The sequence below is a fragment of the Numida meleagris genome, chromosome 4, assembly GCF_002078875.1.
Source record: "Numida meleagris isolate 19003 breed g44 Domestic line chromosome 4, NumMel1.0, whole genome shotgun sequence".
NCBI lineage: Eukaryota > Metazoa > Chordata > Aves > Galliformes > Numididae > Numida > Numida meleagris.
Window position 1 is genome coordinate 80119730 of NC_034412.1, and position 71511 is coordinate 80191240.

General features: G+C 40.7%; 2 protein-coding genes across 5 annotated transcripts; one reads left to right on the plus strand and one right to left on the minus strand.

Moving 5' to 3' along the window:
• CCDC149 (coiled-coil domain containing 149) lies at window positions 930-52419 on the plus strand. Of its 4 annotated transcripts, none has more exons than XM_021395168.1 (13): window positions 930-1087; window positions 10031-10192; window positions 10711-10749; window positions 21277-21384; window positions 26729-26845; window positions 28321-28493; window positions 29952-30024; window positions 31313-31397; window positions 33067-33211; window positions 39099-39175; window positions 44264-44371; window positions 48380-48973; window positions 49560-52419. In XM_021395168.1, the coding sequence occupies exons 1-12, from the start codon at window positions 1025-1027 to the stop codon at window positions 48970-48972; spliced, it is 1743 nt and encodes a 580-aa protein (XP_021250843.1). In that variant the 5' UTR covers window positions 930-1024; the 3' UTR covers window position 48973; window positions 49560-52419. The 4 variants fall into 4 exon arrangements, with proteins under 4 accessions (XP_021250843.1, XP_021250840.1, XP_021250842.1 ...); XM_021395165.1 differs by having other exon boundaries at window positions 931-1087; window positions 48383-48973; XM_021395166.1 differs by having other exon boundaries at window positions 932-1078.
• On the minus strand, window positions 53252-54858 carry SOD3 (superoxide dismutase 3). Its single transcript, XM_021395320.1, has 2 exons — window positions 54593-54858; window positions 53252-54169 (listed from the first exon to the last, which is right to left on the minus strand). The coding sequence occupies exons 1-2, from the start codon at window positions 54841-54843 to the stop codon at window positions 53428-53430; spliced, it is 993 nt and encodes a 330-aa protein (XP_021250995.1). The 5' UTR covers window positions 54844-54858; the 3' UTR covers window positions 53252-53427.

Below are 71511 nucleotides of genomic sequence, written 5' to 3' on the forward strand. Positions count from 1 at the left end.
AGGGTGAGGGAGGTGATCCTCCCCCTCTGCTCCACTGTTGTGAGGCCCCACCTGAAGTGCTGTGTTCACCTCTGAGAGCCCCAGAATAAGTGGTACAGGGACCTGTTGGAGTGAGTTCACAGGAGGGCCACGGAGATTATCAGATTGCTGGACAACCCTTTCAGTGAAGACAGGCTGAGAGAGTTGGGGTTATTCAGCCTGGAGAAGAGAAAGCTTTGTGGAGACCTTCCAGTATTTTAAAGAGGACCCGTAGGAAAGATAGAAAATGGACTCTTTATTGTTGATTAATATGATAGGAAAAGGGATAGTTGTTTTAAGGAAGAAGAGGGTAGGTTTAGATTAGATGTTGGGGAAAAAATATTCAGTGTGATGGTGGTGAGGCACTGGAACTAGTTGCCTGGAGAAGCTGTGGATGCCTCATCCCTGGTCAAGGTCAGGTTGGATGGAGCTTTAGGCAGCCTGATCTAGTGGAGGATGTCCCTAGGCACATCAGGGGGGTCGGAATTTGATGGTCTTTAAGGTCCCTTCCAACCTAAGCCATTCTATGATTTATGTTACTTGTCTAGTTTGGTCTGAGATGAGGGTCTTGATCCATTGAACTCCTCTCCCTCACAGTGTATCCACATTTCCCAATTTAGGCATTTTTGAGGTGGTTGTGCCTTGGGTGGATTTTGTCTGTGAGGATGTAGAACGCTGCAGCTGCATTTGCAGTGCAGTTAATGGTATGGCTGACCCCTCAGGTACCCAGAGGAATGGGGAGCACCGTGTGCGCAGTGCACTTGAACTTCCGCGCTTTCATAGCTGACACCAGCGCGTCCTCGGACAGCTCCCTCCTCGCGGGGCTGGCTGTTCCGCGCCCAGGCGGCCCCCGGCGCCCTGCCTTGCCGCGTCCGAGCCTGCACAGCAACTTCACCAGCGCGTAGGCGGCCCAGGCCGCGCTCCGCGGCCCGGCCAGGCCCCGCCTCTCCCCGCGGGCTGCTCGGCGGAAGGCCGCGCCGGGGCGGGCGGAGCCGCTCGCCGCCGTATGCCCGCCGGAGTCATGAGCTCCCACCGCAGCGAGAGCGACTGGCAGGGGCTGGTGAGCGAGGTGAGGCGGCGGGAGGGCGGGGGGCGGCCCTGCCTCCCCATCGCGGCCTGGCCCACGGGTCCGGTCCTGCCGGGTGACGGGCAGGCCGCGGTGCGGCGGAGCCCCAGCTGCGGGCCGCTGCCGCCGTGCGCTGCCCGGGAGCGACGGGGCTGCGCGCCGGGAGGTGTGAGCCGTGCAGGGCCGAGCTGGGCGGGGAGCAGCCGCTGCTGCACAGTGTGAGCCCGCTCAGCGCTGCCTCTTCCGTCCCATCCCGCGGCAAGCCCTGCTGCTCAGTTCGCCTGCGTTAATTCCCGTTCGCTTGCTGGAAGGCGGTGTGTAGGCAGCAGTGCTGCTCTTGGTTTGAAATCCAGGCGGATCTGAGGCCTCAGGCCTTGTGCTGACAGACACTGAGGTCCGGCACCTGCAACCCTGCGTCAGGAGCACAGCCCTGCAGCCAGCGTGGCACTGTGGGCTGCGGGCATGGCGCGTGGGACAGAGCAGGCACTTCAGTGTGTAGAGTGCTTGGACCGTAAACGACAGGTGTTGTCATCCGCACTGCCATTTATCAGGTAGAGGGTGGACTTGCTAAGGATTAGCAAATGTTATCTGCTATTTCCACATTAAAAGTTCCTCGAGATCTTCAAGTACACATGTTCTTGGGAGATACATTGCCAAACTCAGACCAACATGACACCAGGATCATTTAAGGGAGTATCGTCAGTGTTGAGCCCATTTAATAGGCAATATGCTTATGTTCGAGTAGTTGGGCGTTATGATTTTTTGAATTGCTATAGAATATCAAAATAGTGTTTTATGTTTACAGCTAACAAACAAAACTTTGTGCAAAATGCTCATGTCTAAATGAGAACCTAACTGTTGTACAGTACTATCCGCATAAATGAACTCCTCTTTCTGGAGGGCTTTGCCTCCATTATGTTTTTAAAGATGGCCTAAGGCTCTGACCTATCAAAAGTACACATGTTCAGTCTCAAACCTGATGTGTGTCTCAAGGAATTCAGAATTCATGAGGGCCAGGACTATGCATTGCTTTCAGAACTGAAGTCTTTTTGTACACACCATACTTTCAAACACACAAGATAACCCATAAGAGAGTGAAAAGCATATTTTCGGTACCTGGTTGTGCAGTGTTGCATCTGACATCTCTGTTCCCAAATGGGAGTTTTGTTTGTGGGAGGATATAGTGTTGCGTGATAGGGAAGGGTAAGAACTACTGACAGTTCACAAGGTGTGTTCAAAGCAAACGGCCCTGTTCTCAGCTTTAAATGTCATCTAGAGTTACTCTAGAACTTTATGACTTTTGTTATGATTTAACCTAAAGACTCAATCCAGAAACCGAATGCTTATTTCTGTTTTCGGGGTTTCTTGAGTGTAGCAAAGTTTAATGACGGTGCTAAGCTACATTCTTGCAAATACTGTAGCATACATATAATTCCTGGGTTTTTTTGTTTTGTTTTTCAGAAACAGAGACATAGTGACTTGTACTCCATTTTTCCTTCCTTTCTATCTGTTCCCACAGTACACATACAGCCTTTGTTTCTACATGAAGTCTATAGAGCACAGTGGCAGGATACAGGCTTTTCTCTTCTGCCTTCCTACTTCTTTGACTATGGTGATTAACTTTGTGCAGTCAACCCATTAACATACTAGGGGGTCTGTGAGAAAGTGGCTCTAACTTATGAAGTAACTTGTAGTATGTTTTTCTGATTTACTCTATTCCTCAACCTGCAATTTCAGGGGAAGGTGTAGAGCTTAGTTTCCAGACCTCTTAGTTTCAGTTAGGTAATTTAAGATTTGTTCCCTACGCATTACACAAACATTTTGAGACACTGTCAAAGCATAAGGTTTAACACTGGCAGGAGACTTGGTACCTCTAAACAAACACTCTCGCATAACTGATGGACAGTTAAAAAATAGAATGGGATTTAAATCTTGACCTAAAAGACCAGAAGTCAGTGGGTTCAAATCAATGTGACATACTTGTTCATTTCCACACACTCGGTCCTCCAAATTTGAAAGCTAGAAGGCACTTCCCTTGAAATACTTGTCAAAGCAACTGTAAGATTTTTATGTCTGGTGTTGCAGGTGTTAGGAAAAGCGGTAGTGTGCAGTTTTGGTCCGTAGAGATATATATATAGACTCAAATGCTTGTACACACAGCTGTCTATCTCTGTAGTTTGGCTTTTCATGCTTCATTAGAAAAAAAGAATGCTTGCTTATTTTGGTGTTCTCTTTTTCTGTGTTTACCATTTTTGTCCTTTTTACTCTTGTTCCACTTTAGCACCTTTTGCTCTGTGCCCTTTCACATCTCCTTTGCTGCTTTTATAATGCTCGTCACCAGCTTGTTGCATGTGTTTGGCCTCCATGCTTACAAGTGGTTTCCACTTGTGCTACAGCCTTTCAGGCTTAATGTGCACCCAGTTCAACAGTATTTGTGCCATATGTACCTTGAATAGTCTTTAACAATGAATAGGTTGTCATAGAAAGGCACGCTGGGAAAAAGCCACCTTAGCAAATATTGAAGGAACAGAAGGAGTCATTCTTTCCGCTGATAATCTTGCAAACTAAATACAAAAGAGCAAGCTACAGGAGTGAGAATCTACATAAATTTTTCCCGCTCCTGAGCTGAGTTCAAGTATTCTTCGTGGGTAAATATATATAAAGGTGAAACACTCTGTTGGATTACAAGATAATTTCTGCCTGGAGTCTGGATTTTTGTCTAACATCTGCATTACTGCATAGCCCAGGTTTAAGATATTTAAAAGACATTGTAAAGCTGTAGAATTAATATCTACGCAATAATTGTTTGTTTGACACAAATGTCATAGCAAGAACTTTCTTGCTGGCTGGACTGAGATTGGATGGTGGCCTAAATTCTCCAGAAACAAGTGATTTTAATAATTCTCAAAATACTATCTCAAGAGGAGGACCCATTCCTTTGAACATGTCTTTGTATGTCTCTTATTTAGAAAACAAGCAAACAAAACAAAAAAACACACATAAATCCATGATGCAAACAAAGTATCTGTCCCACCAGGAAGAGGATGAAAAAAGGGAAGTATGACATATTACTTGTTTGGCTGAGTGCACTGCTAGAAAGCAGTTACGGTAAGGTGTTATACAGGGCTCTTCACTGAAAAGAATTCTTGAAAATAATTTTGGTCTCCAAAATCTTCATTGTGGAGTTTTGTTTGTTTGCTGTTAAGTATTTTTAAATGTCCATATTTACTTCTCAGCCTGACTTAGTGTTTACAGATAGGCTAAGTTACTAACTTAGCTCATGCAGGTCAGTTCCTTACCGGCTCAGTTTTCTTCCCTGTATAGGAGAGAGGAAGCATAACTAAATGTTATTAACAGGAATGAAAAGCATGATATATGGATGCTGTTAGAGGATAGGTGAGGTAGCTGTGTTTTGAGAGGTTGTAGAACATTCAGAGTTGGAAGCTTCTGCTATAGAGATGAGCGTGATTTCAGTTTTTGCCTGAATTTCATGTAATCTACCTTGGAATCATTTGATCTAGAGATGGTGACAGAAATAGCGATTGGGAAATAAGTGTTAGCATGATCATGGGGTGGTGAGATGAGTTGAATAGTATCAGAAGATCGTATGTGGAAGGGAAAAACTGCTTTTGCATAGTGTGCAAGACCACCTCTGCCCTTGCTCTGGAGAGCTGACTTCTATCAGTTCAGTCTGCTTTCTACTGAAGTCAGTGTCTGTTCTTCTGTTAACTTTCCGAGAGTTGGCACCAGTTCTCATGTTATACTGGTTGAAGAACATGTACTTTTGGTGGTGATTTTCACTGAAAACAAGGAGGTTTCCTAGGATACTCATAGGTTAGAGTGACTGTCCCCCCCTTCTTTCTGATGGCTTCCCTCTTGCATTTGCCAATTTTTAGAATTAAATCCAATGTCAAAATGCTACTCTTTCCTTTTCACCTCCCACATAACTGTGGCATCTACTTTGTGCTATTTACAGCTACTCATACATGACTGTTCTTCAAATTAGCTGGAAGAAATTTAGTCTCCATTTAATTTGTCATTCTCGGGAGGCTATTTCTTGATTATTAACTGTGTATGATCTTTGGCACTGCACAGGGAAGTGATATGAATGTGCTCTTGAGCTTCCTTCCCTAATCATTGCCAGCTTAAAACTTGGAGGAATAGTTTTGAGGAATGACTTATCTGAACTACAACTGTTGAGCTGTAGTTCTAGTTGAAATAGCCACATGTTCCTGACGTGAATTCTGAACAAGATTGAGAAACTTAACCTGCTTGTAATTGGTAGATTGTACCTTTATTATTGCACAATGAACTGAAGAGGAAAGAAAATTAGTGAGATTTTCATAACTACAGTGTATCTTTAATTTTCTGACCTCAAACAGGATGTGAAATATAATTAACCAAACCTATCTGAGGGGATTGTGCAGGGTTTGGAACCACTTGTCTTGGAGGTTTTCAGAATAAGGGCAAATGCCAGCAACTGTAGACAAGAGCAGAGTGGGGGAAATGGATGCACTCCTTTGGGAAAGGGAGTGGAAATGCTAAAGGATCTTACACAGTGACTTACTTTTTTCCATAGTTCTTGGGAACTGTGGGAGAGGTGCTAGAGACCTGCCTGCTGGGCGTTCCGGCAACAAAGCAAGTGTCTGCTTCTCACGTCTCCATGTTCCAGATTGGACTAAGATAGTCCTAGAACCAAAGAATCCTAGTCACAAGGATACTGGGGAGCAAGTATAGGGAAGTTAGTAATGCAAATATTAGAATGTAAATGTAGGTCTGGGTCTCATTATGAAATGGTTCCGAATAATCAAATCAGATGACTTGACGTTAATTCTTAAAGGATCAGTGGAGATGATGTGGTGTAATACCGTCACCAGGACAAGATCTGGTGTTTTGAGCAAGCTGCTTATATTACAGTGAATGATACCAGCTTGCCCCAAACTTTAGCATTTAGGAGGTAGCTAGAGGAGGAAGTGCTGGGGCAGTAGGAGTTGGTGTTGTGTTACAACCAAGGTAACTACATTGTTTCGGATTTTATTGGAGGTGAGTGGCAAATGGCCAGTAATTGTATATTGGTTTGAGTGCTTGACTCTTCCAGATGACTTCAGGTTAAACTCTTCCAACTTAAGGGAAGCAACATTACTGAAACCGGGTCAGCAAACGCCCCAGACAGTGATGTTGCGGTACATCTTGGGACTCTTCAATTTGTTACTTGCACAACAAAATTGCCTCCGAGAGCGCATTGAAGTGAAATTTGATAAAACTAAAGGCAGTTAATTAGTGGTTGGTTCTCTTGTCCAAAATATGTTGAATAGAGTTTATAGTTTCTCTGAGAGTGTGGTGAATTATGGATTTCCAGGCCCACGTGGGGGAGGACACAAAGTCCTCGAGTGTTAAGGGAATGTGACGTATGAACCACATTGATTTCAAAGCAGAACTTAGAGAAGATATCTTTGCTTTCAGCCTCAGGTATTTTCCTTCTTGGCACCGATTGCCACGAAATAACCAAGTATATGCCAGTAATTTGTACTTTATTTAAATTAAATTAAATTTAATTTTAATTTAATTTTAATTATTCTGCGATAGGAATTTGGTGTTTGTTTGTTTAAAAAAAGAAGGTTGAAAACCTTGACGTGTCCCAGCTTCATTTGATTATTAGACCATGTCTGTGGTGTCATTAATGAGATCTGTCCGGATCTGTCTCTAAAAATAGCAGTGGACAAATAGTAAGTGTTTGATGTAGAGTCACCTTGGAGCAGCTCCACTCTCCTGTAATGTCAGTCTCTTTTTACTCAATTTCACTAAAGTAGTTATCTGGCTGTAAAGCAGTTCAGGCAGTAATGTAGGATGTCATATATATTCCTTTAATTATTATGATCTTCCTTGTAGCAATTATAATTTGCTTTATTACAGATAACAGCGAATTGGTAGATAAAAGTCACAAGGCAGATATGAGAAGTTGTATGTAGTAGCTTTTAGACTGAAAGTGTAGTAGCTGGTTCTTGTTTAACTTTGTTTTTTAAATTCAAAGATTCTTTTGAAATGTCAATTAAAAGGAAACAAAAAATAACAAGAATATACCGTATTCTTACAGTAGATAACAGAATGCACTTGTTTGTCTCACTAATAGGCTATATGTGAGACGTAGCCTTCTTTTGTCACGTTCAGAGGAAGAAATCTTTATACGAATTCCAGAAGCATCTGTTGAATTCCTCTTCTCAGACAATGCTGGAAAATTTTCCTTAGTGCTTGCATTGTTCCATTAAGACCTTTAAGCTCCTATGTTCCTTTTGAAAGCATACCACCTTTGCTGCACTCCTTTGCTCATGTGTGGAAGACTTGATGGGATTCAGTTAGTTCTGCAAGTAGAAGTTACACACTGGTTAAGTCAACTTACGGTCATTAGTACATTTGTTCTTTTTTTCTTTTTTTTTTTTTAATATATATTCTGAAGCATATCTATATTGAATAACTTCCTTCAGGTCTTTCTTTGTATAATTTGTTTTTCTTTCAAAAATGGTAATTGGAATTGAAAACATAGCTCTGCTGAATAATCAAATTCCACAAGAATGCTGTGACTTTATTGTTTCTTGTACCATAAACCTGTGGAAACAAATTACTATACATTATTGCTATTTTTATGCTATTTATATGGGAAAGTCAATATATGCAAAAGACAAAAATGGCTTCAAAAAGCTCACTAGACACTGATTTTTATAGTAAAATCCAGAGTGTATATCAATGAAAGATGCCAGGCCACTTTCTTCCATATGGCGCATCATCGGCATTTAATTCACCAAGTTAAAACTCATTTTATGCAAGGAGGAGATGATTATTGCTTTTCATTTAGGTCCTGAACACCACTGTTCCTACAGTTTGCTTAGGGTTCAGCTGCTGCTGACGTAAGGAGACTCTCCATTATCTGTTATTCTCACCAATGCTGCTGTAAAAGGTGAAGCCCCACTGTTGTGTCTTGAAGGTGTGCATCATAGAGGCCTGAGGTTTATGGCAGAAGCAGGTTTTGTTTATCACTGTGCTTCCTGCCTGGTAAGGATTCTGTGGTCTAGCTCACAGTCCGGGTCAGCTTCTGACTTTCACACAGCACCCCATGAGTGGCCATTTGCAGGAATGGGGCTGGTTCAGGGTTTGGGGTTTTTGCTTTGTTCTGTGTTTTTTAAGTGACTGGGGGAGTTGTTTGTAATTACTGTGTCAGATTGTTCTTATTTACGAAGAGTATGGTGAAGGCATATTTTAGAATGGACTAATGCATGAGATGAAACTGGAAAAAGAAAATAGATTGTCAAAGACAAGTATTTCACTGTAAGCAAAGAATGATTTTATCAGGTTCAGGGCGGTTTACCACGTCACTATAATCTCTTGCTGACAATATTAAAGTTTAGCTTCTGATGGCTTTCCGTGTTTTATCAGAGTACTTGACATTTGTGTAAGGTATCAGTAAGGACATAAGTACAGAGTTACAGTTGCCTTTGTAAAGTTGATGCGAAGGCATCATAATCCAGAAAATTTATGGCAGGATTTCAACTTCAGTAGTGCCAGAAATAAAATTAATCCAAGGTAGAAGTGTCCTTTTTGAGAGTTCAAATCCTTCTTGGAATTGCTTTTCTCGTTCCCTTTTGACTTTTTTGCAACTAAGCATTTACCATTTTTGGAAAATGTTGTCTGTACTACTGTGCTAAACTCTCCTTTCCCTTTCTCATTTCCTTGAAATTGAGGTTAAGAAAGTCAGTTCCAAGTAAGTACTACATACGAGTGATGATTTTTATCCCAAAGAACGGCACTGACTTTGAGAGTATGGAAGTGCTGATGCTCTTGCTTTGTGCCAGAGCCGATAATGACAAAGTATTCTTGTCAGAGTACGTAATGAAACTATAAATTGTTTTCATGAATGCTGTGATATTTGGTCTCTTGCAGAGCACATTCAGAGTGTATTTAGTGCCACATCTCATGTGAGTAACATCAGAATTAGAAATATTACGTAGCATGAGTAGTGTCAGGAGATGGGTGAGAATCTGCTGACTGACCGCCGTGTTAAATGGAAAAAGTTGCCTGAAGCTTCTCATAGGTAAAATTCAGCTGCTGCAGGAGATGGTGATGTAGATGTTGCTCTCTCTTCCTCTCCATAAGGAATGGCAGTGAAGTAGATCAGATAAGTGCAGAAGAACTGAGATTAGTAAGCTCTGCTTCTCTTTGTGTATGAGCCCTACACATAAGAGGTGGTGAAAGGAGTGAAAGTCTCACTTCTGTCTTCCCTCTTCTTTCAAATGCTCTCAATATTCCTGCATTATTTCACATTCTTATGTCTCAACAAGCATGTGTAGTATTGCAGTGCACCGGGGCACTGAAGTAATTTTCTTTTGTCAGTGCCTATAGGGTACAGACTAAAATTGATTCAGGTACTTTTTGGTAGCCACTCATACTACTCTTTTGGCCATAGCAGTGCCCCTTTCATTGCTAGGAGACAGAATGAGTCCAGAGGACATCGCTGGTAGTGGGGAGGAGAGGGAGGGCAGGGAGTACGAGGTGGCAAGTGCTGGTAGCTAGCAGAGCTGCCTCTTGTGGAGGCAAGTAGAAAAGGGCATTTGCAAAGGCCTCTTCTTCCTGCAACCTTCCTGGGCTTTCAGGCCAAATTGTGAGACTTCTTATACTATTACATAGGAGGGAAAAGAGTGGAAATATAAATTGCTAAATTTTGTAACTCACGGTAATCAGGAGAGCGTGTGGCCTTGCAAATGGATTTTAGTGATTCTGAAATAACAGATTTCTTTTCAGTGATTAACAATAAGCTAAGAGGATTTGTAACAGAGTTTCATTCTGTGCAGTGAGTTGTCTTCCATCTCCTCCATGAAACACTGGAGACTGTTGAATCTAGTACTGACTGGGGTAGGAGTGGCTTGTAACAATCATGTTGCTTTTTCTCCTCTGCAGTACCTGGTGTGCAAGAGGAAGCTCGAAAGTAAAAAGGAGGCCTTACTGATCCTCTCCAAAGAGCTGGACACCTGTCAACAGGAAAGAGACCAGTATAAGCTCATGGCCAACCAGTTACGGGAACGACACCAGTCTCTGAAAAAGAAGTACCGGGAGCTGATTGTAGGTTGTTCTTATCGTATACCGCATGAGTTGGGGACAAGAAACAACTTGAATATCAAAAGCACTCTATAATGAATGCTGTAAAAAGCGTTTAGGTACTTGTTTATAGTAGCCCTGCAGTTGTACAGTCCTGATCGTATTATTACTCATTTGTTCCGCACTGATGAGGTAGTGGCTGTTATATAAGACACAGAAAGACAGTTTGTGCTTGGAGAAAATTAGTTTCAGTCATAATTCCATTTAAAAACTGACTGCAGTATTATTATTCCACAGCAACTTAATGTACCGTTATGAAAAACATTGCAAAATAAATTTGTAATGACCTGCTGTTTTAGAAAGACAAAAAAATCTTAAGCCTTAGAAAAAAATGTAAGGTAAAATTAATATTACTGGTATTAATCAAGATGCAGTATTCTCCAAACACTTTTTAAAACATTTTACTTAAAATTACGTTTTAAAAAGCGATTCTCAAAGCTTGAGAAGTAAGTTGCCAATAACATGTACCTGTTTATTTGTAGGATGGGGATCCATCCCTTCCCCCTGAAAAGAGGAAACAGGTAGGATTTATTTTTTGTTTGATATTACTTATCTACTTCAAAAGTTTTTTGCAAAAGTATGAAAATGCTAGCTATGAAATCCGGTAAAAAACAAACATTTCTGCAAACTGAAAGGTCAGTTTTTAAATTGAGACTTCTTTTGCTCTGTTCTAAACATTTAATCTTGAAATATCTGAACTATCATTAATTAGAATATATGGTTATTGCTTTTATGTTTACCTAAGACTGAAATTGGACAGTGTACAGAAATGTGAGATTGTTTTCCTTGTTTATCCTTCCTGCATTGAGCTCTAAAATGGGTTCATGACTGAACTTTTCATACTTCAGAAGCAGATTGGGAATGTGTTGTCTGCATCCCATAATTGTTAATTTATTGTTGTAGGTACTGTTTTCCATTAGGTACTCTCCCAAGTCATTTGAGTTCTATGGGTTATAAGTGGTAAGAACAACAGTAATTGGATTTTATGGTTCCCCTGAAAATCTTAATGCCTACACACTTTATTTTTCCCAGAGTTCTATAAACAGTGTCCCTGTTGCAGGATGTTGTTTGTCACACCCTGTTATTATCTTAACTTTTAGAAAAAAAAAAAATGCCCAAAGCAAAATATGTGAGAAGAGAGGACAGGAGTATCCAAAAGGACAAACATTGTTCCTGTAATTGCTAGTCTTGAAAGTCTCAGCCTTGGACTGCTTAAACCATGGATATTGCATGGATATTAGTGGCAGAATTTTTATTGATCATCCTTTCACTTGGAGTCTGAATGTACTTCTTGCTATTTTATTAAACTTCTAGGGTCGTAGAGTTTTGCTTGTTTTAAACAAAACTTTCAGAGGCGATGTAATTACTCCTTCATGCACTTAAACAAATAGCTGCTGAGAAGTCAGTGTCTCAGTGCAGAATCATTTAACTTGCTTGTTATTTTGCATAATTTATTTAAATTCTATTAACACAGTTCTAATGAAAGTTTATGACCAGATGTGGGTTTGAGCATTGTAACTACTCAAATTGGGACTGAAGAATATACAATAAAATGAAAAAAATAAAATCAGCAATGTAGTGTATGGGTCATTACAGAGATGAATAGGAAGGGAGACTTGGCAGCATCCCACAGATGCTGTTCTACGTTTTTTCAAAACAAAGCTGACACTTGTTTCTAAAATACTGGTAGAATTTATTCTAAATTCAGATGCTGCGACTATGTTAAGTTTTGGCAAATTTCATCATGATGCTTGAAAAGACATTTAATCTACCTAGGAGTCTTTTTCTGTGAGGAAATGATGTATTCATGCTAGCTAAGAGAGAAAGAAAGAAAATCTTGTTCTCAGTTGGGGTCATTTTGGAGGTCCCCCCCAGTGACAACATGTATTACAGCCTGTATATTAATAGGCTGTTAGTGCCCTTCTTGAGTTCTTGTTTTCTCAGGAAGTGTGTCTGTAACATACAAGGTGTATGGTCTGGAGTAGTTAGGGCAACCGTTGTCAGGAAGAGGATAGTTTTATTTTGAGAAATGCACCAAAGCATGATAAAATAAAGTTGTATTTTTTCCACTATTACTGTAAATGCATTTATTTGAGTACATTTTCTTATTCAAGTAAGAGTTATGTTCTCTGTGCTCTTTTGGACTTTTCCAGTCCCTTTTTTGCTCAGAAAATCTAGCTGTCTGCTTTGAGAAGTTTGTTAACTGCACAGTCACTTTATAAAAGATCCCCATCCTGGAATGGATTTTGTGTGACACAACTGTACAGGCTGTTCTTGTGGTCAGGAGTGAGATGAAAACATCACATGCTGAACAATTTGCTGTCTGTTACGTTTCTGTACTGCAAATGAGAAATTACTGTTGAAACGTCAGTCTACAACCCTAAATGTAATTGGTAGGTTGGGTTTGCTACTTTCTTCTCTTTCATTTCTTTGTTTTTCACCTTTATTATGCTTTGTGACTTCTTAAAACATCTTTTCTTCAGTAGCATGCCTTTTCTCATTTATCACAACACAGAGTTCTCTTGTTTGGAAATCTCATGTAACTGGGCAATTTCAGTCAGCAAGCAGATACAGACTGGTTTCACTTAAAAGGTATCATAGTGTGCAACACTCTGCAGTATTTTCCCTCTCGAAGCCATGTGTGTGGTGGTACGCGTCTCTGACATAATCCAAAGATTGCTCTAGATGTATACCATTCTGCCAAGCAGCAGAAGTGGGAATGAGAAATTGTTGCTGTAACCTCTTCTCCCACAGTAGGTGTTTTACGGTTAATAGTACTACCACAGCCTATGAGCTAGAAATGCTTTCTTGGCCCCTCTTTACACCAAACATTTGCTATTAAGTGCTGCAGCTGAAGGTAATGTAGTTTTGTAACATCATCTGATGTCAGGTGTAGAGTAATTTTTGGATAAGTAATGGTGTGATGAAACGTTTCAGGAAGGTAGGAATAATGAAGAGTTGATTTTTGATGTTAGAATTCACCAGAGATAGTAAACAGTAGACATTTCCTATTTTGAAAGGCATGTTAAAATATTAATCTGCCTACAGAGCCTCTGTTGTGCATCCTGTATGAGTTGAAATTCTCCCATTCTGCAGTGATATGCATTTCTATGCATTTGCTGTGATACAGAACATTTTGATGACATCAACATTTTATGACGAGTACTAGAAATCTGTTGGACAGTGTAGCAGTGCTGGAAAAGTTAAAGAAAAAGAGATCAGTGGGATTTCTAGCTTGATTTATAATGATTATTATTTTCTTCTACATTGTTTAACTTTTCAGTATAACTTCAGTCTGGGAGAAGCTTTGTTGTTGCGTGTCAAGAGTAAAGCTGCAATGCATTTGTTCCCTGGTGAGGTCTTATGTTTGTATTTTAAATGTGTGAAGTACCAAATTAAATTGGACTAAACATCATCGGAATCAGAGCGATCTCAAGGGAAGTCACCCCCTGAGATCATCTGGATCAGTTAGGGTCAGCTAGAGCAGGTTGCTCAGGGCTTTGTCCAGCTGGGCTTTTATATCTTCAAGGATGGAGATTCCGGGCCGAATAGTTCCAGCTCTCTCAGCCTTTCCTCATGTGAGCATAAAAGGTGCTCCAACTCCTTAATCATCCTAGTGCATCTTCCTTGCATGTTTGTTGAGTACTCAGTCTCTCTCCCCTATCAGTTCTCTTTTAGTCAAGTGGGTCCAGTGTTTTCCAAAGCAGCTGTTGAGCCTTGAACAGGGTCCTATACTCATGACACCCTCACTATTACTAGTCTCATAACTTAATGGTGACATAGTCATGCTACAAAGCACAGATTTATAGTTAATCTCTTTGCCAGATCAGAAGGCTCATCAAGAATCTGTGTGCCTCTTCCCTGAAAATCACGGTACTTGATCCTGTTATAGGTATCCGTAGATGTTCCAAGGTGATTCATTCAAGCCAGAACTCTTGCTGCTTCAGCCTTGATTGACATCATGGAAGCACGTTAACCACTCACTGAGACTTTGTTTAGACAGCTTCACTTCTGTTAATGTATAAATTCATGAGTGTGGCATTTAGAGCCAAGCAGAGCATCAGAAAGACTGGAGGCTCCAGATAGAAATATGCTGTGACGTGCTGCAAATGGACCCATTTTGATCCTTTTCACTTCTGCTTCCAGCCTAGCGTACTCAACTGTCAATGCAGTTTCAAAACAAACTTCAGGGATTGCCTTATGACCATTTTTGACATCGTTGGAAAAAAAATGATTACTGTGAATATTTGTTCATTAATGAATTCAGGAAGTTTTGCTAGCCTTGTGCTAAGGCACAAAAGCTGCATTCAGAGTCCTGTGAGATAAAATCTTCAGATAAAGCACTGTACGGGGTAAGCAATCATTTTGTATTTATCTCACACGAGTGCTGTGAAGATTAATGTGATTTCCTCCTTTGTTCAGAGAGTTTGAAGATGAAAAACATTATGCATGTGCCAGATTGAGACCTGTGTGCTTTGCTGTGGTTTGTAGGTGCATGTTTGACTGCCACAGTGTGAGGTAGCAGGTGCAGAACAGTGAGATGGTTTGCCTTTGCGACACTTCAGAGAACAATATTCCTGTGGATTTCAAAATGTGAGAGCATAGTCAGGGAAGAGATTTTGTTTTCTGCATGCTGAAATTTGGCGTTCTGTTGTTTGGAGCAGGTGACAGTGTGCAAAATCAAGAATTTCCTGGACGTGCTGTGAATTATTTTTTTTGAAATGACACTGTTGTTTCTTCAACCTGTAGATATTGCAGTAAGCATGAGGTTTGCAGAGATGAAATGCTGATTCTAACAGTGGTGAAAGTCGCTCTTTAAAATTTTGAGTGCTATTCAGACCTGATCTATCATGTGCTCTGCTCTTCTGATTGCTGTGTCTTACCTTGATGGAACAGAGATACTTGTCTGTGCCCCTGCACCTGAATACTCTTGATAAATATTCTGTTAATTAGTCAGGGCACTCAATGTGTTTAAGAGCTTTTGATTCTTTCTTTGTCTGCACTATAACAAAGTTTAAGTTGTCCCTAGAGTCTCAAAGCAGCCAATTCTGTTAAACCAACAAAACAATCTTCTGTCCTAGTATGGATTCTTTGTATAAGTGAAAATTAATCATTTCTCTTTGAATGCATTCATCTACTGTCAAAAAAAAACTGATGCCCTACTCTTCCCTGTATGAAGTATGAGGGAGCTGAAGTACATTACTGAAACTTCAAACTGAAGGAATTTCTGCCAAGTAACTTCTCGTGATATCTGAGAGGTGAGGTTGTGAGCTCACAACTTATTACTTTGGGAGAAGAGATTTTGGCACCTTCAAGGATCTGATTGGTAGAGTCCCGTGATGCATCCTAACACAAAGGAAGTCGGGCAAAAATGCCGGGAGGCCTTCATGGATGAAGAAGGAGCTCCTGGACAAACTCAAACACAAAAGGAAAGCCTACAGAGAATGACAGCATAGACAGGTAACCTGGGAGGAGCCCAGAGACATTGTATGAGCAGCTGGGATGGAGTTAGAGAAGCCATAAATCCCAAATGGAATTGAATCTGTCCAGGGATGCCAGGGGCAACAAGAAAGGCTTCTACAAGTATATGTGTTAGTTAATACTAACCCCTGCTGCTGCTTATGATGTAAGTTACCTTTGCAAAAACTGTCCTCTTAAGAGTCTGTAGCTGATGGTAACATTTCTTTCTTTGTCACCCTTCAGCCTGTGCCTTAGGTTTGGCTGGGTGCTATTTGATCCCGTGTAACCCTGTGCTAAGCTAACACACAGAAAACTTCTTCTAAAGGAGGGGAGACGTACTTGGTTTATATGTCTAGTGATAGAGTGGCTTTCTGGTTTTATTAAACAACTCGATAAAAACAATTTTATGAGCAGGAGTGCTGAGTATCTTGAAAGTGTATGAATGTTAGCAAGTTTTTCTTGTTTAGCAAAGCCCTGTCAAGTTTTGACTGGTATGGTTCTGTGGTGGGATTCCTTCCTGGTTCTCAGAAGTGCAGGTACTCAGAGGAAGAGAGGCAGTCTTTCTGGGTTTTTTGGCTGCTTGGCAAGGCTTTGACTTTTGCTGTTGTTTTTCCTGGGGAAGTATGACCTATTTTGTGTATTTTGTTTAATATGCACAGGACCTATAAATTTGGAAGTCTTCTAAGCATAATCTTTCAACATGAAAAGAAAGATGATTTTTGCTTCTTCACTGTAGGGAAACTGCAGTGAACAGTAGTAGTTGGTAAGCAAAACAGGTTTTTCTGTATTAATTCAGCCGCTGCAATCATATAAAAGCACTGCAGGAGAAACTGCAATTAAAATTGCTATCAGTCACACCCATCAAGTGTGCTTAATGTTTCATCACACTTTTTTTCCACCTGTCCTATAACTCAGCGTTCTTTGTTTGAAGGTGTGGCTGGAAGAAACATAAAAGACTGTAAGCTGTGGCATAGAAATAATACCTGTTTGTATTTTAAAATATTTTTTTAACTGTAAAGGTATTTTGGAAATTCTCCCCTCTCCCCCTTGCCAAATTACTTTTTCAGACAGCATCTAAAGGCACAAAGTCTATTATTTTTTAAAAATGTCAGATAAGATTTATGTGCAAGAGGATTGAGAGGTATATTAAAGACTGTGTTACTATCCATCATTTTTTAAAGTGGTGTGGAGAAAAATAACACTGTGTATGTGTGGCTAGATTTGCAAAATGGTTAAAGGGTACAAATTCAAGGGTAGCATGTAATGCCAGAGATGACTGTTTGGAGTTCTATGTTATTTATAGTTTTTCTTTGGGATCATCAGTTCAAATTCTGTGGGTCAGTAATGAGCAAAGATCTCTTGCTGTCTGACAGCTATTTGCTGATGTGCATTAGTAAATTCTTATTTATAGGTATTTTCGTCAGTAGTTTCAGACGTTCATCCATAGTTTAAAGTAAGGCTCTCTTCAGCCTTCTATCCTCAAAATATTCTTGATAATTTTAGCAGAAGTTTAAGTGGAAAAGGCAATATTGGCACAGTTTCTTCTGTCCAGTACTATAATGTGGGGTTGGACTGTGCTTAAATATACAGGTAAGTTTCCCGTAGCAGACACGTCGAAGAATGCTTCGGAGGCTCAAGAATACCCCAAGCCGAAACCAGGGGTGGACCGAGCTCTGGAGAGATTTTCTGATATACTTGAATGAAACACTCTCTGTTAATTAGTAAAACAAATGGCTGTATTGAGAGAGGGTAGGAGAGGCACAGTCTCCACTGTTTTGGGCTGTTCCAGAAGGATATAGACCTCTGCATCTTTCTCTTTCCCTGGATGAGGGAGCTGATTGTCCCGCTCATGAGGCCCCAGCTGGAGTTCTGCATCCAAGTCTGGGGCACCCAACACAGGAAAGAAGTGCAACTTTTGGGAGCGGTCCGGAGGAGGGCCGTGAAGATGGCTCAGGGGCTGGAGCACCTCTCCTATGAGGACAGGCTAAAGGAACTGGGCTTGTTCAGCCTGGAATAGAGAAGGCTGCAGGGAAGCCTCACTGCAGCCTTCTAGTATTTAAAAGGAGTTTATAAACATGAGGGAAATCAACTTTTTACATGGGTGGATGGTAATAGTACAGGGGGGAATGGTTTTAATTTAGAGGAAGGGAGATTTAGATTAGAAGTCGGGGGAAGTTTTTTACTGAGAGAGGTGAGGTGATGGAACAAGTTGCCCAGAGAGGCTGTGGATGCCCCATCCTTGGAGGGGTTTAAGGCCAGGTTGGATGGGGCCCTGGGCAATCTCATCTAGTATGTGATCTAGCAGCTGGCAACCCTGACTGTGGTAGGGGGGGTTGGAATTTGATGATCCTTGAGGTCCCTTCCAACCCAAGCCATTCTATGATTCCCTTCCTTTAACCACAGCTTAAAAATCTATCTACATCATTTGAAGATGCAGCTTCGAATAGCATGAGTGAAAGAAATGAAATCTCTGGCAGTTACAGTTTTAAGTTTTCACTTAGTTCCTTCAGCAGTTTGATTCTGACAATAGGGAAGCTGAGTTTGGCTAATTTTCTGAGATTTCTGTTATGCAGGTAAATGGAACAAACTTTAGCTTCCCTGCTAAAGTAACTTGTCTTGAATTTCTAAGTGAATTCTGTATTTGTTCTGTGAATACTGAGAAGAAGTTGCCAGTTGGAAAAATGAATCACCTTTCTCCTTCCATAGATTACTATTTCTCTCTTTTCTTCATGAAATATATTCTTAGAGGTCCTCCATTGTTAATTTTATCATCTTTCAACCATATGGTATGTTCTCTTCTATGTGCCAAAGTATTGGCACCAAGTCCAGGTGTTGTTCAAAGTATCTCCTTGGCTGGCTCTCTTGAAGCCCAGCAGAGCACCTGAAAATCAAATAATTCTCCTTCTATCCAAATTTAACGGAGAGCTTTAATGAGGTCTTGCCAAAAGCTTTAAAACCGGGAACAATCTAAATTACATGTTGTATGGTACCTCTAAGCCAGGGAAATGAGTAATTGCTAGAGACTACTTCTGTGACATAGCTCGGTTGTTTTAGTCTAACACCAGTATAATAGAAGCTTTGCATTAAGGAACAAGTCTATACTTAGCTCATTGTAATGCTCTTAGTATGCTTGAATGAAGCTGTTTTATTTTGGTGTCTAAAATTCTTCGTTTAAAGTTTCTTCCAAAATACCTGTCTCAGGTAGAAAGGTTTTTGTCACGTTAAGTCATTTATATGACTCACAAATAAAATTCAGCATAGAGTTGCACTGACAGAGAAATGGTTTTAAAGGAAATAAATCTGAGCAGAAAGATTTAGTATAGGCATGGTAATGCGTTTCCTGGACTTGCTGGAAGCTGGGTCTTGACTACTGACTGCTGGAACCCTGGTGTTATAGCCATAAGCACTGATTAGTGAGACTGAGGCCTTCCCAGGAGTTGAAACGTGCTGTTGCAGTGTTAGGAGTTGTTGAGACTCATCATAACGGGCGACTTCATAAATAGAATTTTTTTCAGAGGGGATTGTGCAAACAGTGTTCCTTTCAGCTGGTTCGGTCTAGTGGTTGGATTGAGTTAACTGAAAATCAGCTTTCTTCAAAAAAATTGCATCTGAGCACTAGCTGTAAATACTTCAGATTAAATACAGTTTCCTGTAAGCATAGGGTTTTTGTTTTATTTCTTCTAAACAGCCACAAAGAAGTACCTCTCAGAACGATTGACAGAATGTGTTCTGAAGCTCCTTGGTTCACTCAGTACGTAAATGACTTTTACTCATTTGTTTAACACGCAGGAAAAAAAAAAAAAAGAAAAATTCTACCAAAACATACTTGAGGAACCGTTTATATTGCTTAAGTGATTGTTGTCTTGAAAATAAAAAGACAAGCAGGTAATATTGGCCCTGCAGATGGATATTTGCAGTTTTTACAATTACACTCTCTTCACACATTATTTTACTTGCAGCTTTAGGTTTATCAGTAATTTTAAAAATGCTTTAATCTCTTCCAGAGTTGTGGGAAAGTTACTCTCTTCTGAACCTTTGATCTCAGAGGAACAGAAGGGCAGAAATTGTAGCAGTGAATCAGGCTTGAATCACTGAATCTAGTAGGAGGTATCACTGTATTTTTCCTGTTTAAAAGTTAGAAGCTATTGCTGTTTTTGGTCACTTGGAGTTTGGAACCAGCTTCTTTGTATACCAGTGTACAAAAGTTGCAGTTTAATAGTCTATTCCTGGAAATGATCAGATGCATGCATAGCTATAATTGTGTTGATAGTTGTCTTAAATATAAAACGGTGTGGAAATAGCATTTAGTAAACAGATTGCAGGAATGGCAATCTTGTTGGTTCGATAGTGTATAAGTTTTAAAGGGAAAGCCCTACAAACTTCCTATGAGACTGCCCAGTAGTGAAAGTGACAGTAAAAAAGCAGGACCAAAAAATAAAGAGATATCAAAATAGAGAAATGGGGGAATAAAAAGAACAACAAACAGGGACACTAAAATTGAACTTAAATACTTAGAGAAAACTAAGAACAGTCATTTGATGCATTGGCCTCAAACCCAGAGACTCTGTGTAGGACTATTTTAGAAATGCTGCCTCAGAAAAGCTGAAAATTCTTATTCCGTTTCTTTTTTTATCCTTCAGATTTATGACAGTAGATGACATACCTAGCTGGCATAGGCAATGTCTTTACAGGCTGCATATTAGCTGCTGTGATTATAATGCTCTTAGGAAAGAAGTCATTTTGATAGACTTTTCCTGTGCAAAGTCAATATTTATGTATTTCTGAGATATTTTTAGGGAAAAATACAGTAAATTTGTTGGTAGTATTTGCTACTTTTCAGATATCTTTGGTAGGAAAGGGGGATATTGCTTGTTTTTTGGTTAGTGATCAAGTGGATGGAATTATGAAATTATAGACCAGGTTGCTCACTTCAGTGACTTTGTAAGATAACAAGCATGATAACTTTTGACTTATTTGGGAAGATTCCCTCCCTCCAGGTGAATTCATCTCTAGCTTTTATTTCTGCTCTTCGTGAAGTCTCTGTGCTAACTAACACCACAAATCAGGCCATGTCTAAAGTTTTGTGCCACTTGATGTCCATGGTGCAGCTTTATACATGGGCAGTGACTGTGGATGGCATCTGCCTTATTGGATAGGAATCTGCTTTAAAGACTATTAAGGAACATAATTAGATCATAATTATTTCCCAGCTATGCCATTTATCTAATTGCATGTAAGTTTAAAACTGCAGTTTTGGCAACTTTCTATAAATACTGTCAAAGTACTCTATGTTTTTCTCTCGGCGCCAGCCAAGATACCAGAACTAGTGTAAATATTTTCATTTTATTTTGTTTGGGTTTTGTGTGCTGTTCTGGAAGAGCGTATGCTTGCATGCTATATGCATTTTCTGCTATTAAAGATGAAGGAACCCTGGTGACTCTCCAATGAAGCATGAAGTCTGAATACCAATAACTATAGAAGTAAAGATTGTTGGCAGATAAGGACTAAACCTCGTATTTCTTTGCCATCACCGCTTGCGCGTCTCTCCATAGACACTCGCTTTTGGCTGATACTTGCTTCTTTTCTAGGCAAATCTTACCCAACTACTGAGTGAGGCTCAAGATCAAAATAAACATCTTGGAGAAGAGATTAGGGAGCTTCAACAGAGACTCGGGGAAGTACAAGGAGACAATAAGGTATTACAAACTTAATTTATCAGTAAATGTACTGGAATATGTAAACAGGGCTGGAGTTTTGCATTTGCTTCTTAGGAAAACAAAGAAATAAATCAAAACAATGGGTCACAGAACTTCTAGAATATTTGGATTACAGTAAATGCTCAAAACAGTCAAACAAAAGAAGCCTGTATAGGAGTCCAGTAAATGCAGCTCGTTATATATTTTTATTTACTGCTTTTTCTCTCTTGTTCTTAACTATAAAGATTGCACCCAGCCTTGCTTTAATAATCTCAGGGTTATTTTTTTAATATATTTTATTAGTGATACTTCCTCTTACATGCATAAGCATTTCATCTTCAGCGTGTGATATTTTTCACTGCAGTGAAAATGGAAGATATTAGCAGATGATAAAACCAGGAAGGCGTGTTCTTCCCTACAAAAATACGGAGCAGGTCATCAAAAAAATACATATTTAGCTTTGTACTAAGCTCTCCTCCTGTTACATAACCAATTTATTTTATTGCTAAATTTAGCAAGTTATGTGGAACATTGCTCAAAATCTGCCATTTGGTATTAATCAAACTCCTGTTGTCTCTGTTAATTGAAATATTTAAACTCAAGCCAAATGTGTGTAACATTCACAGCTGGAGCATATGCAGAAGTACCTTCAGAGATCAAACTAGTGAAAGGTTGAATGTGAGACCAGTTGAGTCAGTTTGCAAAGTAAAAAATGAAACATGGAATGATAACTTTCCTTCTCCAGCTGCCACCTTAAAGTTACAGGATTTAAAGATGTGAATAGAAACAGTTTTCTTTCGATTTATCAGATTAGTTTTGTTCTTTCCATTTAATTTTATTTCAAACGTAAGTATTGTGGGATAAAGCAGTTTTATGCATTGTTTGTCACAAAGATCTTCCTTAGAAACATGAATGGAGCTGGTGAAATGGCCATATGAGCCCTGGATTTGTCACGTGTGTAGCAGTCCGTGTAACTTGCTCAAGTCTTCAAAGACCGGTTTCCCCAGGCACTTCTTATTCATATATTGTTTGAACTGTACTACAGCATTGAAGGCTGTACCAATTCTCCAGTACCAATAGTTACAGTATACAGCCTTTGCCAAGCCAGTCCTGAATTGGTAACAAGCATTTGTTAATCAGAACACCGTAGTAGTACAATTAAAGCATACTTAAATATCAAGGTTATGTACTTATTCTAACTCCTTCTAAAAACATGATCTTGGTAACACAGAATCTACTTCTTTGTGCTTGAATTGGCTTTGTTCAAACCTGCCTTTACGAGTTAATTTGATAGTAGCTGGTTGTCTTAGTGATATCTGTATTCTCAGCGTGAATTTAAATTCAAGACCTTCATAAGGAATGAAATACAAAAACAGTCACTCTGCCCACTGTGCCCCTGTTCAAAAGGTGCAAAATAGTGCATCACTCAATAAAGGGAATGGGAGTCAGGAATTATATCAGACAGGGATTAATTCAGACTGGAATTTTCGTTTTTGGAACACATGCTTTACTGTCCTAGTAAATGAGAAATAGAGCTTATTTTGAAGGCAGGTTACTCTTTTTGAAGTGCCTAAAAAAGCATTGCCATCTCTCTGAGGGGTTTAACACTTCCCTCCCGTGTCAGATTTTTCTCCCTTCTAACTTTGGTGATAAAATTCTACACTTGTTCCTGAAGCCATTCTGTTTTGCTTGTCAGTTCTCCCGTACTGGCAGTTGGGTTACTTCAGGCACTAAGTCCAGATTATACATGGTATATACAGAAAACAAAGAACTATAATAATTTGCTTGTTCTTACATTCTTCCTCTGCGTTCTTCTCTCTGCTTTTTCCAAAGTGAGGGAGGGCATCCTGCCCAGCTGGTCTACGTCAACCTTACTTCTGGCAAGAGATGAACGAACAGCTGCTTTTGCAGCAAGTGAAGCTGCTTATGGATGAACAATTCTGCCTATGTCTGAGCAGGGGTGACTCATGCAGGCTTTGTCACTGAATGGCGAGAGCTTTGTAGGCTAAAAAAGAAAGAAAAAATCTTTAAATATCACACATTAGCTCTATTGATAAAGAAATGTTTTGATGGCTTGACTTGTTTTTAACTGCTTTCATGTTTGCTGCTAGTAGGGTGCAGTTACTGGGATTAGCAAGAAGACCTTAAAATGGTCGCATTTTACCTTTTTTTCCAAATCACGATAAGTATGTTATTAGGCAGTGACGAAGTACTTGAATTTGGCTTAAGCGGACTGATTTTTTTCCATTTGGTTTCAACTAGCATCAAATAGGCAGAAATAAAACTTCTTTAGGCAGTTTCTGGAAGGGTTTGTTGCTGTAGTTTCAGAAATACAGCAGCAGTCAGACTGCAGCACTCCAGCAGAAGATATCTAAGACTATTTATTTTTATGATTGATCACAATCTCTTATCAGCTCTGACACATGAAAACTATTCTGTGTTTATGATACAGTTCTTTGTAGGTCCTTTTCCTTTCTAACATTCTGGCAGCAATACTTGGAGAACAATTACTGCAGCTTGGAGGGAGGGTAGTTAGGAAATCTCGTTCTTTCTCATAAGTGGAGGAAAATGGAAGGCACAGGAAAAACCAGAGGCTTCTGGAAGACTAGATGACTCAGTTGCCTACCCACGCAAAGAAATGATGTTGTAGGCTGTCGAGGGCAGTGCTAAGTGAGAGGAAGCTGCATGGGAAGCAGTAGCTGTGCTGTTACTGACAGTTTGTTATTATAAGGCAGCAACAGTGCAGAATGTTAAATGTAGTGCTTATGTTTGGGCAGAAATGGGACTTAATGTTGCAATTTTGCATAGTCTTCTAAGATTTTATAGACAACATGGGGAAGATAATGGCTGTCAGTGGCTGTAGCTAAACTTGATGGTTCCTGCCTTCCATGAAGAAGTCTGTGCTTATTTTCCCTTTTACCTTTGCATGTTTCGTCGATAACCAGGGACGTAAAACTTTGGCACAGGCATTATCTTTTGATTCTGGCTGGCATAGCAGCTCTTGCAGTGAAGCCTTTCTCAGGCATTGTGTTAGTGCTGTGGAGCCGCTACTTTATGAATAACTATTTCAGCTGACGCTGATCAGGAGAGAAGTGTAATATATAAGTGGTACAGACTGGTGGCTTGCAGCACCAGAGTGTTTGGGTTAACAATATGTTGGTTCTTGACAAACAGGAGCTATCTCTGGTGAGGTGCTGTTAATGTAATTCCGCTCTGCTGTGAATGCTGTTTGCAGGTTCCTGAGGGGCAGCATTAACCTGTTCTGTGTCTGCAAAACGAACTTGAGTGATTCTTTACTCGGTGATTTCTGAATGATAGAAATAAAAATACAGCAGCCAGGGGACAAGTGTATAAAAATTACTATAAAGCACTAAAATATGAAATAAACCCTTAACCCTCTGGCATAACACTTTGTGTCTGTTTGGTCACAGAGTTGTAAGTGGGAATTTTACAGCAGGTGGTGCTGCCTCGTGAGGCTTTTGCAGTGCAGAATCAAAGGACTTGGCCTGTTGTGTCCTGCCAGCTCTCTGATTGGCCAGCTGTCTGGGGAGAAGCACTCTGTTGTTTTATGGATTGGTATTTTACTTTGTTTTATCTGTGTTTGTAGTGCTTCTTTTACTGATGGAATTTGGGGTTCTGAAACATTCTTTTTGTAAGACTTCATGCTTTTTTTTTCCTTTACCTCAAACTTCTTAGTAAATAGTTCTCATTTTACGGGCAGACTGTTTGACCTTGCAAGTACTAATGGCTCACAGATATAATTGCATCTGATGATCACCCCTCCTGCGCAGGAGGAGAGTTGCTCAGCACACAGTCATGGCCCTGATACGTTCCCAGCCTGGTGCAGCTGTGCTGCAGGCACCGAGGCCTCAGTAAACTGCAATCCCCTTCCCATTTCTAGTTGTTCTGAACAAAGCTGAGTCTTAAAATGTTACTGCATTTGTTTCTCGCTGATTATCTCAGAGAAAGATTATAGAAATGTAATGAATTTAACTGTATTAAATCACATCCCATGCCTTTTGCTTATCAACCTTTTAGTCTGTAAAAAAAATAGTCCGTAGCTTTGAGATCATTCCAGAATTTTCCAGTTGCCTGCTTGACTTAATAGTTTGCTTTTTTTTTTTTTTAAGAAATTAACAGGAATTGTATCTTCTATGATCCATTCAGCCTTCCTGACTGTGCAGTAGTTTCTTGGTGGGGAGAGGGAAATGTATGCCCCAGAGTTGCTTTTGGGGGCACTGGCTGTCAGATAGAGTTGTGCAGGCTTCACTGGATTGCGCTAAACTGTAGCTGAAATAAGTGGGGAAAGTGATTTTGCTAGCCTGTCTTCTATCAGCAGGATTTTAATTGGCATGTTGCTGCTATGGTGACTGGCATCCCATAAATACCAAAGACAAATTTTAATGTACCATCTTCTACTTCAGAAGATAATTTTTTTCTAACTTTGCACTGTAATGATGTACATTAATTCCTTGGTACAGTCAAATACGGGGAAACTCAGGCTGGTTATCATGGTGAGCTTCTGCAGCCTCTATGGAGCTCCTACAAGTTAGGCCCTAGGGAGGCCACACTTTTGCCTGTCTGTGCACAGTATAAGCAACTGCAAATGCTGAATGCTTTATAGACTCTTATTTTAATTCTTGATAATTCTCCAAGGTAGTTGCTATCTGCCTCAGATATTTAATACAGCTGTGTATTAATTCAAGACAGGCTATTTTCAGCAGGCGCAAAGCTGATGAGTTCATTAGCTACATGGCCAAGTTTTTTGCTGTTGGCCCATTTCTTTGTTAGTTTCTAGCATGAATTAACTTTTTTGAAATTAAAAAGAAAAAGCAATAAAATAAAATTTATAAGCAGTTGTTAATGCAAATTTTGCACTAGTGTAGCGCAGTGGGATTTTAAGTGGCATAGGTAAAGTGAAGCTGAGCGAACTACTTGGTGTCTTTTTTTCCCTTAACTAGGAAACTTACTTTCTGCTGCAGATAGTTTTATGATCTGAATATGAAAATGGCTTTATGAGAATCGTCTAGAATTACTTCCTGTCACTTCTAAAAAGCATTGACCACGTTTTTGTGTTTATTTGGTCTTTCAGCATTTCAACATTTGTATACTCTGCTGACTATTGTTGCAGGATGTAATGCAGCACCTGTTATGCTCTGAGAGTTTGACTGGAATTTTTCGCAGAGAACAGAATTAAGGCCTCAGCTAGAAAATTCCATCTGGTTTAAATAATACCAGCTATTTGGCTTGGAAGAGATGAAATCTAACAGCTTTCTAACCTAGACGTACTCTGATGCTACCGTTTGTGTTCTCTTGCTTATGGAATATGTCTTTGTCATCACAGCTCCTTCGAATGACAATAGCAAAGCAAAGACTTGGAGATGATGAGGTTGGAGCTCGCCACTTTGCAGCACATGAACGTGAGGATCTTGTTCAGCAATTGGAGAAGGCTCGAGAACAAGTAATAACAAAATGGGCACATACTGTTGTGTTTTATAGAGATTGTCTTATTGCAAGTAAATGACAGTTTCTCTTGTGTTTTGAGGCTAGTATCACTATATACTACCACAAATAGTGGTAAAGGTGTTGAAATTTTTACTGAGGCAGTTCTTACTGAACACTAATTTAAGCATGCATACATGGCAAGAGTGAGTTTCCCAATCTCAGGAATTCCTTCTCAAGATTATAGATGCTCTTTTTTGTCATGTGCAGCAACAACAACTTGTGACAACTAAGTATTGTCAACAAAAAAGACTTCTTAGTGAAAGCTGCTAAAAGTGTAGTATTCAAAACAGTATGTGGTGGCTGATGTACGTCCTCTGAATCGAATTTTCTGTAAAAGATTTAAGCATGTTTCCTTTTCCTCCTGTATCTTAGCCATTCCTTCCTCCCTTTTGATAAAATATTGCATCAGATCTCTTCTTTCTACCTCAAGTCTGTATCAATATCACATACTGTGTATTATTCAGCCCATCAGACTCTTTCCCTAAAACTGATACACAGCTTTCTGAGCAGTTCTGGTTGTTTATGTTTTCCGCTGATCCTGCGCTCATTCCTACCAATGGCAGTTCCACCCTCAGTCAGCCATTCTGTGGTCCAGGAAAAGGTGCACATTTCTCATTATTCTTCAGACTGCACTCCAAGTGCAATACTCCCTTAGTTTACCAGGAGGACTTTTGCCTGCGCTTACTCTTCTTACAATACAGTTCTCTCTGCGAACTCCATTCCCAAGTTCATCAGTTCAGCATGTGGCCTCATTACCTGTTTTTCTGTTGTCCTTTTCTAGTTCATCAGAGTTTTTTGAGCTGCCCATGGAGACTTCTCAACTTATTGCAGACTTTATTTAACATTTTCTGTTTCCTTTCCTTGGAAATTTGAAGCTCTTTGTCCCTGAGTGTTCTTTTACTCGAGTTTCTTTTACCCTTATGCTTAATAGCAGAGCTCACTCTGTCAATTCCAAGCTGGCTTATCTGACTTCTCTCAGTTTCTTTTCTTACTGTGTGGAGCTTTATTGCTGAAAATCCTGTAAGTAGTGCAAATTCTCACTTACAGACTTTCTTTTATTTAATCTTCCAAATTTGTCAAGTTGTAATTTGTTTCAGTTGATTCTTGGAGTCCTAGATGTGATGTTCTAAAACGAGATTAATATGTTTGTAGCAAGATTATTGTATGAATTAGGATTTTTTTGCTGTTATGTTTTAGTCCTTTTGTAGAAATTTTGTAAAACAAGTCTAACTGCTGAGGTTATTTAAATTCAAATGAATATAATAATAACAAAATAGGGTAAAATTACTGGAGTTAAAAGCTTTGGAAAGTCTGTTCAAAATCCATCCTGTTCAGACATGTAGTGCTTGCTTGTAGCTGCTTTCAGTTTGGTCACTGTGCAGTCTTTTTTCTGGACTCCAAAACATTGATATGGCTCTCCTTTCTTTTCAGATTGAGGCTCTGAGACATGATCTTCAATCTGCACTAGACGAGTTACAGGATGTTAAAGAAGAACGCTCTTTTTATCAAGATAAATCTGATAGGCTAAACCAAGAACTTAATCATGTTTTAGGAGGGCATGAAAACCGTATCATTGACATAGATGCTCTATGTATGGAGAACAGGTGAGTGCATGGCAAACCTCACTGTTTCCCTAGAACTAGTAGTGTTTTGCTTCAACAGTAATGCCAGGAAGTGAGTCGCAACAAAACCTTAAAGAAAACACAACCAAAGATTACGTCTAAGAGATTTGGTCATTTGCTTTGACTATTTTGTTTCTGCTGTAGCTAACCATCAAAGAATACTGGGAAAGTTATGCTGAAGGAAATTACTAATGTTGTTTTATTTGGCTACAGAGAAGTAAGTGATATTCCTAAATATCTCTTATCATGGACAAGGAAGAGAAGTGCAGGCCTTTTATTCCTTTCACTGTATGGCACTAAAATCAAGAGTCTTAAAAATCAATGTCATAAGGAACTCATAGTGAGCTGAAGTGGGCTAATCCTGAGTTGTGAATAGGGCTTTCAAGTACCCTGAGTTAACATTTTTGGACATACTTCTCACTGTAAGGAGAGACTGTCAACAAGGTATGATTTTCCAACAACACTATATTTATGAAGTCACCCATGTAGATATTCTTGCCACTTCCATAGAAAAAAAAGTGTTTTACAGTCTCCGTTAAGGGCAACAGAAGAGTCACTGGGAAAGCTGTGGCAGCTACCTCCCTTATTGTCAACAGTTACCTTAAAGTGAAACATAGCTTGTAAGGTACTTTCCATTTACAGCGACTTATACTTCAGGTAGGAAAGTATAATACCAAATGCCTCCTCCCAGCATTTCCATTTTGTTTTGTATAACCTACTAGTTCTGTATCAGTTTAAGGCCCCTCCTTCTCCGAGTATTGATCCCATTTTTTTCTCTAAAGTAGTTAAATTGTTACAGACCCTAATACAGGTGTGGTTGAACTATGTGAAAGAGGATATTATACATACTTTTTTGACAGGAAAAATACATTTTCTTGTGTGGAAATTGATGTCTAACCAAAGTGCCTAAACTTTGCAAGGAAGAACAGTATTGTTTTACTTTATGTATATCATCTTTCAACTGATAAATTTTATAATCTGTGATTACTAGTGAGAAGTACCATGAGAATTGAGTGACGCTGCACTGCAAAAACGCTTCATAGTTGAGTCTTGTTTTGACATACATACGAATCTTAAGTGTTCATCTTTCAGACTTCCACGTTCAGAGAAGATGAGTAAAGGTTTCCCAACTGTTTCCTTTAGATGTAAATATATCATTCCATCGTCTCTCCTCAAAATCCCGAGGAACTATATAAAATGTTTGTGCAGGATGCCTGACAAATTTAACAGAAGAGCAGCCTACTTTTCTGATGCAATTTGTTTCCTTGCCTAAATTTTTATGGGGTCAGCAGCAGTAAGATTTTGTTATTTTATCCCTCAGAAAGCTGTAAAGGGAAAAGCATTCTCAGTAGCTAAAAGAGAAGGCATTCCAAACAGTAAAGAGGAACATTTGAGGCAATACTGAAGGTAATGTGATATAAAATATATATATTTTTTCAGGTACCTTCAAGAGAGATTAAAGCAAATTCAGGAGGAAGTCAACCTTCTTAAGTCTAATATTACTAAATATAAGGTAAAATCCTCTCTATGTATCTATCATCTAATCTGTGCTCTGCTGTTCATGGAGATTGTAGTTCATTCTCAAGTTTATATATATTTAAAGAACAAAATTGTGCCTTCGAAAAAAAATCCCCCCTTAACATTCTGACAGTATTAGCATGTATGTGTAGTACATGCTCCGTAATCTTCCCTATAGACTTTTCAGCCGGTGTAGTACAAAAGTGGTACCCACTGGGGTACTTGGAAAAGAGAATGAAGTGAGCTTTTTAAGTTCTGTGGCTCCTGCTGGGGAGTGTGATGAGCCTTCCAACCTGCTCTAGGTGAAAAGTAGTAGGACATGCAGTGTATGGGGAATGAGTGCAGCTGTGCTCTCATCACAAGCAGTTCTCGTGTTCCTGTCCCCTAACAGCACCACAGTTTCTTCACATATCTTTATGAGTGCTATGTCTTCATTATTACTTCATTCCTGGGTTAAGGTGTATATTCTTTTGTATTAACCCTTCAGGACTGGACTCCAAGGGCAAAATATTCTTGCTCTTTCCTGCAGTCAAGCATTATGTCATCTTCTGATGTGATTTTGGAGCATAGGAGGGGAGATCTGCTTGTCATGGATCAGGATTGGGTGTCTTAGGACTGTCAGTAGGACTGCTTAACCATCTAGGTCGCTGTGAAACAGCATGCTTTTCATGCATAAGCAAAATTCCTGAGAGTACTGCCAAGTTTGTTTCAGTGTTTGTTCATGCTTATGACATGGGTATCTCAGAGTGTAAGCATCTGGTATCATGGTGGTATCATGGACTTCACAGGATGAGCTGGACTCTTGTTTCAGAATCATTCCACTGTTAAGTCCCGAAAGTCGATAGTTTCTCCTATAAGGCTTCTAGAAGCTCTGGTAATGGAGTTTTGAGTTTTTCCTTTGAAGCCTATCCAAAGAAATGCTAGGGGAAGACAGATTTTGTTCCAACTGATACTCTCTACAGAATACTAGAGTATCTTCACTGACACTCATGAATTCGAAAATAGTCTAGTCTGAAAAATGCATGAGGGTAAGGGAGGGATGGAGAGACTACAGCAATGTGATTTCAATGTGACAGAATCAGTCTTTTCACATTGCAGAGACAGTTTTTGCTGTAATATTCTAGAAAGATCGTACTCCTGTAGGATACTATTTGTGTAGCTTCAGGCCCTGTGAAGTTCTGAGGCCCAAATCCAAAGTTTCAGATTTTTACTCCTAATAAAAGGAATAAAGTAGAACTTTTGGCCTGCTGTTTTACTGAATAAGATATTTGTTGTTTCTTTAGAATGCGCTGGAGAGACGAAAAAATTCAAAGACTCATAGTAGATCCAGTAGCAGTGCTCTGACTGGAGTCCTGTCTGCAAAGCAAGGTATTAATAAACTCAGCATGTCTAATTGAATTCTTCCCTTCTTCTCAATTTCAGTAACACTTTCCTTACCAACCAAATAAAAATCTTTCTTTTCTGTTGTGTTTATTATCAGGTGCTAATTTTTCATAGTTTTCTCGTTTGACTTGATTTAAAAAATTGCCTTTTGAGTATTGCTTCCCCTTTTGTTATTCTTTTGCCATTTATTCCCTCCCCAGTCAATTGGATCAAATGCATTTTTGTCTTATCTCTAAGCCTGTTTGCAACTCTGACCTTGACTTTTCTTTGACCTCACTTTTCTATTCAGTGTCTTTCATCTGCTAGCAATGGCAATCCCAATTCATACTCCAATGACAAATGTATTGATGAATAGAAGAGGGGCCCTAAATTAGGTTTTCTGCCCCTATTTTGGGGCAGTTTTACATTCAGGTAATTTTTAAGAAGTTTTCTTATCCCATGTTTCTTGTGGGAAGCAAAATGGTGTAATCTCCCAGTTGAAACAAACAAAAAAATGATCAAGTTTAGAAGAGAAAAGCAAATACTAGAGAAAATTCTCTGTGCCAAACAGTATACCTTGTTAATATGTTCATGTACACATAGGTGAGATCAGTATTTTTTGTCATGGTTGTTAAAACTCATTTTTCTTTTTTTTTTTTTTGACTCCTCTGATTTCCTCCATCTACTTGGGTACCTGCACAAATATAAACAGTCAGAGAGCCACATTCTAGTTATAGAAGTTGGTGACACTAGTGAACTCCCTAACGTGTTTGAGAGGTAAACAGGCTCTGTGCTGCAGAGGAAACTCTTAAATGGCTGTTTTCACATCAATCTAAAATAACCTAAAGTATGTAACAATTGCATAAAGTAATATAAAATCTTCCTTGTGGCTTGTATTTTAATGTGCGTCAAAGAGAAATAATCAGCTTTGTCCATCTGTAGGCCTCAATGGGATAGCAGAATGAGTTTGTTACCTCCTGAACAATAATCATTTTCCAGAAGCAGAATTAAGTTAACAGAAAATCATAGAATGATAGAATCAGCGAGGTTGGAGAAGAACACTAAGATCATCCAGTCCAACCATCCACCTATCACCAGTATTTTCCACTAAACCATGTCCCTCAGTACAACATCTAAATGTTTCTGGAAGACCTCCAGGGACGGTGACTCCACAACCTCCCTGGGCAGCCCATTCCAGCGCCTGACCACTCTCTCAGAGATGAACTATTTCCTAACATCCAACCTGCATCTCTCCTGGCACAACTTGAGAATTCCTTCTACTCCTATTGCTAGTTACATGGGAGAAGAGGCAGACTCCCACCTCACCACAACCTCCATTCAGGTAGTTGTAGAGAACAATAAGGTCTCCCCTGAGCCTTGTCTTCTCCAGACTGAACAATCCTAGCTCCCTCATCTGCTTCTTGTAAAGCCTGTACTCCAGACCCAAAATATTTCTGCCTGTTCTTATTGTGGCAATTGCTGTGGATTCTGAACAGTCAGTTCAGAAAGCCATCTTATGCCAGCAGTGTATTATATTTCTGGTCTTTTGGGTTTGTTAAATGAAGGAGAAATATATATATTCATTTAAGTAATGAGAATAATCCTTTAATGCTAAGTAAATATTTATGTAGTGTCTTTGTCCATGAGAAGCTCATTTGTATTTTTAACATTACAGTCCAAGAGTTGTTGTCAGAGGATCATGGATGTAGCCTACCAGCCACACCACAGTCCATTTCAGATCTCAAATCACTGGCCACTGCATTGTTGGAAACAATCCATGAAAAAAATATGGTCATACAACACCAAAGGCAAACCAACAAGTAGGTAGCATGACTTTTAAGTGAAACAGAACTTACCAAGCTATGGAAAAGTCTTAGTTTTGGGGGAGTTTCAGGAAAATGAGAAGGAGTTTTCACATAAAATTTGTTGTCATTGCTAACAGGTGGGTGGGTTCTTTGGATTTTAGAACTGAAAATCAACAATGTGTTTAGAGAAAATAACACAGTTTAAAGAGACCTGCCTGCCACTGCTAGGGAAGGACTGATTTACAGCTCGGGTTAAAGATGAACCATGGTAAATCATTTGATTTCTAATAATGAATTGGCATTTCTAGCTGGTAATCTGTAGGGAGGGCAAAAGAAAAGCAGCCAGGAGGAAGGACACCCTTGAACGGAGAAGATATGATAGATCAACTGTTAAACACTGGTGGGAAGTGCTAACATTACACCTAGGAAAGAGTCCGAAAAGTTTTAGTGTGACATTTGTTACAGGATAGTAGCCTACGTGTCGTGGATGATAGCTGTTGCTCCTATAGTTATTTGCCAAGTTTTAGGAGAGAAACGCAGTTATATTGCTACTATATGATTTCTTAAAATCTGAACTGAAGTTTCAAGGAGAATTTGTTTACCCTTAGCTGTTCTACTCATCAGTAGAATTCCTTGTATCTTGTTTAACATCTATCATGGCAGAATATAATCGTTTTTGACACATTTTCTGACATTCTGATGTTATTGTCCTTAAGTAGCGTATGAAAATCAGAGCTAGGAAGTGTTCCTTGATTCTATGCTTGGGTTTTTTGTTCGATTTTTTTATTTTCTTTTGGGCTTTTTCTGTTTTTTTTTTTTTGTTTTGTTTTGTTTGTTTTTTAAGGGGGCTTTTTGCAACACTGAGTCACTACTGGTAATCAGAGATTATTCAGGCTTCTCAAAAGCACATCAGGACCAGATGTCAGAAACAGGCAGCTATCTTTCATGAAAGGAAGGAGTAGCTCTGAAGTGAACTGTATTGCACTAGAATAGATGATTCATTTTGAAAATTCGTAAGTATGATACTAGGCAGACTCCATTGCATAGTTCTTAGGGATGTGGCAACAGAAGTGGAGGAGCAGTTTATAGCCACTCTTGAATACTCTTGAGAAAGCAAATGCCTAGTCAGCTAAAGGGAGACTAAAGCAGTGAGAATGTAGCCCAGTTCCAACTGATGGCAGCTCAGTCAATTCATGCTTTTAAGGCTGTTGTGAAATGCAAGGTGAGCTCCTGCACTGAGCAGCTTTAATGAAAAGTCTAACATCTGCTTACTCCCTCCTTGCTGCTAATGTAACATCAGATGGAAAACATCAAGAGAATAACTTTTGTTATTCCAGTCTTTGCCTTTTACATTCTGATACTGTGTCACTTCCTGGTGTTCTAATTTGCATTTTCCTGACTAGAACCATTGCAAGCTTCTTTTTTAATTTTACATCTCTTGCAGTCTTTTACATCTCTCAAATGTCTGATGGGGTGGTGGCTTTACTTTCTGATACTAATGTCTCTGTTTTCAACTACTGAGTATAGGTTTTCTTGAGATAAGTCTTCACCAAGAGATAAAATTATTTAATCTGTGTGCCCAACTGGTATAGACATTGGAGTAGAGATTGGATGTGTGCACAAAGGCACATTTGGAGTTAGATTTTGTGACCAACAGGAGATAAGATCTTAGAGAGTGGTGATAGTTCATCTATATCCCAAGGAAGGAGCATGCTTGGAACTGCAATGTGCTTTGGATGCCTCAAAGGAAAAAAACAGAATGGTAAATACTGGGCAAGTTGAGTGAAGAGCCTCAGGAACACTTTTGTACAGTATGCTTCTTTTTTTTTTTTTTTTTTCCCCACCATTAGCTTTTAGTTGCATTGAAGAAGTTTTTAAGGAACTGGGAGGAATGGGAACAACTTCATGTAGAAGCACCTGAGTCACAAAAATGGTTAAAGTGAAAAAGGGCGATGCAGGTGGGACATCAGGGAAAAATATCCTTTGTTTCAGGTGCATTTGTTGTAGTACACTTAATTGAGTACACTTAATTACTATTTGAAAAGTTGGGAGTAAAGACTTCTGGCATTTGGTAGAAAACTGCCCCCTTAATTGGTGCAGGTTAGATATGAGATGTAGGTCTCTGCACAAGTGAACAGGCAAGCCCACAATCTGTCACTAGTAGCCCATCCACTCTTTTGTTGAAAACATTGCTGCATTCGAAGTAGGAAGTTGAGATGGAAGTGGAACTAGAGAGAAATGTAATGACAAAAGAATTTACATAGATCAGAAGGTTGAAGTGTTTTCCTTCAACCCTTTTATTGTGTTTGTCAAGCTTTTCTTGTACAATATCCTGAGTACACAGTTAATCTTTCAGGTTATTGTGTGAAGAAGATTAAATTGGTGAAAGAACATGTGATTTTGGAGTGGTTGTTTTATTCACGGAAAACGTTGTATGTTTGGTTTATGACAGATAATTCATCTGTTAGTGATTCTGTTACCAGTAAATGGGACTCTTCAAGACCATGTTAACTTATTTCTCTCCCAACAGTTAGCCTGCTTCAAAGTCATAACCTGTTTTATTGCTTGAAGATTGAAATAAGGCTATTTAACTTCACAACAACAGTAGAGTAAATTTGTGTTTTGAATAATGGAAATAAGACAGTAGATTTTTTTTCTAGATGGATTATAATTTGAATGTACTGATAAGTTAACTTTCTGCTGTTAGCCTGTTTAAAAAAAAGTCTGTTTCCACTTGCTCTTGGAAAGGACATGCTTTGATTATTGTTGTTTTTTCTAAATATCTGGTATGATAAAAGGAAGTGTGGGACTAGGAATGAAAGGGCTAGGTCCAGCCTGTCATTTTTTTAGCTTCATTTTTACAAGAAAAAGGCCTACAATGTTCATGAAATTGCCAGTACTCATGCAAGCCAGATGAGCGTAGAAACTGTTCTCCTGCTTAGACGTGTTACACTAATCCTAATACTTCTAAAGAACTAAAAAGCTTGTCTTAACCTGTGAGTAAATGTTTCCACGTGATGTGTGAAACTAGATAAGTTACTGTGACAGACCCTATTTAGGGGTGTTTGGAAGACTGTATTTATATGAGTATATGCCTTCTGTAACTAAGTCTAAGTTGAAAATGAGGTTGAGTGGAGCTCAGGTACTGTAAATCAGCACAGCTCCCTTGAGATTATGCCTATGTGTGTTGGAAAGAGTTGGTAGTGCCAGAAGGGAGCTTCTGAATTCAGGTGGGAGCCTTGTTGTCGTCACATGAACAACGTATTTCTCTACAGCCTTATCCTGGAGGGAGGTTTGGATGAACTCCCTTGTTGCATTAAGCACATAACCAGAGAGCAGTGGGAATAGCTATTGGCATCTTTGTTGGTGACATAATCCTTCTGTTTTCTTCAAAGGATCTGGTCTGTTATTGCTAGAGAGGGGAAAATAGATTCGAGAACTGGATGCTGGCAACCCACACAGCCCCTTCAAAAGTACCTCCTGTTCCAGGCCAGCACAACTCGGACTTTCCACAGCATATATGGATGTGGCAAATTATTTGGTGGGGCACAGGGGGAAGGAGAAAATGGGGCAAACCATGTCATTTTCAGGATTTTCAGTAAATGCTTTTGTTAGCACACACGGCTTTATGTAGGATTAATTACTTTCATACTCCTCTTCCAGTCATGTGCTTTGGAGCAAACTAGAATCATATTCTATACACGAGCAGTGTTCTTGAATGAAAGGAGTATGGTTAAATATTGTCCTTTCTTTCTGCTGAGCAGCATTCAGAGCTGCAGAACGATCCTTTTACATGAGAGCCTGCAACAAAGATTAAAAAAAACGCTCAGCATCTCTTCTGAGGCTCCAGTAGGGATTACCAGGATAGAGATGCGCCAAAATCATTAGTATTACTGTGGTTCAGCAGATGAACCAATTATAAAATTTAAGAGAAGCAAGAGAATTGCTGTTCTCTGAATAACAAGAGAGTAGCAGTAACTGACCTTAATGTAGAGGGTCAAGTTAGTTTCAGCCTGTGATACAGCGAGCAGACATCTTTTCCCCCTTTTCTGTTCTGGACTTACTGGTGAGACAGTTAGTCCAATAACCAGTTGTTTTTTTTTTTTTTTTCCTGGCAAAAGTGCAAAATTGTGACACATTTGTAGGGACAGCCAATAGCCACATCAGCTTTGTTTTGCTGGCTCCCTCGCAAAGCTAACATGTACTGGAAGGAGTATTTCCCAATTGGTCTTTCTTCCCTATCCTTAAGCCAGGGGAATTCCATATCCTTCAGCTGACCTTCGGTGGGCCCTTGGGCCAGCTCAATACACAGGGCTATGAAAACAAAGTTAATAGGACTGAGTCCCTTGTATCAGAAGGAAGCGTTCTGAAAGCAAAATCTAGTCTTGAGCAGTTATTGGAGAAGGCAGTAATAGATCTATCATAGCCTTGGTGGCCTGTTTGGTTGCTGAGTTTCAATGGAGAAATAACTGCTGCCACATGTCTTTTCTCCTCTGATTGTAAATGTGATGGGCTGTTTGCTTTCTAATTGTTATATACCCCTATACCGCCCCATGCTTGCTTTGATGTTCATTCTAAGCTTTCTATTTTACAGTCTCCCTCTCAAACTGCTGTTTTTGTAGTCTTTAAAATACTCAGAAGCTTTTATTCTATCATTGCAGAGCCCTCACGTTAGAGATTTCAAAAATACTTAGTCCTTGTTAATCGATTTTTCTGGCCCGTTTAATATTTGCTGGTTTTGCTGTCCTTCATGACCCAGATTCTGTCATCCTGTCAGTAATGACATTCCCAGTGTGCTCAAATGTTTGCAGCATAAAGCCCTAGGTGGAAAGCATGCAGTGCAGTATTACCCAGCTCTGGTGAGCTTGGGAGGATATTGTTGCCTTGCTGTGTTGCGATATTCTGCTTCTCAGCATTCAGTTCAAATTTAACTGACTTATCCTGTTGCTGTAATTTGATGAGTAAAGCTTGCTGTCCATTATCTCTGCTGTCATGTTTAGAATTGCTGTCTCGTCTAGCTTTTTCACTCTGTTGAGTATTGTTTGGGATTTATTTAAAGACTTTTGACTCTAGGAGACTTGCTGTGCCTGTGAGAGAAACATTTTCAAAAATTCATTAGAAAAAAAAGAGCTTTCTTCGCAAGATACGAATCTCTCATTTGATCTTGGGAGAGAATTAAGTCTAAAAGTTAAATCCAGTAGGAGAGCTAACTGCAAATAGTATTTAGTTGGGAATCAGATATAAAAGAAGAGATGACCCCAGAAATGCAGTGAAAACTGAGAGTGGCTGAGTGATAAAGGCATTAAAGAGTTTGCAGCTTTTTAGTAAAGAAGACAACAGTTCAACACCTAAAAGAAAAGATGTAGTAGCAGGGCTATTCCGTGCTGTATTAAGCAGTCTTACTGACAGACAAACCCTTGTGAGGAAGAGTAGGACAAAACTGTGTCTTAGGACTTCTGAATCAATCCGGATGTTGTCTTGAGTTTTGCACATTTTGATTGCGTAGCTGTTATCTTCTGATTTTAGCTGCTGAGAGAGTGAAAGTAACCAGCAAGAAATACTTGCAAGCAAGAAAATAGAAATACTGGGACTTGCTATTCTTGATCATTAGCGTTACGCAAAGATTGAATGTCCAATACATCCAAGATTTTTTTTTAATCTTTAATTGTAGCGTAAATTAGACAACTGTGTTTCGTTCTCTCTGAACTCTGGGGGAGGCTGTCCATTGCCATTAGTAAAAATCAGTAAAATTGTTAACAGGTTTACTGCTCTAATTAAGTAACAAGTACAAAATTCAATTGCAGTCACATAAACAATTAGGCTTTGGTTACCTTAACATAACAGGGAATCTCATTTCAGCTGAATGCCCCTGACTTCTGTTTTTGTTTTCTTTTTTTCAAAGAATTCTAGGTAATCGAGTGGCAGAACTAGAAAAGAAATTAAGAACTTTGGAAATTGCTGGCTTGTGGAGTCTTCCAGGTCAGTAAAAGTTCAAGAGATCAGCTTGTGTTATTTAGTTTTCAAGGGTATATTTGCATTTAAGGAAAGCTTGGCTATAGTGTTTTAATGACAGTTATTTTGTGAATGTGCTGTTTAGCACACTTGCAAAATTAGAAATGTTAAGTTGAAGCCAAAACTCTGAAGGCTTTTTAAGCCTTCTTTCAAATATGGATACTACAAATAAATTAAATATTGGAAATAATCAAATTTTCTCCATAGTTTGCAGGTTAAAAAAAAAAGTTGGAACTATTTTGTTTAAACCATTGTATAAAAAGATACACATAAGATATTAGTCATGATGTTTTTCAACAGATTTATGTATTAATTTTGTACGTCTTATGACTTCCATGGATTTTATTGCTGTATTTTGTAATTTTTTTCTGTAGAATGTTAGTCTCAGAGAAACTGGAAATGCAAATGATCTGAAATTTTGTAGTTTGTCTCTCCAGAACAGGATTATTCCCTGTAGCATCTTAAGTATTGTACTTGGTTTTGAATTACACAAGTAATGGGAGATTAATCTGCTTCCTAATAGACCTTTCTCTTAGGAAAATGAGCAATATTTAATTTACATTTACTTTTTGCTTCTTTTCTTCCCATTACACTTAATTGTATCTTTCTTAACCACTGTAAATTATGTTGCTCCGTTGTTGGTGTTTGCACCATTAGGCATTGTTGTTTACAGCTTCCTACCTGGGGGTGGGAGCTAGCATGGATTAGGCTTTTACTTACCTGGCTCTCTGTTTTTGTACCTAAACATTCCATCTAGAAGGAAACATTTGACAAAGCTGAAGAGACATGGTGAAAAACTAGTGTTGTTCAGCTTTCCAGCCTCATGTTGTAGGCATTCTGAATTACCTTTCTGGAATTGGCTTTCTCCCTCTCTCACTGGTGCTTTCCAGAACTGAAGGTCTCAAATTTCTTCCCATGGATTACTCTTCAGTTAGTCACCTAATGTGCGTGGAGTGCTGAATGCCTTTGTCCCAAGGGGGCAAGTGTAAAATTTGTCAAGATCCTGCTAATGTAGTTTTGTGCATTAGTAAAAATAATGTATTGTAAGCCTACCGTACTGTAGGGTTTTTGTCAAAAACAGTGTTCCATGAAATTAGTACACTAACAAAAACAGTGTTTCTAATCTTTATAAAATGTATTAAAAAAGAAAAAAACACAAAAACAACAACAAAAAGGAACAGTGGGAACAAATTGCTCCATTGTTTATCTGTGGAGGTAAGACATCAATTTAATATTCACACAATAACAACTGTTTCTTTCCTTCCTTTCTTTTGCTGCCTGAAGGCCTGAGCTACAATGTCTCAGTGGGATTTGGGAGTAGGTTCTGTTTGACATGTATATTTTTAGTAACTGATTTTAGCAGTACATTAAATATTATCTCTGCATGTAAATAAATGGAAATGTTATCTTAACATTTTTCTATCTGTCAGATTAAGATATTCGGTCAAGTGAATTAAGATGACCACGAGAGAAATAGAGGCTGCTCTACAAGGGAATTTGTGTGGAGTGAGGGAAATAGCAAGAACAGATCATCTTGCAGTTTTACACTGGACTCTATGTTCTGTTGAGCACCAAGTTTGGTTTGTTGATTTGCTGCCTCGCTTTTAAATCAAGAGTGTAGCTTTGTTTCCAAGTGCACTGTAGTCCCAAGGAGGTCAGGGAAAGCCTTGTAACCGTGTTTCTTTTCAGAGTGGGGAAAGCTACTGCTCCAAGAAAAGGCAGTGTGAAACAAATAGTGTAGGAACTCTCATGGTGGGCTGTGCAGCTGAATGCCAGCTTGGGCAAGGGCCAGAATGTGGAGGATATCTCATGGAAGTTATCTAGGCAGTCTTAAATTCAAAGAGGAAAAGGCTTTATTTGCCTGTGAGTTGAACTTCTTGTCATTGGAAAAATATGCAGATAAAAGCTGATGTTCAGTCTACCACTGAAAGAAACGCGCATTATAAATCACAGAGTTTTAATTTGAAGTTAATGTTCCTACTTAAGCGTCATTGTCCATATAACATTTATAACATCCACTGACACCATGGTATTAATATCTTCCAAATTGTGTTAATAAATGATCTTAGTAAGGAAAGAGCTTGACCGCTTCTAATTATTTTAGTTAGGTGACGTATTTGTCATCCTCTTTTTATGAAATGCACGAATGAACAACGGGAAAGCTAAATCAAGAGGAAATGTGTATTTAATTTTTGAAATGGTGAAATTGATTGCATAGGTTCAGTTTCTGTAAAAGTTCTGCCTGTCACAAACTTCAGCGTCCCCTGTCTGGAAAAATGGGCTTTAATTAAAGGAATCTCTTGTGAGGTTCATTGCTAAATAGAAAGTAACCTTGGGCGTAGATATATCTCTGATTTTTTTCTTATGAGCCCACTTGTCTTGAGAAGGAAGTAGAGAATGCGAGGTTTGCAGAAGCATTTAATTCTTTGCCTTGTCTTACATCCATCACGGCTCGTTCAAATATGCATGCATAATATGTTTAGTATGTTCAGCATCAGTACAGGGTAAACACAGCTTCTTACTCTTACAAAAAGATGTCACTGGATACTCAGATAAGTAATTCTCTATTTTTATATATCTATCAGTTCCTGAAAATTCCAGATTTCCACTAAAAAAAAAAAGACTAAGAAAAGATTCAGGTGTGACTCAGCCTTTTTCTGTCTGGGATGATAGGAAAGTTTCTGTGCTGCCTCTTCCTCTGCGGTAATCAGTGTGAAGCAGTGACGAGGTCAAATTAATGGGCTCAGCAGCTGCTCTGGTGTAGGGCGGTTTATACAGAGCAGAGGTTATGAGTGGAATCTCAAGCCTGGGAATCTTGTAGAGATTTCCTAGAGAGGAAAGCAAATGAATTTACTCCTTTTGAAAACTTAATAGTCCCCTTGTTTTGGGATCTCTATATTTTTCACTAGAGTCTTTTTAAAATCCACTAAATAGGGGAGCTCTGCACAAAGCAGTATAGGTTATAAAATTGAGCTTACATGGCAGCTAATAGAAATTCCTCTTACGTAATCCAACTTCAGATAATGATTCACAGAATATACTACAGCAACAGCCATGTCCCTCCTTCGTGAATGGATGTGAGTCACTGTTAATAAATAATACGCACTGGACTCTTTGGGCCACATCTGTTGCTGAGCCGTGTGGATACTGAGCTTGGCTCTATTTTCTGTAACTGGGTTGGTTTTCAGAGAAAAATGTGAAAGTGAATGTGTTTCCTGTGTAAAAGCTGGTTGGAAGTCAAGTTGAAGCTTATGTTGCAATCTTCTATCCCAGGCTTTACTATTTAAATCTAACAACAACTTCCAAACAAAAGTCTCTGCTTTCCACTTAACAGTTAACAACGCCCCTCCCAAAATTCTTTATTCATAATCTTCTAGAGTCTGACCTCCTCTGTTGGACACTTCTGGTCATTCAGCTTTTGACTGTGTGTGTGAATATCTATTAGGTATTTTATCCTCTTAGTTCCCTGTTTGATTCAGTTCTACTTCCAACACAGAATTCCTCCAATGTTATTGGAAAGTGCATTTTTCTAGGTCTTTTCTTCTGCATTTTAAAATTGCCATCAGATTTCTTTTGGCTTCTTTTTTCCTTTTAATTAATTTTGCCTTACACTTAGATGCAGGGGCTCTACTTTGTTGTTAGATATTATTATTATTATTTTATTACTTGCTATAGAGAAGGCAGAATTCTGATGCCTACTTGATAGTGGGATCAAAGCTTGACAAGGTCAATGTTTTTAAAGCATTAATTACATTCATATCACTGCAGTGTACACCCCAACAAATTAAGGATATTAAAAAGTCATTAATACCTTCAGTATCGAGGTATTTACAGGCAGTGCTTTCAAAAGCAGTTACAGACGGAGTAGCCCAGTTTGACTCTGTGAGAACAGCTTGACTTTCACTCATTCCTGGGAGTTACCAGAACTTTCTCAGTGAAGGGTTTATTCATTGTATCTCCTGACACGGTGCTCTTTTGAAAGTCTTTGTCTTGGATGGGTGATTAGATTTAGGATGTTGCCTTAAGGTGAAATGTACAAACAGATTTAGAGGGGAGAAGTGGTTGTTAGATAAATGTCCATTCTTATGGAGATAAATAGAGCAGTAGCTTGCCACCTTCCCAGCCATCAGTTATCAGTTGACAGTTGTTCTGGAGGCCACTCAAGCACCATGCTTAGCTGATCTTGCAAATTTCCTGCCATCTCCTCTCTAGGTTTAAGGTAGTGTCAGTCATTACAGACATGAGCATCCTGAATAGTGGAGGACTTCCTAAAGGGTCTGCAGGTGTTGCTTTCTGTATTGCTAAAATATGTAAAGACTAGGCATGTACAGCAGAGTCCTTAGCTGAAGAGTTTCTTGCACAATTTTCTCTGCGAAAGAGCTGGAAAATTGCCCTCTTGCATTTGGCGTGAAACAAAAATGCTCAGAAATATTTGAGGAATTTTCAGATTAAAATCCCCCAGCAACGTATGCTCCCTCTGTTCTGTCCTGTCTCTTAATTAAGCTAATCTTTAATTTTTATTTATTTATTTATTTTAAGGAAACGTTGTAGGACAATGTGTATTAGCCTATAGAGTAAAATTACGTATGTGATATGAGGCAAAGTGGTAAGAAAGTAAAGAGTTAGTGCTGAACACCCCGGCAATAGCATGCAAATGATCCATGTAGTAGTAGCAAGCCTTACCTAAAATTTATTTTTCCAAAATTTTTGGTACAATTTGATTTGTAATATCCTGAATTATATGGCTAGTACAATTTGCTGAATACAGCACCTGCTCTTCTTTCAAAGGCTGTCCTCTACTCTGTATTACAACTTTAAAAAAAAAAGAAAAAAAGTCTTTTTTAGTACTTAACTTGCATATTCTAGCTCCAGGATGGAGTACTTTTTTCAATACTGTAGAAGGATCGTTTGAGATGCTTTTTCTGTTCTGCACTTCTTTTCATAACACTGCAAAAAAAAAAAAGAAAAAAAGAGTAGTAGGATGTGTTTGAGTATAATTAGTGAACAATGAATGTAATTGGTGAATGAATGGTTTTAACGCTTTCCTCATTTCAGGTGGAAAGGATACCATCACGTTCAGTGACGCAGCCTTGCCTGTTATACAGCGGTCTAGGTCACCATTGTTAGCATTTACTGATAAGCCACAGCAAGCTGAAGTACAAGGTGAGCACCTGGAACATAAGGAACATGATGAAAGCTGGGCACGCGTTTCTTCCCAAATAAAAATAAATTTTCATGCTGGGATAGCAGAAGGCAAAGTTTCAGGGCCGATGGAGATTGAATAAATCATCCACAAGGGAAAGGGATAGCCGGTCCCAGTACAAATAGCAAAGGAACCATTGGAAAATGACTGTTGAAGACTGCAGAGTGCTAGACATCAGGTCGTACACTTCAAAGAATTTTCATGCCAGATAACTTGATACTGTGATAACTTATTCGTGCCATCTCTGTTAGCCTCCTGCTCTTTTTCCTTCTGTTGAAATGCACAGTAGGAAAGCAGTCTGTGGAACTGGCGTAGCACTCTGCTGCATTATAGCTGATATCTAGATGAAAGGCTTCCTGATTGCGCCTGTTAAATTGAAATATCCCCCTCGTTTTCCTGGAGAAATTGACTGCTTTTTTATAGTCTTGCATGTGTTTTGTTCAAAACCTTCCCCAGTAGCAAGCTTCTGCATCTCTCCAAATTCAAGCTTTATGTGACAGCAGCAAAAAGACAGTGTTTTTCCGATTGCCTCAACTTTTTCCTGAGTTTTTCATAATAGATGGGAGATGGATTATTATGCTTGCCGTTCAGCATTTGGGTTAGCTCTTTAATGGCATAATATTTTGGTATGCCTGGACCTTGCTCAGCTAACCGTGAAGCATCATAAACAATTTATTCATTAGTCCTGAAACTAAATAGAATGTGGTTTAATTTTGGCTTTATTATCCGTATTATCATCTGATAAAACTTGACAGTCAGACCGATCGTTTTTATAATCTTGATCAGCTGATATTTTTTCTAAAAATAAAGTGAAACTATAGCGAATAGTTCTCCAGTCAGTAATAACAGCTCATAAGTACTCTTTTTTTTTTGCCTGCTTAATCACTGATTTTTAATTAAAGCTTCAGTTACTGAAAGTATTTACTTGCTGGTATTATGTTATTTCCTTCACATGTTTGTCCTAGGTCAGGTTAGTATTACAGCTTTGATTAAAGCTACCTGTCAGTTCTCATCAAACTCTGTTTCTGTTGCTTTGTTACACTGGCAAGCTTTACCTCTAGGCTGAAGCTTTCCATGCTGTTTTCTACTTCAGCTGTTTTTTTTATATCAACCAAATAACTGTTTCTATGTTTAATTTTGATGACTACGTTGTTGTGTTTTAAATAAACATTCAAAATTTGTATATGTATAATTAATAGACGGGGAATTTGCAAGCTGGGGAGAAGGTTTCCACTCCTGAGAAGACAGGTTGGAGTTTCCACCCCATTCTAAATCATTCTTGTCTGCTAAAAACAACAACAAAACAACAGTGATTCTGTTGAGATTTCTTTGTGCTACCAGCGTAGGTAAAGCTCTGCACATGCTGTTCCTTCTAGATAATGTAAGCTTGGAGGGTACAAAACTGGGAGCATGTAGGAAAGGAAGGCTTTAAAGTGATGGGAAGGCTAGAATAGATATGAATTGAAAGAGATCAAGTCTGCATGAAGAGGTACCTCCATCTAGCTCAGAGCACAGGAGTGAGGAATCCAAATTCTGACAGTGAAAGCAAGATAAAGACTATAGGGAGGATGAGAAATGGGCAGAGCATGCGGAGGGAGTGGGTGAACAACAGGATATCAGGCAGGAGCAAAGAGCTAGACAAATGAAGAGAACACGGGAAGAAAACAGCCATGGGGAGGAGAACACAGCCAAGGATTAGGACTGTGACAATCATCAGAGAACTAGCTTCCAATAGATCACCCTCTTTACCCCTCCTCATTTCATAACTCTAATGGAATCACAGAAAAATCATGTGTTTAAACTGCAGTGGATTAAGAAATTACTGCTCTGCCTGCACAAACAGCTTGTTTTTAATTTGCATGTGGCACAGTATACCTGATAACCTGAAGCGGGAACTCAAAATCCACCTCTCTGACAGTTCAAATAAATGAGGACAATGTTTGCACAGAGGATAGCTGCCTGTTGTTGAGTTTGGTGTGTATTGCAGTTTTTAATCTCTACAGCATGTTTCCAAAATGAGGAGGAATTGGGTGAGTAGGAAAAGCATAGGAATGTGTTCATCAACCTTTGCTTACTAAACAAACAGGGCCTTTAATTTAAAAGTATTTCAGAAGTAAGAACGAAAAGCACTTTTATTTTACTATCAGCTGAGTGATCAGTTGAGTGACAACAGGTACGTGTAATAGAAGTGAAATTGTTGCACATCATTAAATACCAGGCCCGACGTCCCGTCAGTGCACCGTGCTCCTTTAAACACTACCATTGCTACTGGGTGCATTTTCAGCCTTTGAGTTAACATATGTTCTTCATCAGAAATTTCTGTAATACATCAAATGTTGCTTTAGCTAGATGTACAGATAACCAGAGGGTTTTTCAGGTTTTTTTGATCTAATCTGTCTGCTTACCCTGATCTCATCAAGCCCTGCTGTAGTCTGTTCTTGTTATCATCGCTGTAGTTAGGATGAATGGTAGAAGTCTGCAGGATATAGTTCCTGTGAGAAAATGCCTGATGATATAGTACAAGCATGTGAATTGAAGACTGTCTTTTGACCCAAAGTCTCACTTAATCCAGTCCGCCCAGTATCTAGAGTTGTGTGTTAGGTTGTACTTGAACGCCAGAGCTGTTAAGGAACGGTTTCCCTTCTGTCGTCGTTGCTGAATGCATTGTTTCTGCTGTGCGCCGTCTCAAGCATTCTCTGAAGACAAAAGTGCTGTTTTGCTATGAATTTTTCTCTGGTGTTGTAGTGCTTTGAAACAACCAATCTTCACAAAATTGCAGCAGAGTGGTGGGATGGTGTGGGAAGAAACTGAGGTGCACAGAGAATAATGTAGCGTCCCCACTAATTTTGAGTGCCAACTCGAGGTACCTACATTTTGGCTGCTTTTCAAGGACTTTGAGTATGTGTGTTCGTATACATAAAGTGAGCACAGCAGTGCTGCAAGTCAAGCTCCTAGTTTCCAGCTGAGCGCTCAGATAATGAGGATTAGATCCAGTGGGTGATCACCTTTTGAAATTTAATTTATCCCTACCTTTTCCACAGGCTTAAATCCCAGCTTCCTTAATGGTAGTTAGACTGTCCCCTTTGTACCAGCCTTGTCTCTCTCACTCCAAATTATAAATGAAGCAGTTCTGATAGAGACAGTAGGCTTCTTTTTTTGTATAGCTCATATCCCTCTCTGCAGCCTATCTTACATTGAACAAGGTGGGATTCCTGTGGGAGAAATAGAGTAAATGCTCATATACTAAAAGGTAATGCATATGCACTGCAAGAGTCATTTGAAGCTGTCAGTGCTGCCATACTTCTGGCATTTCCTAATTTTTCTTACTTGACTTCACAAGCTTATTTTCAATGAGGCTTTTTGTCCTTAACGGAGGTGAGGACAAATTCTTTCTCTTTTACAAAGCTGTTTGTTTGCACGTTGCTGTTTTCTCTATTCTGACACATTATTCAGTGTTTGGCTTTCCATATATTTCATATTCTCCTGCTGCTCCTTTGCTTTATGATGTTACTCAAATTAGAATAATCTTTTATGTTAGGAGAAATGTGGGATCGATAACAGAATTTTGTTACTGGATGAGAGCCTGTGAAAAGAGAAATGAAGTTTGTGTTAACCCATAGAAGTGGTGCTGGTTTGGGGATTCACGTTAGACTGTGCCAAAAAAATTCTGCAGCCAAGCGCCTCGATTAAGAGTTGATACTCCTTTGAAACAGTTTGCCTGTGCTGTTCTGCAGTGTGGTATCAACTATAACTTTGGAAATTGGCAGTGTTAGGGGAAGGCAGCTCCTGATCCAGCCAGAGCCTTGTGTTGATTGCTTATAATCTAAGAAATGGGTGTGGGACAAGATAGAGATTCACTGGAAATTCCTCACTGAGGTAACCATCTCTGTGTTCTGGTGCTACTACAATGGTCTCTGGGTTGGATATGTAGATATACGAGGCGTGTCACTGTTCTGTTTCTCTTTCAGCAGAACAGAAGAAGGAACGTGAAGAAACTCCTGCTGTTGCACACGATTCCACGGCTCCGGAGGAAAGAAACTTGAATAACAGAAACCAAAATAAACACTTTTATCCTTCATTACCCCAGTTACATTCTGAGGAAGAAGAAATAAACAAGCTTGGAAGTCAAATAATTAAACTGACAAAACAGGCAGTTGCAGAACTGGAAGGGAAAAGAACAGAACGTTCATCTGAAGAGCAGAATAGTGTGGTTAGAGCGGAGCTCAATGGTTCATCTGAGGGAGGCTTCCCATTGCCCAGCCCGGACCCATCTGACCCCACAGACCCCTCAGCCTCAGGAAATGAGCAGACGGCTGAAACTGAGGCCCTGAAAGGCAACGATGAAACCTCAGAGAGTGACTGTGAAATTACACATGGAGGGGAGAACCGGAACGGCAGCACCGTGGGTGCGGTGCGTAGTGAGGACCCCGGAAGGCAAGGGGGTCTCAGTGCTACAAGTGCACACACAAATATCGGCGTTGAGGAGCTCCCTGAATCTGAAAACAAGGAACCATTTGATCCTGCTGAAAACTGTGAATATTTGGATAACAGATTGGCTTGAGGTATGAAATCCAAGCCCTCAAGCTTCTCACTGTAATCTTCTTGCAAGCGTGTACGCTGCTGTGACTATGAACAGTGAAAGTCTGTCAAAGAGCTGATTTTTTACATCGGTCTGTTAATGTTGGTCTGATAACAGTATTCTGTTAGTTTTGACTGCAGTATACCAAAAATGTAAATTGTCTAAGGGAAAGAACTTGAAGCTAATGAGGTGTAATCATTCTGATTCTATGTAATGATTGATATAATTTACAACAGTGTAGCAAAGAGACCAGTGATAATGATGTATCACGTACATGTGAGGTGTACGGTCTTAGTGCTGGATTGTATCGTAATGCTTAGAAGTGTCTTCCAAGGATGGAGAACTTGGAATGATAAATTGAGAAGTATGTTGAGGTTGCAGGCTTTTGCTTGTTTCTCAGACTGCATTCTGTTTCCCTTTGCAAGTGCATCCTTAGAATAAAATCACCATTACTTTATGAGGAAACAGAATCCTTTCTGAAAAACATCCCCATCCCTCCATGTACATCATTATCTCATTTCAAATCTTTCCATCTTCTCACTGTATAAATTTTTCCCTCCCTTTCCCAGCTCATCTCATGAAAGCATAGGGAGTTATTTCACCAGATCCTAAGGACGCAAATCTCTGATGCTCTGAAGGAAGTATCATCAGAGGAGCCAGAAGTCTTTCAGTGAGAAACAGCAATACTGTTCCAAAGCTGAGAGAGCAGCAAGAAGAGAGCCAGTGATGCCCTGTCCTCCTCCTTCATGCTCTACGTTTCCAGAATTGCATCCCTCAGCCCCCAGGAGCTGGAGCAGCCCTCGGACTGAGAAGCGGGTGGTGGATTTCAGCCTCCTCCTTATGTGCCCTCCTCTCCAAATCTGTGTTTGTTTTCCTATGTTTTAGAAAACATAAATGTTTTTCATATGTTTGTTTTCTCCTCACTTCACCAGCCTTTGGTGTAGTAGAAGGTTTATTTGTGTTGTTGCTGTCTTTAACTTCTGCCTGTGTTGATGTTCAGTCATAAGAAAACATTCCTGTAATAACTGTGGGAGAGGGAGGCTGCTGTGTCATTCCCCAGCTCGCTCCTGATGCTGGAGCTGTGCCACTCTGCTCCGAGGAGGGCAGCAACAAGGGAATACTTAACGGTGAAGTTAGCAGCTGTTGGAGAAGGGGAGGTACGTCCTTCCTCTCCTGCTTGTAGCATAAGGAACAGTCTCTGCAGCTGTGGAGCTTCTATGGGCCAGCAGCCGTCAAGGCAATTTTTCTGCTGGCTTGGGACCTAATTGTCTGTAAATGTTCATTTCTCACTCCTAGAACTTGAAACCAATCAGAGAGAATTAAACCAAATTTAATAAAATACTACTAATAAAAAGGAAAATCCCTCCCAGATTGAGTTCTCCTTTGACAAATAACTGCCAGCTGCAAATTTTTACAGCCCACTTGTCAGCTACTGAATAAACAGAGTTTATATTAGCGATACTGACAAACTCTTCTGTATATGGAAACTGAGCTAGCAGGTGCTGCCATAATCAAGGTGTCAGAGTCCATGAGCGATTTGTATTCAGCAGAAGAAGGGCTGTATGTAAATGATTACATACAAATATAAGGAATGATGGAGGGAAGGTGAAAAATGTGGCTTGTCGCTGTTCTCCTGTGCTTTCCCTACCAGGTGCACCCATGTAACCCTTTCAGTGCCTGTGCAGGCAGTAAAGCCGTAGTCACAGTGCTCCTCAGATAGGTTTCCTTTCTCTTTAAAGGTAATTTGACATTGCAGCATTTTGCTGATGCTAAGCAGCAGCCCTTAGGGAAGAAACAGCTGTATATTTAAGTGCGTTAGGAACATGAAGCAGTAAAAAGTTTTTCTTTCATTATCCTGATGACAATTTAAGTTCCTCATCACCTGAAAACCAAGAAGAGTTTAAGCATTTGAAAGATTGTTTTGCTGTTCCCATTAATTGGAACTGACTGCACTATTGACTCATTTATATGGCAGTACTGGCAAGTCAGAAGAGAAATAGCTGCAGAAACTGAGATCTCCAGGAGAATGTGGCAGATTTTTTTCCTTTAATGCTTGAATGTTATGTCAGGTATCACTTTATCTGAGATGCATTCTTTTCCATCTTTCACAGATTAATCCTATGCAGAGCTAAATATCAATGCAGTCAGAACTGATGCAAGCCAGTAAAAAGGGCAGGGTTTCACACAGCTGAGCTCTGAAATTTTCAGGGTTGTTTCTGGCCTTTGCTTCCTTGTCCTGTATCTTTCCTGACCTACAACTGTGTCAGCTGGTATTTGCTCCTGGTCCCTCAACAGCCAGTTAATGCTATTAATTAATGAAAGGCTTCATGCAGAAATCAGAGCAGGTGGAAGTAGTTCTGGACTAGCAGCAGCTTTTCAGCGCCTCACTCATTGATTCCTTTAGTGTGGTTTTTCTGTGAGAAGAAAAACTGGTGTACCAGCTGACAATTAGGTCATCTTGGTAACTGTCCTCACTCCATTAGCCCTCAGTCATTAAACTGCAGTGAGAGATCTGGATTCTGGGGAGCTCATTTAGAGTGCCACATCACTGCTGCAGCGCCGGTGCCATGCATCCTGCCTGGTGAATGGCTGCTCTGGCTGCGGCTTTAGCCTGCTCCCAGCAACACAAGGCTTTGATACCGGGGCAGCCGTAAGAGCGAGATCCCTCATTAAATAGTATCGTCAGTAACTTTCTTAGATGTCGTTTCAGGTGATGCTGTTGTGCTGTTAGAATTATGAGGGTTTTTTTGTTTGCCTGTTTTCATTCGTTTGCTTTGGTTTTCTTTTAAATCCATTCCTGTTTTGTTGTGGAATCAGCACTATTTTGTTGAGCCTCTTTTAGACTTGTGTTCCCTTTTTCTAGGACTTCAGAAATGGAGAAATCACATCCAGGTGTAAACCCTTTTGCTGTTGGGCTCTGGGGAAGTAAACTGGAAAGGGCAATGCTGTGGCAAGGGTATGGAGAAGATGCATTTCACAAACTGATCTGAAGCACGTTGTGTTACCTATGAGTAGGATTTCATTTGAAAGAGCTGTGGTGGTGATTTGGGAAAGAATTTTCGGTGAATTTGTAAAATAATTGTGTGAAAAGGACAGATTAAGAAGCATCATTTAGAATGTTGCTTCTTTTCTAAGTGAGACTATTTTTAAGCATATGGTAATTTGTATAATAAAGACAGCGGAATTTCTTTAATCCGTATGAGCTCAGGAATGCATTTTGAAATCTTAGCTGAGATTAAGTTGAAAGTCTGCTACATTTCTAAAAGATAGGGTTCTGTTTACCAGCCTCTGTTTTGTAGTTTTACTTCTTAAATGACGCGTTATAATTTATTTGCAAACCTCTTTTGTTGCTGCTTGGATTAACTGCGCAACATAGTTCAACTCTATTAATATATTTTGTCATCTTTAATAAAACCATACATTTCCTGATACGCTTGTCCTACCTGCTTATTTCCTCCTTGCAGGATCAGATGAATGATAGTCATGAATTAGTGTCGTAGTATTTTCAGAGTTGTTCTAAATGAGAAAAGTAAAGCTTTATTGAGTGAGACTTCTAAGTTTGTTGAACATTATCTGACTTACACGTTTTCACTGTGACTTCGCCCAGTCTCAAGTGACTGATTAACTTCCCAATTTTTTGTGTGAAAATACGCACTCGCTATTTTTTGTTTTAGAAAGTAATATTAATTTCTGCTGTTCTTATTTTATCATCATTTTATCATCACTGTCTAAGCAGTATTAAAACTGGAATGCAACCGTCACAAACTGGAGGCTCTCAGGAGTTTTTGCTGGGGGGTTATGGAAAGCTGGAATGTTTAAGTCTACTTTTGGATGTAAACACTGTGACTCTACTACAGTTGTGTGTAGACTGTCCAAGCCATTTAAGAAGCTTAGATATGTTTGAGAATAAAACCTGGAAATCCAAGTAGGATAGCATCATGGACCCAAAGCTTAAAATATAAATGTAGAAGTCCATTACCAAAGTCGTACAGCACAACACCCAAAGCTGTTGAAAGCAGAGATCTTTTTACCTTTCAGATTTGCAGCTAAATAAGGGACAGCATGCAATCAGAGGCAATTTCTCCCTTACTCCTAGTTATTTATTTTTGTCTTTCATATCTAACTTACGGTCCCTTAAGAGCCCCTTGGCGATGCACAGCCTCTCTATTGGCCATTCATCTTAGCACTCTTACTTACATGCATTCAACTCCCAAACTGCATAAAAGGTAATCTTCTATCTTCAAGAAAATATATCACAGTGTTGAGTTGATGCTGTTTTTATTGATCAGCTTACAGAAAGGTGGCTCTACAAAGTGATACGCGTTTCTCAGAGAAGCAAGAGAATGGAGATGGGAACCCCTTTGCCATGTAAGCGGCCAACTCTGCACCTCAGCGCTGTACTTGATGCTGCCCAGGCGGTAGCTCATCTGCAGGTCCTCAGCTGAGCCTGGTTCGGAGCCATCTCTTCTTCTTGTCCGTAGCCTCAAACTGTTTTTCCTCCCACAAGTTGTTGTTGCACATCCCAATCACGCAGCACGCCAGACGTTTGCCAGCGTTTCCATTTTCCAGACTGGCCTTGTTATTGCCCTTGCCCATGTCATCTTCCTGCTCATGGATTACAACGGATCTGCCCAGGATGGAGTAGGGACCAAACATTGTGGCGAAGAGATTGGGTTTGTATTTTCTGATTTTGCCATCTTTAGGAGAAAAGTTGCCAAAGTCCCCTGGGTGACGGGGGTGGTTCACTCTGAAGGGGTTGTAGTGTCCTCCCGTGGAGTCGCAGCCGTTGCTGAGATCTCCGAGCTCGTGGATGTGTATAGCTCTGCCAGACTGGTTGTTATCCAGCGGAAACCCATCCAAGTGAAAAATGGCTTCTAATCTTCCTTGTGAGTAATGCTGTCTGAATAAGACTTGTCCAGTCACTTGTGGCTTGTCAGCATCTATTTTGGAGCTGGGCTTCATTTCACAAGTGGCGTAGGTCAGCCCGCCTGTCTCGTTGTCAGCCATCGCTGGGTAGAGCAAGCTCTGCCAGAGGTCGTTCACTTTTCTCTGTATGTCGTGAAGTGACACGCTGCTTGGATCGGCTCCTGTTTCTGTCACAACACCAGTGGCAGACAGGGCCAGTCCAGTGACCAGAGGAAGAAGCAGAAGCATCCTGGTGACTGAGAGCCTGCAAAACCTGCAAGGAGCCAGAAAGAGTCAGGGGTTTTTTGCCGCCTGGGGGAAGCATGCTAGGATGGAGCAGAGCAGCTGGAGCAAGTCCCCAGTGGCTGCTGCTTTCTACGTCTGGCCAACGCGTTGAATAGAAACCAAATCAAAATGCACGCATATTCAAGCAGATACAGTTGACACCCATGCCTTAAAAAAAATAGCAGTTATTCTGTATTTCACACTAGATATTGATCTTAAAAATCACCTCCCTTTCCCTGCAGAAACCAAGTAATACGAAGCGTTGCGTAATCTGTTTTTGAGTTTGTGCGGAGACTTTTCTCCTATTACGAAGTCCAGCAAGACTGCTTGCCAGGAGGCTTATTTTGGTCCACCTACTGCCATGCTGGCTAGGAGTGCGGCATTACGAACAAAAAACAATAACCAAGGTTACCTGCCCGCAGTGCCACTCGGCAGCAGCCCTTTGCCTCCACTCCCCTGCGGCGAGGTGAGATCGGACACAGCCCGAGCTGCGTGGGGCCGATGTGAGCGGAGCTGCGTGTTTTTGAGCTGGGTAACGGCGCACAGGGGAGGGGTCACCAGCAGTGCTGGGGGAGGGACGGAGGGGAGCTGAGAGTTTGTCTTGGGCAGGATAAGCTGCTTGTCCTTGCTCTGTGAGCCTGTGGGGGAAACTGGCCAAAACATGAGGAAAAAAAGCTACCGAGTGTTAAAGCAACCTTCCCTTCGATGTCCATGTGACTGTCTAACCGAGTGCCTTTCTGCACAGCGAGCAGCATCGGGCAGGGCTGGGAGCTTTGGTATGGGTCGTCACCGAGTGCTTTGTGTTTCCATTTCTTCATTAGGCAAAACTGAGTCAGGTCCTTTAGCAACATAAAGTGTACAGCACGTGGATGTACACCAAAGTTTCAGTGGGTTTAAAGCCAGGAAGGCGCAACTCAGCCTGTCAGATGGGGCACACTGCAGTGATGCTTCTCTGTGAGGCCAACAGGCTGCAGCCTGCACTCTGCCTGCCGAGTTCCCTGCCCCACTGAAGCCATTTTTTCCCTGTTTCCCAAGCAGTGGCGAGGCAGCAGACGTCAGTGGGGGCCCAGCGGGGCCATTTCCCAGAAGCCAGCTGGCACACATCATGCTGCGTTTCACCATCCCCCAGCTGAGAAACTTGCTGGGCTCCAGGGGCATTGCCCTGCCCTGCAGCTTGCAGAGCTGTGCCCAGAACGTGGGCTCAGCCACCAGGAGAGCAGTTCAACAGGCTGAGATTGGGGAGAGAGAAAGAAAGAGAGAGGAGCTGCTGGGGAAACTGCAGAACGCTTCTCAGTGTAAGAAAAAGGCAACAAAAAGAGTGAAGAAAAACCTTATCCCAGTTCATATCTTCTACCAGCTGGGTGAGGAGTGTGGCTGTCCACTGCTGGAATGGTAAAAATGTGTGTTGATCCTATGAGTGCTAGATCAGATCCAGTATCCTTAGCTATTTGTGAGCTGATGTATTCCCGTGTGAGGGAGAGTAGCACTAAAGGATCATCTCCTGATGGGATTGTCAGCAGGGGAACACCAGGTTCAGCTCTGTAGGCTGAAGATCTTCTCAGGCTGCAGATCCCGATCTGTGGAACAGGACAGCTGATGTCTTTCTTTCAGGGCATCGACGCTCAGTGTGTGTAGCACACCCCGGCTCCAAGTCCATTCCTGGCAGCCTCTGCGCTGGAGAGGTCCATACAGACAGCGTTTTAAAATAGGAACCGTGGTCAGCATTGTAGCTGCTTACACGCAGTAATGCTGCCGAGTTCAGCAGCGTTTGCGCTGTTGCGCAGCATCTGGCGGTCTGTCCCCGAAGCCTGGAGGGCCTCGGCTGCACGCGGCAGGGCTCTTCTGATGGCCTGCACAGAACTGCACAGAACCAAGAGGAAATGGTGGCCGTGGGCCGCTGCCAGAAAGGTGTACTCTACAAGAAATGCGACTGCCAGGGTGGTTTGGCATTCGCTCTGGGTCTGAAGGATGGCAGTAGCTGAGCACTGAGCAGGTGCGTCCTTAAGGCCTACTGGTGCCCACTGCTCGTGTTTTAGTTTCCTGCTTGAGAAGAGGAGACAAATAATGGGCTAACGGTCCCAACCAACCAACAGCTGCTGGCTGGAGAAACACCAACTGCCAATGCACATGGGGATCTCAGTCCCTGCTGTGCCCTTCTGGGCTGGCTGCTTTGGGGGTGGCACTGCTGCAGCACACCACTGCTCATTTTAACACGCTTTGGCTTGTCTTGCACGGAGTTAAGCACAATGAAGGAGCGCTGCGTGAAGGAGCATTCTTTTGTAGGAAGCAGCAGCCCTGCTTGTTTCCCCAGCACCCAGCTCTGCTCTCAGTGAGTTTATGGCAGAGCGACGCTCCATGAAAGTGACAGCCGCCCAAGGCAACCTTACGTCTTCCTCAGGAGTTAGCGGGGCTGGCTGCTGCTCTCCACATCTGGCTGCGGCTGGAGCCACTAAAAGAAGGGATGTTTGTAGCTGGAGGGAAGCAGACTCAGGATCACTGGAAACCCAATGCACTCCTTCGGTTTGGGATGTCAGTGAGCAGCGTGTGTCCATGCGGTGCCAGACAGGGCTGGCACTACAGGAATCGAGGTGCGGGAACTCATTCTGCAATTGCTATAAGGTGCAAAAATGACAGGAGAAGGAAAAGCCTTGCTCTGGCATGGTGCAGCCTGGCACTAGCTGAGGCTCTCTTCCTGTTTATTCCCATTCCTTGAGCTGGTGGTTCTATTTAAAGGGATGTTTGGTGCCTGAGATAAGCATCCATTTATAATCTCCTTGCGAAAGAACTATGTGCTTTTCAGGGCATTACTCATAAAAAATCAAGTTAAATAAATACACATAAGGGAAACAAAACTGTTCGCCATGGGGACTAGTTTCTCTCAAAAAATAGAATCATGCAACTGTCAAACAAGCCTGCAATCACCAGTTTGAAAAACCATGGATATTCTTCCTGTTTAATAGCTTGAGAAGAAGCTGTGTTATGAGACCGGGACTGTAAGAAAGCTTTCTGAAAAAACTGTGCTCAGAAACTCCTCCTGGTTCTGTCAGCCTAATTTAACAGAATTTCATCCCCAAACATGGATGTAAAATATAAATACGTAATGTAGAAACCAGAAGAGAAACCCCACTATTAGATCGTTTAGGTTTATTATTAGTGTTTGCGTTAACTCCCTCTTCCTTTATTAAACATTGATCCGTTCTGCTGCATAGCATTAACCTGGAGACAGTTTTGCTGTTGTGAGGAAGGCCCACGCACACACTGTGCTCCCATTCAGCCACCAGCGGCCACATATGGGAAGATGATGAAATTCCACATCAAAGCGCTGGTGGCACAGCACTGTACGCACGTACACCGCTCCGGAGCTGCGTGGCCTCCGGTACTACCCGTATCGTGATGTGCTCTTTGCCTGCTCCTTTCCTGCAGAACTGCTTCCATTTTACATTTCTTTAGCTTGTTCTTGCCAAGTATGGGATTTTACCTTTGTCTTGAGTTACCTCCTTTTTACTTCATTTCCCCCACTCCTTATTATTTCTTCAGCAAGTCATGAACATTTTTAAATCTAATCCTTCCCTACAGCACATTTACAGCCCTTCCCGTGTGGTATCAGCTGTGAATTTAATCAATTCACTCTCTTGTTCTGTCATCCAAGCCCCAAACAGAAGGGCTGGATGCAATCGAACCACAGACAGGCTTGCGCACCCAGGGCGGGCCGTCCTCCCGCCGGGAACGCACTGCTTCCCAGGAGCAGAGCTCCCACCACCCCTGTACCTCAGAGCAGTGGCATCCAGGCCTTTCTCCCCTAGCCTGCATGCGAGGATTACGTGCCGGACAGCAGTTGGAGTTAAGATTTACATCTATTTCTCTGCGTGCAAGGACAGTTGTTCTCTTATAGAAGGAAATATGAAAGTCGCAGCGATTCCTTATTTAATTCCCTTCCCGGCTTTCAGCTGAATACCAAGCGTTTGTCTCTCTTAATGGTTTTTCAGCAGCTGTGACTCCTTGATTGTACCTTCCCTGCCTTGCCGTCCCTGAATCTTCAGAGCTCACAGGAGCCAAGATGATTTTCTGGCCTTACCACAACATAGCTGCACTATTGTTATTCCCCTCTTGCAGTATCTTTATCTGCTGCCCCATACCAAGTGCTGCTTGAGACCCAAAACTTACACTTTTGTGTTCCCAGCCTGTCAACAGTTTACGGGCGTTAGGCCCGATTCCGTGACAAAGGGGATGGGAGACCCACAGGCCCACGCCCCGGGAAAAGGGAAAAGGGGAAAGGGTAAGGAGATGGCCCTGAGAGCAAAGAACAGCGGCAAGAATCTGAGGAGAAACAAACTAATTTACTAAATAAGATATCGGAATGCAAAACAACACACTATAATACAATATAATTACAATTTAAGCTGATAAATCCAATACAGAGAGAGAGAATGTCCCAAAATCAAGGTAGGCCTTACTCTACTACCAACGATAAGACGGCTGGAGAGCGAGGTGCTGCCAAGACGAGAGACGGGCGGAAAAAGGGACGAGGTCTCGTGATCTGCAAGTTTTTAGACTGCGAGCTTTTATCTTTTCCCTCCGGCTGGAAATGGTAACAGAGGAGCAAAGTACCGTGGGGACTGTAGCAGTCCTTCTCTTCTGAGAAGCAGGTATATCCACTACATGATGTTATGATGTGGGATACCAATAACCGAAAATCACAAAACCATGACACAGCCCCACACTGCTACCTCTCTTCTGCCAAAACATTCAATCTGTCCCATTGTGTTTTAAGGTTACATCAGCTACAGAAGTAAAGATGAGGTTAACTCATGCTAACTAGGACTGAGCACAATTCCAAAGGTTCACATCTCTAGTCTCCTTACTTCCTATAAGCAGCACCTGTGGGCAAAGGCCTCCCAGCTTGCCCATGTTCCTCACCACCTTCATTATAACTGCCAACAAAGCGCAACCGCACACCACAGACAAGCCTCCACCAGCTTTATAAACCCTCACTCCTGCAGCTACCAGAGCCTCCACTTCACAGGAGAGGTAGCAGGTATGTCTTGTGGAGACCAACCCCAGCTGGCCTGGGCTGCGGGGCAGGATGGGCTTCCTCCAAGCAGGTATTTCACCACAGACCTTATAGTATTTTTTGCTTAAAGGGAAGGCCAAAAAATAAGGCATGGCTTGCAGCTGGATTACCCATCTCCTTTGTGAATCACAGTGAGCAGACCAGGGCCTGAACGCTTGAGTGTTTCTGGGGCAGTTTGCAGTAACATCACTGTATCGGATGTTGTCATGCTGGCAGGAAACGAAAACATGGGTTTTTCTGTAGAGTAAATGTTTTTGTGGTCAAGTGGTTCCCCACCTTTTTAGCCAAATTTATTCTAGTGTGTTGATCTTGCAAGCATAGCTGAGACCCTGGGAGACTAACGAAGTTTAACTGTGTGTGTTAATTATACCCACTTTTGTTGTCTCGGTGAAAACACGAGGTCCTAAATCCTATTTATGTTCTGAAAGTCCTGAGGTTCCAGGTCCCCCATCTGACCTTAGCATCTCTCGGTTCCATGCAGCTTTCCTAAGCCTGGGCGTGTTTTTCAGTTCTCCTGTGGAGAAAGAATGTTTTTTTGAGATCAGCCGGTTGGGGATTAGCAACACGAGAGTTTCCTAGCTTTATTTAAAATCATTCTGACATTTCAGTATAAGTCATTAAGATTGTTTTCTTGGACCACAGTGCAGGATTAATTTTAAGGAAAGCTAAAGAAAAACACTTCAAGTTCTAAATGTCCCACCTGAAGAATTTTAACACAAATCTTTTCCCGCTCTGAGTCATAGAATCATAGAATCCTTAGAGTTGGAAGGGACCTTTAAAGATCATCTAGTCCAACTCTCCCCAGAAGTCTCTATCTGAGGTAAATATTTACACCTGAATTCCTCCCTCGGACAAATATCTTCCCAACCTGGCAAATATTTATAGCAAGGGGCATCTCAGGGTGGAGCGCACCAGAATGGTCACCTCCACCTGAAGATGCTCTCAGGGTTGGTTATATTTGTATTTTCTTTCTTCTTTTCTCTGAACTGTGCAGAGGAACCGAAATGCCAAACCCAGAGTTTCCCAAATGCTGTCAGATTTTGGGATCTCTGCAGAGATTCAGAGTCATTCTGCTGATTCTGATTTCAGCCCAGGGGTTTCCTGCCTGTTCCAGCCCAGCAGTACAAGCGACCCCAGCATCTCCAAAGATGCATGTTTGGTCTAGAAAAACAGAAAACTGGTATGAGACAAAACACGTGACAGGAATACATTCACCAGCTCCACTGCATGTGTTAATAAGCAAGACTGAGAATGCCACCTGCTTACAGGAAGGCTTTCAGCTCACGGGGCATGGAGCTTTGATAGCATTCCATTAGCTGTAATGAGGAACACTGGTGCAGCCCTCCCCCAGGAAGATGGTCCCATTTGTACAAAAAGAGGCTCCTGCTGGGTTGCTTTATGAATGTGGAGGTCTTCAGCCCTGATTAAATTGGGTAACCAGCTGTTTTCCAGAGCAGACAGAGAAATCCTTGGATTGGTACTGTTCCTCTCCTCGGTGTTAGGATGCTTGTAATAAATGAAGGAAAACACAGTGTATATTTTGCTGTGGCCTCGCTGAAGGGAAAGCAATCCTTCAGTGTGTTAGAAACTGCTCAAACGGGGACAAGAAAGAAAAGCAAAGGTAAAGATCTATTTTCTCTGAAGCTGTCCTTCCACCTCCAGCTTCCAGGGTTCCCTCCCATGAGCTGTCATCTGTTGTGTCACTAGCAGGGCTTTATTCTCGGAGCCTGTAGATGTTATTAAAACTGAGGATTATAAGGTTATGAAGTGCGTTGCAGAAGCCGGAGTCAGATTAGATGTTTTTTATTAGAGGATTACCAAACTTTGTTAACAGAGCTGAGCCTGAACAACTCTGCAGGAAGTTCTGTCATCCTGGTTATGGGACATCTGATCTCAAACAGCTACAGAGCTGCCCCTTAGCCAGACCACAGGCCCCAGCTGTGTTTTGTGCTTGCAGTGTGTGGAGCTGGGCTGTACATAAGGTATGTGCTTCAACATTAGTTTTAAGTATACTGAAAATATCTAACACTTCTTGTAGCTTGCTATAACTTGCATGTCCCTATGTGGTGCTAGGCCATCAAACAAATGTACTTCTCATAAGGCATGAAGTTATAATGACTGTGCAACTGATGCTCCTAATATCTATGTGCTGTGTGTTTTGGGAGTAAGTGAAGGGCTGGTCCAAGCCAGAGAAGCCAAAAAACTTGTCACTGTGTGAGAGCACTGCTCAGAAACAGCCCAACTGCTGTGTTACCAGCACAGTTCTGGACACAGACCCAAAACACCGCACCATATGGGCTGCTATGGAGAAAAGCAACTCCAGTCCCAGCCAGACCCAGTACACCTGCAAAGCTGGATGCTCACATAGGCCTGTCCTGGAAAGGCAGAGAAAACAGATTGTTAAGTCGCAGCTAATGCGGTTTGCAATTCCAGGAGGAAAGAGGAAGGCATTGAATAAGGACCTTGTGTTGTACTTCCACATGCACCTTCCCTTCTGCTGCAGGGCTGAATTATGGCTGCTGTGTTAATAAAGTCCATTTGATTTGTCCGAGCAGACCCCTAATCGCTTAATAAATCACTCCAAAAGTTATTTGGTAGAGTGGCAAATTATTAACTGGCTGGAACAACAGTGAGCTACAGCTGCTTGGTACCAGAAACTCGACTGGGAGAACTGGCCCAAGGCACCAGCGCTCAGTGCCAGAACTGTGATTTTTTTCTAAGTGTTATTCTCCTTCCGTATCAACAGAGAGAGGGAAAAAACTGCGGTCCATCTATACAACTTTAAGGTGTCAGTTAGTGGCATAAATGAATGTTTGGTATTCATATGAATGTCTATGAGTTTTCACTTATAGGTGAGTTAGTCATATAGACCCTGTCCCACTCTGAATCTGTTCACCAATTTGGGTTCTTCCAGTTATTTAGTTTATTAAAATCTCATTGTACGTTTCTGCAGGCAGGATGAGTATCTTTTGCCACGGTTATGGATATTTACTTATATTTCTGTATGAGTTAGGATAGATTCTTAGTTTTGATCTAATGGTCAACTTTGAATTTTAAGGCTGCTCTCACAAAATCTTTCTGGATGTGGATTTTAAAATCAGCTTTAGGGGAGTTCATCCAGAATTTCAGTAAAAAAAGTCAGACTTAAAAGCCATCACGCTAGAATTCTTTATATAAGATAGAAGATGTACATTATACATAAGTGTGTAGTATACATTCCTTATTACTGCCATGTATTCTTATTTTTCATACATTAAAAGAGAATCTGTGCTCTGAAAATTTTTGGTTCGGTGTGCCTACCTAGTTGGATAATTGCTACATGTAGTTTCATCAGAGAATGTTGTCACATCACAACAGGAAATGGTCCTGACATTAAAAGGCCGATTTAGATTCTGGATGCATTTTAGCCAGTGTCTCTCTCTTTTTAATTTTATTTGACACAGAATAAGCCACCTAACCTCCTACCACTTCCAGTTCACCCTTCTTCAAAGTGATGATAATGATGACTCACTTCCTCACAAGGGTATTTTGAGGCTTAGTTGAAGCCCGAGAAGTTGTTTCTGACCCTGAGAAAATTGATGTCAGAAATTGCAATATTGGAATACTAATCTTTCAAGGCTTGGATAAATAATTGTCCACAAATGAAAAACTATTTTCTCTGCATTTTTTTGGCCCCCTCTATAATATTCCTTGAATCAGTAGAGTCCCAACTTAATACAGATAACAGAGGAGACAGTGGACACTGCTTGCTTAAATAAACAGGAGCCAGAGCCCAAATTATTAGTAAATACCAAGGCTTCATTTAGGTTGAATAACGCTGCAATCCAACAAATAAATGAGCCATCAAGTTTGAATTTATGTAGCATACGAAACACATTAAAGCCATCTGACCATGACAAAGGCCTTTTCTGCTGTGAATAATGAGGCCAACACATTAAAATATCCTTGAGATGAGACATTAAACCCAAGGTCCTTTCAGTTTGGTGGCTGTCCAGGTGGAAGGTAAAGGCTCCATGGCATTTCACTAAAAACAGAATATCTCCAGCCTCTGGTAGCAATACTTTCCCTGTTTAAAATAAATAAAAAAGATTAGAATAGCCAATGCTATATATGAGTTAAATATCATCAAGCTGAAGGCAAACTACCTGTAGGGACAATGGGGAAAGTTCTCTTTCTCTAGAGGTGGTAGTTTAGCATCCCTGGGACCAATGTTGGTCTTGGAAAGTCCTTTGGGATCCTGAGATTGTAAAGGATAGAAAAACACTTAATTATCATCGTTCACACATTCTGTGGTAAGGAAGAACATGTCCACGTAAGATGTATTCGCATGTGTCTATCTTACCTAATTAGATATGCACATTCTCACCTGTTATTTCTAAGAGGAAATGGTTTGGAGACAAACTGCAAGTAATGATGTCAGGTAACATTTCTTACCATGCTTTGTACGTGTGTGATTTGCATGAGGAAGTCCATCCCAAATTTCAGATTCTTTTGAGTAATCCTAACGATTTTGTATCACTTGAGATACTTCAGATATTTTAGCTATTATGCTTGATAGAGCCTTAGTTTGATGTGAGCTTTGGTGAACTTTTATCTAAGCAAAAACCAGGTTCTTGTTCACTGAGCACGACTTATTTGCATAGTTTCACACCAGATTTTCTCAGTGTTAGCCTCTCTTAATGGCACGGCACAAGGTCATATGAAAGGTAAATTTCTGAATCCTCTCATACGTGTGAATCTATTATCTTATTGTCATCAAGCTGATTGAACTCACTCATTTGAATTTAAACGAAATAAAGAAAGAGTGAGAGAAACCCCTTGAAATGAGTGTAAGAATCATGCTGGAGCTGAACCCCCATACGGCAGAGATGATGAAGCATTCTGTGAGGAACTGACTGATGAATCAGGGCGTCTTTCAATTGTCTGAATAATGAGCCTGCTCTTCCCTCTTGCCGAGAAACATATGGGATGTGAGGAAACCAGCTGGAAACCCAGCCACGGCTCTCATTCAGCATCCCCTCTGCTAGAGGCAGGAAGGTGGTACCTTATGAGAAAGGATGGTTTGAGGGAAACCTTGGTATTCAGTCAAAGCAAATTCAGCCCTAGTGAGTCTTCTACCTCTTGATGTTTGCTCCTCTTATATTGGTTATCAATGGGAATGCCACAGAAAGCTGCGATGCTTGTCCAACAACGATTAATGCTGGCTGGTCTATGGAAGTTGGTTCCAACTCCTTGTTTTGGAGTGTGTCAGCCTGAAACTCCTGGCCTGGTGGAAATGCCTCACCAGTTACATATTTCGGATCCTTGTGCTTGAGAAAGGCATTTTCCAACAGAGGAGAGGAGATGTGAGGGAAATATCTTACCATGACACATATTAATATTGATTTTGTTGACCTTCATTTCATTCATTTCAACATCAAACTTCACCATCTGTTCAGAGCCAAGCCACCTCTGTGACCAGAGCCCCTAGCAGCTGCCATCAGCAGCATCAGCCTTGGCTACCTGTAGGATGCTGCTCATGTCTTGCTTTGAAATCAAGGCAAGCTCAAATATCTCTGCTCTGTAGTGGCAGTCACTGCTTAAGCAAGCCTCAAAAGTAGCATAGGTGGTCTTTAAAGCAACCAGTAGAGATTTCTCTTTGTTGGGGACCTCTCTTAGATGGATGCAGAAATGAAGTTGTCCCTTCAAATGTAGTTCACTGACTTCTAAAAACAAGTTAAGTGATATGAAGACTGTCTAATCTATCATGCAGTCTGATTTGCTAGCATTGTGTAACCTTCCACAAATTTCCTATGTGGCTTGAGTCTATAGCTTAAGATACATATTTAAAATGTGTGCAAATGGCACAAAGCTGCACCAGGAGAGATTCAGGCTGGACATTAAGACAAACTTATCATGAGTGTGTTCAAATACTGGAAAAGGTTTCCTGGAGAGTTAGTCAACACCCCATGCCCGTCAGCCTTCAAGAGGCATTTGGCTAATTCCTTCAATAACATGCTTTAATTTTTGCTTAGCTCAGAAGTGATCAGGTGGTCGGACTTGGTCTTTGTAGGCCCCTTCCAGCTTTTCTCTTCCCTTTTCCCCCTCCTCTCCCTGGTATTCAACAGATACATTTTTAAAGTTACTGATTCCCAACCTTCCTATTTGCTTCTGTACCTGCAGTCCCACAAAATGGAGGCCGGCTGCCCACACCACAGTCTGTGATATACAATTGGATCATTTGAACTCCATCCAGCAGAGGGTGTTGACAGGCATTTGCCCAAAAAGCAATTAATTGCAATGTGTTTGAAAAGAGAAAATAATCCAGTGGTGACTGACCACCTCCCAGAAAGGTTTGTGTTAGAAAGAGGTTGTTGTTCATTGCAATTTTTTTTCTTTTGGGGAAAAGAAGAGAACTTGCAAAATATTTTACCATATAACAAAGACAGCAATATGTAGAAGTAATTAGTAGGGACATTTGAAGGGAAAAAAGGGTCGCACCATTAGCCCCTACTAAAATGCATTGGAGTTGATGAATTATTTTAATGGGACAGAATGACAAAAAAGGGACTGTTTCACCTAAGCAGGGACAGCTGGTCTCCATGACAAGGATACATTGCTGTCTTGTTGAGTCTGCCAGCCAGCAAGGCTGAAATAATAGCACTGAGAGAGGTGTGAACATTCCCCCGCTCACCTTAATTGAGAGCTAATATGAAGTCTAATTATGAACACTTTGTGTTAACTGCTTCACGTCTGAAGACAGCTATCTGATCAACACCATTCCGTCATGTCCAGGGAAGATCTGCTTTGATTTTCTGGACAGTTACACATCCTGATATTGTGATGTGGGCTGTGTCAAACCACATCCATCTAGCAGCTTTCACCACTGATGGCACTAGAACAGGTTGTCCGGAGCGATGGTGGATACTCCATCCTTGGAGACACTCAAGGTCAGGCCGGATGGGGCTCTGAGCATCTGATCGAGCTGTAGGTGTCCCTGTTCACTGCAGGGAAGTTGGACTAGATCCCTTTAAGGATCCCTTCCAACTCAATTCTATGCTTCTATGGGGTTTGACCCTATTTCTGTTATTGGGCAAGGGGATCTTTGGACAGAATGTAGACCTGGGGACCAAAGCACGTGCTTCCCAAAGGCAGAGTTTCCCCCTCCCTAGAGGCCATCAGTCTAGGTGGCAGCCCCACAGTGAGCTGCATCTCTGCAGCATCCCCCTTGCTGTGGAAAGCAGCAGCCCCAGCGCTCTGATGATGTGGGCTCACCCCATCCTGTGCCCACTGAACCGGCTGCCAGGATTCAGAGCCAGACAGGTGGGATTACAGGATTTAGGTGACTAATTACAGAATTTACTTCCATACAAAATGTTTGTGTGAGAGGGAGAGAGAGGAGGATTAACTTAATTGGAGAAATCTCTGGCAGGTATTTGAAAGGTGGTTGTAAAATGATTGTTTAATCTTGCATCTCACCTGCTTCTGAGAACAAAAATGCTTGAATTGAAAAATACCAACTGGATGGGGACTGGGTGGCTGGGGGACTGAGAATGAGGCTGCAAGGCATCCGTTTTTTGTAAGCCACATAATGGAGGCTTGTGAGGAATAAAGGCAGCCAGCGTTTGCTGGCTCTTATGGACTGTGTTAAAACAGAGCAGAGACAATAGTCCAGACCCAAAAGAAGCGTGGGCCAGATCCTACTTCTGCTTAAAATGGTGGTCCAAGACTGAGGCACTGCATAGCAAATCCTCAGTGCTACGTTTAGTGGCACTATCCCCACAGCCACGGGTCATTCACTGGTGATATCTGTGAGCTCTCATCAGGAACAAAAGAAAAACCTGTGTGGGAGAGAGAGGAGGGGAAAGGAGTCCGGGAAACAAGCTGAGACAAACAAAAGAACAAACATAAACAGAAAACCCACACCAATAACAAAGCCCTTGGCCCCTCTGATCAGAACAGCTTTGATCAATGCATCTATTCTCAGCAGCACCTTATTTCAGAAGGCAGCTAAAGCTTTCTAACAAATAAAGAATTGCTCTGTGGTTTCTTTCCAAAGCTCAAATTCAACTTTCTAGAGTAAGATGAAAAGCTAATTTTCTTGAAGTTTAACATATTTGTGTAAGCATGTCAGGTGAAATAAATGACATTGATATTCAGTGTGTATATAGGTGGCACCAGCTCCCAAAACTCTATCTCTTTTTCATCTTACTGGAACATTAACTTATGCTCCTGAGGGCTATGCAGCATGCAGAGTGAGAGTGCAAACTTAAAGATAATTTATCATAGCTCTCTCCTGTGTATCACTCTCTCTCTCTGAACTTTTCCATATCAGAATAAAGAACAGAGAGAGTTTGCTTCTGCCTTAACTGCCTCAAATTGTGCCCGTGTAGGGTCTTATTCAACACAAATATTTGCATCCTTCAGACAGACTGCTCAGTGGTGGTCTTGCATGTTCTCTTGCTAAGATGAGAAGACACCTTATCAGAAAAACTGGGTCATGGGAAGCTTAATGATGGATCTTTTGAATAATTATAGTAACAGTAAAATATATTGAGAGCTGTAGTTAGGGTAGAGGAGGGGAAAGAAGGAAGGAATTCTATGGGAAAGCCTGTCATCCTGGCTAGTAGAGCTGGTGGCAGAGAAGACCCAGGAGAACCTGCTGCTCCAACTAACCCTGAGCAGTAGCTCTGGAAGCACTGGGAGCAGCCTTTTGTTATGCATTCACAGCCTGACCAGTGGGACACAGGTGCTCTCCTACCAAAGGAGCTCCATGAACAAGCACAACAATTAATACGAGAATAGAAATTTAATTTTAATAACAATCTGAAGCTTGTAGCACTGGTACCCAATTTCCCTTCTTCATACTGATATTGATGAATTACACTGCATGAATTACTTAAGCTTATAATTTTTCTTTCAAGCGGACCTCAGTTTTGCTATTCACATTTTGTAGAATGAGAATCTGAAGCCACACAAAGGTTACACAATGTTTTTTCTTCTTGATTTACTCTCAGTTTTTTTTAAAGAAACATCTGCTGACTTCTGCACCACAGTACTGAGCTGCTGCTCCTACTTTTGCATAGGAATACCGATGTGTTAGCTAATATTGCTGGTGGGGATCAGCATTAGAGATGTTTGGATATGGCAGATTACAGAGTAGTCTGAGATGTAATACGTCTTCCTCAATATTTTTCCTGTTCTTGTTTGTTGATACATGATGTGAAAGGCAGAAAGCAATGAGTGAGGATGTGATCCAGACTGCAGCACTTCCCCTGCATATCAAGATCCAGATTCATTTGTCTTAAACGCTGTCTGTAAGAAAAAGAGATTGGAGCTTGCCATAGAAACATGCCTTGCAAATTTGCTTCCAAGGCCTTTGCCTCTGCCCATCTGAGAGCCGAACCATACAAAAGCTAGTAAATGTGTGCTCAGCCTGGCTGTGAGTTTTGAAGAGAAATGTGACTGCCACAGTAGATAGTATCAGACAATCCCATGCAATATCAGGGCAAAAATAGGCACTACAAATAAAAGCCTGCAAACTGTAAACTGCGAGGAGCTACATGAGATTATATCAGATTATGTAGTGAGTATGGTTCCAGTGATACATGGTAAAATAAAATGTGGAAAACACAAGCTCCATGGCTGGCTCAAGACGTTGGGTATTGATTGCAGAAGGCTTTAAGAGTATTCTCAGCAATTTTTGCTGCTGTATTTGTCCTGATCTTGCAATTCCTCTCCTGTGCTACAGCCCACAGAAGGCTGAGTAGTTTGACTTGTGTTTAGGACAGCCCTTCCTATGCACTAGTCTTCAAGAGGTTTTCAGCATTTAAGAAAAGGTGATTGCGGGAACCACAGTGTAAGGAGATTCTCAAAAAGAAAAGTCTTCTTTGGAGATAGAAGATGTCTCCAATGATGGCAGTGTTTGGAACTGGATGGTCTTTAAGGTCCCCTCCAGCACAAGCCATTTTGCAATGCCATGATTCTAGGAAAAGTAATGCTGGCTGTCAGTACTGGTTGTTCTATACAACACAAATGCCATGCCTGTAATAATCGTGTTGGAATGGAATAAACTGGTTGCTCCTAAATCCTTGAAGCAAGAAATACTGTGTCTGCTCTATAGATTACATAGATATGGAAAAACCTAGATTGTGGTTCAGAACCGTGCTATGTGGGGATGACCTCAAAAGAGAAAAAAAAAAATCATTGGAAGCTTCAAAAAAAAAAAGAAATAGCTGAATGAAAAACCTGGGAGGACAATTCCAAGAACTGTATGATTAGCCTAAGGTATAAGGCTGCCATGGGTTTCTTCCTTTGCACTGGAGATAAATATGTAGTGGTTTAGGATTATTAGTGCCATTGGCCAGAACTACTTTGTTTGTGAAGAAAATTAAAAATGGGTAATCTCAGGTGCGTTGCCAGAAACCACTTGCAGTAAGAAATACTGAGTTGTAAGTTGATAGTTCTGTGTTTAAATATTTATCAGAAGAACATGATAACAGGCACTCTCCTCCAAGGTGAGAATAGCCAATAGTTCTATTGAAGGTAATATTGGCATGGTTGAAATAATGCTTTAAATAAAAAGCTAAGGAATTCGGTACCCATGCATGCAGAGCTGTCACCTGCAGGAAATGTTGCTCAACAAAAAGGTTATTACCAAACAGCTTGACTGTGTAAGCATGAAAATTAAAAGAAAGGAATTGAGGATTCTTTCAAATACAAGGAATAAGCATACATAAAACACATCATTTTGAAGCATAAGCCCATCTATTCTGTGGGAAAATAATACGCATATTAATATGGAGAGTAAATGTAGGTAAAAAAGCGTGTTTCTTTTGCAGTTGTTTTTATGGTTTTTAAACCAGAATACAGTAACAAATTAAAGAGGATATGCCCTCAGAGAAGGAAAGGAATTTGGACACTAAATCCCAGAATCAGAAGGTCATGGTCCTTTAACAAGGAAAGGCTGAGAAGAACAACACAAAGACAAGAACACATAAGATGTTTTGCAACTCTAGACAGGTAGAGCAAACCAACTCAGATTGCTAATATATAGAGGATAGCATCTCTGCCTGTGCTTTATCCTTTCTCGTTGGAAGAGGGCAATATAAAGATGAACAGCTCTTCAGTGTTTTGTACTGAACCGTGGTGTTCCTGGTATAGCATCTTGGCATGAAACCAGCTCTTTGGGTCTGGGAAACTCAGAAATACCCCTCCTTCTCTGCTGGTTAGTTTATCACTGACTTATCACGGCTGTAGCTGATTCTCCAACTGGAAAGAGCTGTTGCAAAACAGGAGTAAATGACCATTAAGATAGGGACATTGCCATCTTCTGCTTTGCCAGAGCCAGCTCCCACTGCATGTGCCCTTACTTGAATAGTTAGCACCAGCCATAACTACACATACCCATTGTACCTTAGACTTGTGACTCCTTTGAGATGACGCTATTCAAAGTTTTCCTCCTCTTTCACATTTGGACTTTGAATAGAAAGCATAATGTTAGGAAAAAGTCACCACGAAACAAGGAAACCAGCTGCCAAGTGTTAATCATTTATCAGATCTGCCTAAAGGCACTGACTCCTCCTAGCTTAGAGCTGTGTTTCTTGCTTGGGAAGAGAAGAAGCAGCCACTAGTTCTTGATACTGCAGGGAATGAAACCAGTGCAAACTCCTAACATATCCACAACAAAGAAATGTAACCAAATACACCTTCTGTTCTCTAACACATGTACAAGTTTACAATAATAACTATGCACAGACACTAGAGTGTTTATGTACTCTCAACAGGCTTATGAGGCAGCAGTGGGGAGAAGGAAAAAGTACTAAAAGTCCATCGTTGATGTTAGTTCTTGTTGTCATTTCATTTGCTATAAACAAATGGTATTTGTCTATATTCAAGGATCTGGATGGCCTAGAGCCTATATACTGAATTAACCACTAAAACTTGCTTTAACTATAGGTTCATAAAAGTTGTTGCTTTCCACAGTAAAACTGGAGTAAGCAAGGGGAACTTAAAAAGGAAATAGACCTCACACCATGGTCTTGCCCAGTTCTTTAACTGGCTTCCTCAGCCTTGCTGTCTGGCTTCTTATGAACCACTGTGGTGATCAAACTAAGAACCAGGTGTTCAGCATCTCTCTCTGCAGAGGACTGGGTTGTAAGGAAGGCAGTATCCTCTCCGAGCCAGCAGCTGAAGCTAGATGCCTATCCACCAAGAACCCATTAGAGTCATTGGCTTGGTAGGTCCATTGGTATTATCTATTTATTTATCCTTAAAGTAGG

Coding starts and splice junctions, on each gene's coding strand:
- CCDC149 (XM_021395168.1), top strand. CDS start 1,025: ATGCCCGCCGGAGTCATGAGCTCCCACCGCAGCGAGAGCGACTGGCAG. Junction 21,385..26,728: donor AAGTACAAGGAGACAATAAG/GTATTACAAACT, acceptor TTGTCATCACAG/CTCCTTCGAATGACAATAGC. Junction 26,846..28,320: donor TGGAGAAGGCTCGAGAACAA/GTAATAACAAAA, acceptor CTTTCTTTTCAG/ATTGAGGCTCTGAGACATGA.
- SOD3 (XM_021395320.1), bottom strand. CDS start 54,843: ATGTTTTGGCCAGTTTCCCCCACAGGCTCACAGAGCAAGGACAAGCAG. Junction 54,170..54,592: donor CCGAGTGGCACTGCGGGCAG/GTAACCTTGGTT, acceptor GGCTCCTTGCAG/GTTTTGCAGGCTCTCAGTCA.